At 35.1% G+C, this 72089-nt stretch overlaps 2 protein-coding genes and 1 pseudogene across 7 annotated transcripts; 2 read left to right on the top strand and 1 right to left on the bottom strand.

Moving 5' to 3' along the window:
• Window positions 1–4581: 4581 nt before the first annotated feature.
• LOC116043417 (RNA-binding protein with multiple splicing 2) lies at window positions 4582–15852 on the top strand. Of its 2 annotated transcripts, none has more exons than XM_031290067.2 (8): window positions 4582–5078; window positions 7950–8027; window positions 9423–9461; window positions 9732–9794; window positions 10735–10885; window positions 11868–12031; window positions 13542–13614; window positions 14827–15852. In XM_031290067.2, exons 1-7 carry the CDS (start codon window positions 4815–4817, stop codon window positions 13605–13607), a joined length of 825 nt encoding a protein of 274 aa, XP_031145927.1. In that variant the 5' UTR covers window positions 4582–4814; the 3' UTR covers window positions 13608–13614; window positions 14827–15852. The 2 variants fall into 2 exon arrangements, with proteins under 2 accessions (XP_031145927.1, XP_031145928.1); XM_031290068.2 differs by having other exon boundaries at window positions 4583–5078; window positions 11868–12016.
• A 5510-nt stretch (window positions 15853–21362) lies between these two features.
• Window positions 21363–36303, top strand: cpeb1b (cytoplasmic polyadenylation element binding protein 1b). 5 transcript variants are annotated; one of them, XM_031290038.2, is made up of 12 exons: window positions 21363–21534; window positions 21771–21939; window positions 24119–24337; window positions 25764–25993; window positions 26952–27204; window positions 27326–27439; window positions 29585–29689; window positions 30238–30374; window positions 32084–32282; window positions 32623–32717; window positions 33765–33845; window positions 34842–36303. In XM_031290038.2, exons 1-12 carry the CDS (start codon window positions 21502–21504, stop codon window positions 34950–34952), a joined length of 1746 nt encoding a protein of 581 aa, XP_031145898.1. In that variant the 5' UTR covers window positions 21363–21501; the 3' UTR covers window positions 34953–36303. The 5 variants fall into 5 exon arrangements, with proteins under 5 accessions (XP_031145898.1, XP_031145899.1, XP_031145901.1 ...); XM_031290039.2 differs by having other exon boundaries at window positions 29585–29674; XM_031290041.2 differs by having other exon boundaries at window positions 27003–27204.
• Window positions 36304–65873: 29570 nt separating this feature from the next.
• Window positions 65874–72089, bottom strand: part of LOC116043420 — a 7324-nt pseudogene continuing 1108 nt past the window's right edge.

Genomic DNA, 72089 nt, shown 5'->3' on the forward strand with positions numbered 1-72089 from the left:
CATATTGTTTTTTTTGGTAATGCTCAGAATCCTATTAACTCCTTAACATCCAGTTTTCCACTTTAATGTCCTCTTGAGTAGCTTTAATGCTGTTCAAATCCTCTTATTCTAAATTCTAAATGAAACCCAAGACTTCATGTTTTTATAGCTGCACCGTTTTCAGCAAATGGAAATTTTCTATATTATGTATCATGCATCATTTCCCACCAAATTTAGTTTAACGTATTTATATCGTTGGAAATTCTGAGATCTGCACTAGAATTTGATATAACGTTTTGTGGTTCGAACAGCAGCCCACCAGCGAGAGAGTAGGGTTTAAGGGGTTACATTCTTCTTCTGTCTGGTAAAATGTCGAAAGAACGTTTATATTTTGTTGAATTTATAAAGGCATGTAAAAGTATAAAAGATACCAATGCAGGATGGCTTAAATGAGTAGATCACTGGATAGAACATTGCTTTTTGCAGATTAATAGGTATTATCTGACCGTTTAGAGAAGAATCATACATTACAACATATGTAGTAGCGGTAGTTGGGACACCTCCAAGGGCTCACAAGATGAATCTAAGTGGTTATGAGCTCATTAAAAATAATAAAATATAAATAAAAAAAAAAAAAGGAAACAAAAAGCAACATTCAGCTCCACAAAATGATGTTGATTTTTTTTTAACTTTCTTCTCATATTTGGCTTTTGCTTCATTTTATTTTGAAATGATAGATTTCACCTGTTTGTGCCTCTAAAATTATTCAAATCTAGCAATCTTAGAAGGACAAAATCATTGTTTGGTTCAGATCATGGACATACTCAGTGATATTTTTGTTGATTGAAAGAGAGCCTGGAAAATTCTCATGCAATTTTATGGACATGACAGCTTCCTGAACTGACACTGTTTAGTTTGAGACATGTGGGACTAGTTGTGATATAAAACCAGAAGACAGTCTTCTCCCGCTTCTTCAATTAATGAGAAACAGCAAGGATTTGTGGCCCCCAAGGTTCTGAAGCAATTTATGTAGTTTTAAAAAAAATAAACACCTCTTGATAAGTTTAACTATAAAAGTCTCAGCCCTAAATTATGTAAAGCCTCAACACTTAGATGGAAGAGGTCTGTGAGTTTAGCTCCAAACTACGTCAAGCATTCCTTTAAATCCAACCGAAGAAACACATAAATAAGACATTGTTTGCGCAGTACATCTACACAAAGCTATCTTTGGCAGTGAAGATGGCAGTGACATCTTTGGGCATAAATGGTTCAGACCTTCAGTGACTCATATTTTGCTTGTTAACCCATTGTTTGCCAGTGGTCCAGGTTTTCCAATCCGTGATTATTTTTTTAGGAATCATTTTTGGACAGCTGCATTAAAGAGTTGAGGGATGTACAGAGAGAGAGAGAGAGAGAGAGAGAGAGAGAGAGAGAGAGAGAGAGAGAGAGAGAGAGAGAGAGAGAGAGAGAGAGAGAGGACATGACACGAAACAAAGCCATAAAAAAAAAAAAAAAACATTTTTCAGGCTGCTGGAGAATATGCTTTAAATGACAGTTTTGGTGATTCAATAGTCTCAATTATCAGAAATAAGAGATGATATAAAAACATACATTTTTTACATGTTTTTTTTTTTTTTTTTTTACCATGAATCATCTGCCTTTGTATCAAGCAAATCCTTCATGAAAGGTTTCAAAATGATCCCAAAATGAATAACAATATATATATATAAATAAATATAAATGGCAAATGTACACAATTATTAAATAATCAAACTGATATTTAAAGCAATGATGTATTTTTCACTGTTATACATGACATGACATTAAACTGTTTATGTGCATAAGCAAAAAGAACTATCCATTTGAACAACAGGAATTTAGATATGATGATAAGATCATATCGTATATGTGTCTTCTTTTTTGTAAATTGTAAGGAGTGTGGATGAGGTTTGACGTAATATGTCCTGAATCTGTGAACGAGGTGCATAATGATGGTGGCCTCTTGTGCATTAAAACATCATGGTACAGACTGTACCAAGTGTTTGTGCTGAATAAATGAATGAACACTCAGCGGCACGGTCAATATTTCATAGGCAGCGAGTGTTACTACAATGGCAAACGGAGCGTAATATATGTTGATTCCTTAACATTCTCAAAACTAAACAGCTGCTGACCGAAGCGGTATATATAGGTGCCACATCTCAGCATGTCTACTGTATTCTGGTTGATTGTACATAACACGCACAGACTTGAACATAAAACACAACATACAAAAATCATATAAAACAATATGTAAAACTTGCTAAAAAAAAAAACACCACACACGCTCATATAAAACAATGTAAATGACAACATAAAACCTGGAGTATATCCAGCCATCATCATCCAACCCGATTAAAACATCATCTTCGTCACCCACCTGAACACCAGCACACTGGCTCCTAAAAGAGGCCTTCGGTTTCCCCCTACCATTCAGCATACAAACAAGTCAGTCATACAAAGCTCATTTTTAATTCAAATCTAGTGATAATTTCCCACATTCAAGGAGATTTTGTCTTATTAAATCATTCAGAATTGTGTTTCATTCTCAAATGTGCTCAATTATTTAGCAAAGAGTTGCTATTTTCCCTTGAATTAACGTAGGGCTGCAATTAATGATTGTTTTAATTATTGATGAATCAGCCGATCATTTTCTCCATTAATCGATTAACTGGTTGTTCTATAAAATTGTATTGTTGTAAAAACCGTCTTATTTTCGCCGACCAACAGTCCAAATCCCAAAGATACTCAGGTTATGATTTAAAACAGAGAAAAGCAAATATGTTCATTTGAGAAGCTGGAACCAGCTGAATGTTTGGCATTTTATTTCATGAAAGATGACCTTTCTTGAAAGATGTTTAATATGTTTGTTTATGTATACGCACCAACCACCAAGGCATATTCCTTGTAAGTATTACTTACTTGGCAATAAATCCTTTTTCGGATTCCGATTCTGAATGATTATCGTTTAATCAACTATCGTTTCAGCTCAACTGTTTATACATGTAATCGGTGCCTTCTCATAATGTAGGCTATATGTTACTGCTGCATTGAAATACAATTACAGGTAACTTATTGGTCACACAACAATGAGCTAAATACATACTTTTTTTCACTACCATCTTATCTTACCTGTCTCCGAAGCTTTGTGCTAACATCTGTCTGTTTCCTCTCACATATATAGACTATGTATATATTTACCACTTGGGTTCAGTGGGTAGAGAAGCACACTGAAAAATCAGCAGGGCTCCACTATTTTTAGATCACACCAGTGAAGAAGTACAGTGAGACTACGTCCGTCCACTCGGCCGCCCCCCCCCCCCCCCCCCTCCTCGCCCTGCAGGCCTGATTGTGTTCTTATACAAAGTCAGGAAACTCTGTGGCCTTTGAGAGCTTATTTTGTTGTGAGGAAACGCACTGCATGCTGGGCTCACATCCAGGGCCAAGCCTCGATACACAACACATGCCGTTTCTCCACCCACGCCACTCTTACATCAGCCTGGATCCAAATCATTAAAACACACACAGCCATTGTCATTGTCATTATCATTATTATTGTTGTTGAATGTATTGGTTTAGATTTGTAATGGCACAAATAAAGATGCTATATCTCTGTAAACAAGACTTATCCATGTCGATTATCAATGTGTAGGGCTTCTCAAAACAAATTCAAAACAGCTGTACAATATATTGAACTACTAACACATAAAATGTCTGTTTTATTTTACTTTGATATATGACAATAATGCAGCCATAATGTAAATTTGTTAGACATAACTACATGTCAACATTTAATTATAACCCTTTCATCAACAGTAATCTGTGTTGCTTTAATGTAAAGCTCATTTACCTGTAATGAAATGTGTAGCATTAAATTGCCCTTTAACTAGGCTTATAGCCTTTATATTTTTGGTTATTAAGTGGGTGTTCATAAATGTTTTGCCACAGAATATAGCCTAGAAGATTAAAAAAAAAAAAAAGAAATATTGAAATAAATTGAACATGTTATGTCAAATATAACAATCAATATATATATATATATATATATATATATATATATATATATATATATATATATATATATATATATATATATATATATATATATAATACGAAGCCATAGTGTCACAAAACAGTAGAGGATCCAATATTATAGGCACATTAATTCTGTGGTAAGACACTTTTCTTTTTTTTATTGTTTCCCCATTTTTATTTTTTTGGGGTTGAAGGAAGTCAGAGGTCAGATACAGACATACAAAAAAAAAAATATTATTAGCTAATATATAACCTACGTTGGAGAGGTTGGGGGAAATTACCATTGGCTCTCCGGGTCCCATAGTAACGGTGATGCAGCGGCGGAGGGGCCGGGTCTTCCTGCAACAGCTGAGGCGGATCAGCAGCTTGATTACGGCTCACAGCGGACTCCAACATAATTGATGACCTAATTGAAAAGCAGGAGGAGGATGAGAGAGAGAGAGGAAGGGGGGGGCATACTCACGGACAGGAGAGAGAGAGAGAGAGAGAGAGAGAGAGAGAGAGAGAGAGAGAGAGAGAGAGAGAGAGAGAGAGAGAGAGAGAGAGAGACGCGCTCCAATGAGAAAAGTTTACTTGTTCTTCCTCCGCACAATCCCACAGCTGAGGGCATTGATGTGAGCGCAGAGGCTTTCTGTTTTTTACGCGCACTTCTTTCCCCCTGTCTTTCACCACCACACACGGAGCACATATCCACCTTCTCACCTTTAGTTTGGCGCGTGTCTGCATTTCTTTTCTTTCATTTTGTCCTTCCTTTTTAATGAATGATTCTCTCTCGCAACACTTCTACTACTAAGATATCTTCGGATACGCCGCCGTCCTCGTCTGCACGACCTCACCTCGGCACATCTTCTCTCAAGTTCAAACGCCACCGAGACTTTCACTGCAGCTTCAGACGCACTTGGGGGAAATATCACACAGCCAAGAAAAACTTGATATTTTGTGCAGCAGCCGCCGCAGAAGCGACCGCCAACATGAGCCTGAAAGCTGACGCGGAGCCGAGTAACAACGTTTCCATCGAAGAGGAGGTGAGTTCAGTTCAGCAGAAGTTTTATTTCTCTGCTGCTCCGGACTTTGACCCGGGTGTTCATGTTCAATGACAGCCGAAAAAAAAAAATGTGTTTCCGGCCACAAATGGAGCTACAGACCTTTTGCAAGTTGGCTGAAATTCCTGTAGTTCATAGCGGCTTAAAGTAAGGAAAGCGCAATTTAAAGGGGCAAAACAAGTCTAGTGAAAGTTGGCATAGTTTAGGAATATCATCCAAAATTTGATTTCAAAATGCATTTCTTTATTCCTTAAACTTGCAATAACGTCTCCTTTTTTTTTTAACAGATTAAAATGTGTATCATCAGCTGTTGAATCCTAATTACTGCAAAAATCACTTAAATGAACCAATTAAGCTCTAAACTAACCATGTAGGTTTTTTTTTTTTTTGAGACTATTTTAGACCTATAGAAGACCCAATTGTCTATTTAAGCCTACTTCATATTGTTTCTTTGTGACCTACAACAAAAAATGGTCATGAGGCTTTCGCTTAGCCTACTTTTAAATGTGGGTTGGAAAAAAAACTGTAGGCCTCTATTTAATAAAAAAATCAAATGGTTTTATATCAAAAACACGCTTTAAATGAGTACACTCAGCAAGCCATACAATTAAATGGATTCTCCTAATTTTCCAAATATCAATTTACTTTTCCTCTCTCTTCCTCAGCACCCAGTGTGTTGCGGGGACATTTTGTTTGCGTTCAAAATCAGATGCGTCACACAAACGCTGCAGGTTTCACATCTCAGTATTTTGATTTGTAAAGAGGCCAAAGTCACCATAGAAACTGAAACCTAAAATAAATGTCAACTTGTTAATATGAAATCCTTATTTGCAATTTGGAACTCTAAATATATCATTTAAATCAGAATAATCATTTTCAAATAAACTTAATTAATTAAATGACCTCCCCAAATGATGTGTGTTTGACTTTTTCCAGCTGTGACTCTTCAGTTCTGTGTGGCCAGCTATATTTCCTCTTTAATGATTCCTTATGGAGGCGCACTGAGGGGAGCGCTGGGCCTTTTGTTGGCTCTCCCTTTGTTCCCATTATCTTATAACAAAGCCTTGTGTGGCCACTTGACTTTTCTTAGCCTGATTTCCTTTTTGTATGTTTACCCCCTTGGAATTGAGAGCAAAGATTAAACAAACTGACGAGAAATTTATTTAGAAGCCCCAAAACGTCTGTTTAGAGAGGTGTTGAATCATCAAGCTACAGAAGCTTGTCAGTCATGTCACATTGTCTTGTCACAATAGTTTTACTTAAAATAGATCACCTGAATATGTAACTGATGCATTTAAGATTTTATTAAAAGCTATAATGGAGTGCTTCAGGTTCATGCACTCAGTCAACGAGAAGCCGGTGGACACATTAAAACATCTCCATTTGAGTTTGTGTCCAGCTGAGCCGGCCTTCAGTCGCTCTATGTGCTGACTTGTAAAGGGCTGAGAAGTGCTGCTGTGCGGCACCTGAAAAATGCCGGAGGGTTGGGGCCGAGGGTCAGAGGAAGGAAATGGTACCACGCTGTGCACTGTTGTTCAGTGCTGTTCGTCTGGCAGCCCCATTGTAGTAGTGAGGGCCTCCCCACTGGCTGGAAACTAATGGGCCTCGCACTGCACTGGTTATTTCCCCGGCCCACACTGGACTGTACACAGCATCGGCTCTCAATGTCTGGTCAGGGCAAGTCCAGGGGTCCTTGAACAGGAGCCCCAGCACAATGAAGACCATCTCAATTCAAATCAATTCAATTTTATTTCTAGTATCAAATCAGAACAAGAGTTATCTCAAGACACTTTACAGATGGAGTAGGTCTAGACCACACTATAATATACAACAATTGTAGTAATTTCCCCAAGAGCAAGCATTTAGTTCGACAGTGACAGTTAAAAGGGAAAGACTCCCTTTTAGTCTCTCGTAACATGTTGGGAGGATCACAGGTTTCATTCATAGACCATTGTTCAGATTTGTTAATGAGCCAAATATTAAGGGATTGTTTGGGTCTTGACAGGGGCTTTTAAAAGGGCTTTACGGGTGGTTCAGATCCAGCCAACGGGTCACTTGATAAATCGGAGGGGTCGCAAGATGGTTAAAAGAATAGTAAAACTGGCGAAAGAAAATATATATGTGCAAATTTAGGTTTATTTTCCAGACTTTTTCTTCTAATCTTGGCTTTGTTAATGACTGGATAATGTTGCCTCTTTTCAGGCCTCTCAACTTGACTAGAAGGCACTCAGAGCGCAGACTTTTGCCATGGCCATCCCTTATCTCGGCAATGTTAATGAAAGTGAAAACATTTTTTCTGTATATTTACCCTGTGATTCACATCTTCCAGAATTTAATGGGTTCTTCCATGGCCCCTTCCAAGTGTCATGAAAATCAGGCCAGTCGTTTTTCTGTAATCCTGCTGACAAGACAAACCCAGCTAAAAACATAACCTCCTTGGCGGAGGTAACAATCTTGGAGGGAATAATCACTCTTTTGTTGGAAGTGCTCACAACCTGTGCAAACTGATGAGGGGTCGCAAGAAGATGTGGTTTTGTTTTTAAGGGGTCACAGGCCAAAAAGGTTGGGAACCAGAGGCTTAAAGGGTTGAAACTCCAGCAACACTTGTAGTATGACGAACAACTTTGCACCTGGCCAATGGGACCGTTGACTCATGTAATTTTGTACGTCAATTCATACATCAAAATATCCATCCATATGTGTGTTGGTTAGTAAGGAGGAATGAGAGGTGTTGAACCATGGCCAAACATTTGTAGATCTATTTGTGCGACCCAGTTATTATCGCACATGCTCTTTCTAGGGAATGAAGACGCCAAATGAGAGCATAATAAGATGTATGCTTTTTGTTTGCAGGTACGAACACTGTTCGTCAGTGGCCTACCAGTTGATATCAAACCACGGGAACTTTACCTTCTCTTCAGACCTTTTAAGGTAAGTTACGACATGAGTGGGTTTTTTTTCTTCCTTTTTTTAAAGGAAACAGGGCGATACATGTTGTACAGATTTTAAATTCCTGTGATTTGGGGTATATAAATGCAATATACTTCTCACCTAAAAGCTGATTGTGTGCCAGGTGCTGAAAAAGAGTTTCTAAAAGGATTATCTGCACACTCAAGAACAAGGAGTTTGAACAATTCATTAAAGTATTAAGGAAGCAACTGTAATCCAGTGTGCAATTTATTCTTTTTAAACAATTTTTCATGATGCGGTGATATTCCTGCCTGTAGCTCACACAGGAGAACGTTTTATCAGAGCTCCTCTTTAGTTGAATCAAACAATCCCTTCTGTTGATGAGTGATTTGCATATATGGAAATGAGGCCACAGCATTGTTGTCCATTGCTCCGTTTTTGACTGGACTCCAGTTCCATAAACACCCCTCCCACCCGTGTCCTAACTAACTAAATTGGAAGTGGTATCCCTCGCACATCGATGATCTTCTGGAATGTGTAAATGAGTAGCCCTCGCGATTGGCCAACCAGCCCTCTCTGACCCAGCTCGCCCACCGTGTAGGGAAATGTTTTATTCCTCTCGTAACATTCAGACATTGTGAAACCACTGAAATGTTTTCTTCCCTCAAGTCATTGTAACGCTTTACTTTTTGCTTCTGCAGTACATGTGTGCAACTAGGGTTCAATCTGATTCATTGAAGGTTTTCATTTGATCCAAATTTAAAAACCTTTTTTTTTTTTTCTTTTTTTTTCCTTTTCAAGAGGAACCTTTTTTTAATATTGACTGTATTCTCCCACTTGTTTTCTTCCTGTGAATTACTCAAGCTAAATCTGGTTTCGATTGTTGCTAAGGATTTATGACAGCTGGTGAAAGTTGTTTAAATTTCCATGGCTGTAAATCAGGATCAGAAGGGATCCCATCTATCAATACTCTGGTCAGGCAAAAATCCCCTGCATTTCTCAGGAATTTGTTCCTGCTTTAACCAACCCTTGTGCTATTTTTAACCTGGTTTTAAAAGCAGTGACTTTATTTGGAAGTCATGCTCAATCTTTGCTTAATCTCGTGCGTAAGAGAACCCTTGCATCTGCTTGCTCCTTTTTAAACTAAATATGGTCTTCATTTTCTTTTTAGCTTTGAGGTTATCTGTAGTCAAATCAGTAAGTGGTGCTTTCGTTGAAAATGTGCATGTTTCACCTTTATTTCACCACAACAAATGGAAGTACAACACTGTCGCAGAAGGGACCCGTGAAGGCCTGCTCTTGAGCTCAAACTGAAGGTGCACGCAAGCAGGTTTCTCTTTATAGCAAGAAACGTTCATGCCTGACTTCCTGCATGTGACTCCAGGGTGGATAATTGGCTATCTTTCTTCCCCACAGGGTTATGAAGGGTCACTGATTAAGTTAACATCAAAACAGGTGAGACGCCTTCCATCATAAAAAGAACCGCTTTAATGCTGTACTAAAATACTAAACGAATGTCCAGGCAGTCTCTTTGTAACTTTAGCTTTGGACTTATATTGTCCTCTTTTCTTGCTGATTTGTTTGACACACATTTAAAAAAAAAAAAAAAAATTATTATAAGATAACATTTAATAATCAATATTTGACAAATGCAGGTTCTTGCGTATTAACATGGTCCTCCGTTAGTGTCTGTTGTCACAGTGTTTCTTCCCTTTTGCCTTCCAGCCTGTCGGGTTTGTAACCTTTGACAGTCGTACTGGAGCTGAAGCTGCGAAAAATGCTCTAAATGTAAGCATTGCCTTGTTTTTATTATTTCCTTTGTCTTTTGCTGTTTAGATTTTCCCCTTTTTTTTAAATCTTTAAATATGTTGCTTTGTATTTCTTAAAATTTGTTCTAACCTTTGCTTAAACCTAAAAAAAAAAGATTGGGAGCTTTAAACTTTATTTTTTCCCCCATAAGAATCTCTCAAAGTCTACCCATTGTGTCTTCTACAATTCAATGGCAGGGCCATTTTTGGAAAGAGGCCAGAATCCCGTAGCCTTACGGTAGTTTACTTTGACCTTGATACACAACCCTTCTTAGTCTGGTATAGCTTTCCCAATTTTGCATATCACTGCTTATTGTAATACTTGTTCTGTAGCCACATGTGTAGTGTTATTTGGACACATCTTAAGTAGTGTAACCTCTTATTTTGTCACCAAGTAGCCCACGTATCTGGCAGTATCTAACACTTCGCTCTCATACCCTAGCCTTCCTCATGAGCATCACCTCTTAGACACAGCAGACACACACACATACACACCAAAGTACTACTCACCTGCATGTGGGCACAACGCTTAGGGCACAAAAACACAAGCAGGGTTCAGCCACCCAAAAGGAATTGGACTCAAAAGTCTCGCCATCGGCCCTTTTCCTCGTCTCCCTCTCCTCCTGACACCTCCTTTAGCCGCATGTGCTCTTGATTTCGTCATGAGGAAAAAGAGATGCAAGCATGTTGAAATATTTCAGGAGTGTATCCTTCAGTCTGCCCTCTTTATTTGGAAGACGTGACCTTTTATTTTAAGACCAGTGTTCAGCTCGAGGGAAGCTTGAAGGATACATCCCGAGTATTTGAACACAGCTTTAGGAAAGGAGGCCATGTGTGAGACTACTGAGCTACAGCCCCTCAAACTCTGCCCACCTCCCTTACAATACTATGTCCCCCCCCCTCCTCCGTCTCTCCCCCAGGGTATCCGTTTTGACCCCGAAAGTCCCCAGACCCTGCGCTTAGAGTTTGCTAAAGCCAACACGAAGATGGCAAAGAGTAAGCTGATGGCCACACCGAACCCCACAAATATCCACCCTGCTCTAGGAGCACACTTCATTGCACGGGACCCATGTAAGTTGTACGGCTGCACCACTCTAGGCTCTCTCATCCACTCTCACTTTGGCAATGCCAGTACTCAATTGCCCTTGTAACCCTTTAAAAAAAAAAAGTCTGTCTCAGGATATTATGGTATTAAAGACAAACGAGCAGTGGTTAAAAACAGTATCTAACAAATTAAAGACTAACTCACCTCCACATGCATGTCATCTCGACTCTTTAAGACAGCCGCTTTGCTTCTGTACAGCTAGGAAATTCCACTCTCACAGGGTTTAGTCAGAAGTTGTCTCATCTCTTTCTCAAAACACCTGCTTGATTCAGTAGTTTGACAGGTGATGGATAACACTTTTAAACTGCATTCAGACCAGATTTCATGGGCAGAATTTACTCGTGGGTTGTGACAAAAAGCAAGAGGGGACATGAAACCATGTGGGTAGAGTTGTAAACAAAATGTCGGAAAATCGCAGTTCATAGAAGTATACTAGGTCCTTGCACTCACTGCAGCCAAACGGTATCCTTTTATCTCTGCTGCTTGTATTTCACCGCGCAGTTATAGAACAAGAATATAAGGAATATATTCCAAGCTCCACCTGCTCTCAAACTGACTAGATGTTTGGAAAGCCTCGCAATTACGTGAGTCAAGTCCAGTCCGATTTGAACTGTGGGAAGGGAAAAAGGCGGTCAATTCTCAACTAGAAGCGAATGTGGCCCATTCAACATAGAAATGAATGGGGAGTGAAATCAGGTCTGACGGCACATTTTTTAGGGTTGTAAAAGTTTTTATATTTTAGTGACGTTCAAGCTATTACTACAGTAAGATTCGTCAGCAGTAAACCTAAAAGCCACATCATGATGACACAACAAAACCCCTTTTTGCAGCATGTTTTGATGACACATGTTCTTATTTAGCCTCTGTACTGATTTGCTTACATAATAAGTCTGTATGTTGAAGGGTAGGTCAGTCAGCTGTGTTTCCTCCCGCCCTGTGCTTCCCCAGATGATCTGTCAGGGGCAGCACTGATCCCAGCATCTCCGGATGCCTGGACTCCTTACCCGCTGTACACCACGGAGCTGACCCCAGGCCTCCCTCACGCAGCCTTCACTTACCCGGCGGCTGCTGCCGCTGCTGCAGCCCTCCACGCCCAGGTGAGGGACCAACCGGTGTGTGTTTCTCCTATTTTCCTGAGTATTGTCTAGTACACACTCAGCATAATACAGGGAACCTTTTTGTAAAGACGCAGAATGAATGCCTCCAACCAGGTGCATTCCTAATCCTAAAACGTAAACTTAAAATGAGATGATTAAGGATGCACCACTGCAAATGGTAGTGCAACATGGTGCACTTTTAAAGCAGAGGTTGATTCTTGAAACCATCCCAGTGGTCCTCAGAGGTATTACAATAACAGCACAAAGACTTGTGTTGCTAAAGCCAGCCCAGATGTCAAGTCTGCATGTTGCTGTTGGCTGCGCAACTTGTGCCCAGTCTTTATATTATAAAATGGAAGTTAAAATCATGAGTTATATTGTAATGTCATTTTGAAATGGAAAAACCTAAGTGATGTGTGCGTTCTGTAGTGTAGCATCACAATACCACACACTTACCCTAAATCTAAGTGTTTTTGAATAATTTGAAAAAACAATTTTGAGCCTTAAGATGAAGTTTGATCCCAACTAAGACTGTTTGCATTTAGACTGTAAATCAATTTAAAACAGTCAATCTTTGGATCTGGTTTGAAAATATTCATTTTAAACGTAACAAAAGTTCTATCATGGCTGCTGAAAATTGAAATTAACAAAATGGGGGACAAATGGGTTTGCAAAGTGTTTACGTTGCAACTAATTGCGGTCTAAATGCTACAGCAATTGTGTAGCTCACTAGTGGGCAGGCCTTTTTTTGTAACAATAGCAATGGAAAATATTTCCCTTGTTGGGTCATTTAAAGTTCATTGTGATCCAACTTCCTCCTGCAATGTAAGGGCACAGGGGAGTGCTACACTGCAAAGTAGACAGCTATTACATAGACCATTTGGTTGGGCATAAGAGGAAGAGGAATGTGAGGTATTTGCTTGAAAAAAAATTGTCAGACCTGATGCCCTTCTCTGGAGGTGCCAACTTACTGTCCACGTTCCTGTTTGAACATAAGATGACTGTGTAGCCAAAAAAAGGGAGGGGAAGCCTTTTTAATTACAATCTGATGAAAGATCCCTTAAATTCCCCGAGTTGTCTTCCCACTGACTCTTGGCCTTGTTAGTTTTGAATGTATGACAAGTGTAACATCAAGTGTTTGTTGATAACCTCTTGAGTATATTAAGCTGTTATGGCCTCTGTCCTTGTTTTTATTCAGTGTGTCTAAAAAATGTGGGGCCTCATTCTGCTACAGGTTTAAGTCACAGGTATGGAAAGGTACCAGCTCTTACACTGTGGAAATATTTAACACACAGAGGTTCAACTCTCCACGTTTCCATGCCTGTTAATTACTTGAGGACTATTGTCCTCAATGAGCAACTACGTGACCCACATTCCCCTGGCTTCAGTGACTAGGTCTTAAAGGGACAGTCGTTCTAAACCTGCTTGTCAAAAGTAAATTTCAAAGTGTTAACTGATTTGCAGGATTGAAGCACTGGAGCCTGGTGTTGGTCTACTGTACATGACTATTTTTGTGTTTCTTCAGATGCGCTGGTACCCTACTCCCTCTGAGACTTCCCAGCCTGGATGGAAGTCCCGGCAGTTTTGTTAGATATTTAGTGAGTAACCTTTGGTACAAAAGTGTTTTTTATGGTGGTTTTTATTTGCAAACCCCTATCCACAATCTTCTATCTGCTATCCCTGATGCCATGCAAACTGAAACCTGCATAATGAGACTAACGCCATGTTTGACTGAAAACTGCAGAATGTAAATGAAAATGGCTTAAACCTGATTTAGTGTTAACAGATGAGTTTTTGTTAACAAATCCCATGAAAAGTTTAAAACCTTAAAACCAACAGTCCAACCGGTCTGTGGCACTCGGCCCCAAGCCCACTTGTTGACATACGTCTTTGAAAATGGGTCATGAATACAGTTAATTTTTTATGCTAAATCCTTTCATAAAGTTTTTATTTTTTTTAATTTTTTTTTTTTTATCAATATTATATATTATATATATAATTATATATATTATATTATTGTTGGACTATTTACAGCTGCGGATTAATACACATTTGAATTGACTCACAATAAATGAGTGCCTATGTTCATTGTAATAAATGAACATGTCCTCCAATGCAACAGTGTGGCTTAATATGTAATTGTTTTTTGATAATGGAAGAGGAATAAGCTGTGAGGCGTGGGAGACACAGTTGGTAGGATCAATTCACTGTTGGTTTTTGGTATTTTCATGAGATTTAACGAGGAAAAATCCCTAGACTGTTCCTTTTTTAGGCTGTTGATATTCTAATGGAAGCTTTTTCTGATATCGCCTTTATACCTCTGACAGACTTCCGTTGTTGGGAAACTATTAAACACATCTTGAGTCGCAGTGTTTCACTGGGTGGCATGTTCCTTCATTAGAACATGAAGCAGGGCGCTATAGTTTTCCACATTCACCATCCTGTTGCCATGAAACGCTTACAAGCACACCAAATTGTGTAATTAATCTGCAGCTGAAAAGTCACCAAAAAACACATTTACTTCTCTGTTTGTTCAAAACTACACTGCCCAGCTGTTTCAGGAAATTTTTTTCTTTTTTTTTTAATGGATGTACATGTGGCTTGTTTAATTATTTACATATTTATAAGGAACAAATTGGCTTTGGGCTGAGAGCCGCTGATTTGTTAGACAACACATTGTTTTTGGTCTTTTCATTGATTGTTTTGACAGTAAGAATACTATAGAAAAAGACCAGCTCTTTTTCACTTCATTTTAGTGAATGCTTTATTGGCTTGTTTACACTAACTCTTGTTTTCCCTGTTTTCTCTAGGCCTCTGGAAACCACACCTTTGTCCAGCTGAAGTGAGGTTTGCCAAGCTCTTCATTAATTTAATCAGGTTTATTTAATGGACAAATGTGCATTATTATAAACAAACCGTATTTATATCTCCTCAATGTTTCTGGGGGGAGTCGGAGTTGAAACCATCTTGCTGTCGACAATCTGAGCTTATCCTTGGCAACTATTGCGGTACCATCTTAGCCCAGTCAAAACTCCATGGATCATAATTGCTGAGGAAAACTGACGCATTGAAGTTACTGTTGTTAAGCTTGTCCTTCCATGGTTTACCGCAGCTCCTGGGAGGTTTAGAGGCATTAAGAGTCCTTGCATGTTAGTCTTTTTGGCATGAATTTAGAACTCAGAGTTCTGTGTATCCTAATTTTCTTAGTGTTTGTGTTGCCTCTTTGCCTTTTGGCCTAGACAGCGAAATGTTTTGTTTTCCAGTAGAACCTTGGTCTTACCTCTGTGACAGTTAGGCTGTTGTGTAAATGGCTAATCTCGCATGGACCTTGTGAATGCATCCCTACGTTCTATGACAACCCCAGTCCTTATGATCATATCAATGTCTGTCATTATTTGAGCAAAGGAAAGTACTAATTTTGTACTTTTTTGCGTAATGTATATTTATGCATTTTTGTGCAACTAAAATAATGAACCTGTGTATAAGTTGTTTAGTCATCTTTTTGGTGTTACTTTTTGATCCTATAATCCTGTTGACGTAGTTTTAAAGAAGAAAAAAGTGCAATTTGTTTAGGGGGAAATGGGTATCTGTCAAATGTGTTCTGAACGTGGCTTGTGCCATTCTGCTAAAATGAGATTGCTGTAAAACGATCTTTCAGAATGTGAAACTGGACTACAAACTTAAAAGGTTGATTTTTCTGGGGGGCCATTTTGAAATGGGATTAGAGTGATGGAGGAATTTAGTTTGTGGTTTAGAAACATGTTTGTCTTTGTATCTGCTGTGCATAAGTTGTAAAAAATATTCCCATCTTATGAATAATAAAAGAAGTGAATGCATTTCCTTTTCGGCATCTGTCGTTTATCACTGCGGTTAGTCAGTAGCCAATCGTAGGTAACAAACGCTCTCGCACTGTATGAACTCCCAAGAATTGAACTCTGTGGACATCAGATGTTGACATCCATAATTCATGCCAACTTTTCATTTGTAATGCACCATTGCATTAGTGTCACTTTGCATCATGCTGACCTACACACTCAGCCCTTATAAGCTGGTAAAATGCTCTGCTCAATCAACCATGACGGCTCCTGGAGGGACTCTTAAGTGACTGTTCTCAGTACGACCAGCTGCCTAATTGTAGTGCTGGTGGTTAACCGTAAATATTTATCCATATTGTGCCAATTAAGTTATGATATATATATACAGGACCCAGTGATGGTCATCTGTCACATAGACTTTTTAAATTAGCGTGCACTGAGTTAAAGACAGCATGGCATACTATGAGTTTATACTGTAGCGTTAGCATTGAGGTTATTTTGATTTGAAATTTATTGATTTCTGTATTTTTTGTTTACAAAATCAAGATCGGTGAACAAAGGGGACAAGGTCCAACTGGTTGGGTAACTACACTGAAAAAAACTATAAACTCAACACTTGTTTTTGCCCCCATTTTTCATGAGCTGAACTCAAAGGTCCGAAAACCAGTCCGTATCTGGTGTGACCAGCATTTGCCTCACGCAGTGCAACACATCTCCTTCGCATAGAGTTGATCAGGTTGTTGATTGTGGAATGTTGGTCCACTCCTCTTCAATGGCTGTGCGAAGTTGCTGGATATTGGCAGAACCTGGAACACGCTGACGTATATGCAGATCCAGAGCATCCCAAACGTGCTCAATGGGTGACATGTCCGGTGAGTATGCTGGCCATGCTCGAACTGGGATGTTTTCAGCTTCCAGAAATTGTGTACAGATCCTTGCAACACGGGGCTGTGCATTATCATGCTGCAACATGAGGTGATGGTCGTGGATTAATGGCACAACAATGGGCCTCAGGATCTCGTCACGGTATCTCTGTGCATTTAAAATGCCATCAATAAAATGCACCAGTGTTCGTTGTCCATAACCTACGCCTGTCCATACCATAACCCCACCGCCACCATGGGCCACTCGATACACAATGTTGATATCAGCAAACCGCTCACCCACACGACCGCTGTCTGCCATTGCCCTGTACAGTGAAAACTGGGATTCATCCGTAAAGAGAACACCTCTCCAAAGTGCCAGACGCGATCGAATGTGAGCATTTGGACAATCAAGTCGGTTACGACGACGAACTGCAGTCAGGTTGAGACCCCAATGAGGACGACGAGCATGCAGATGAGTTTCCCTGAGACGGTTTCTGACAGTTTGTGCAGAAATTCTTTGGTTATGCAAATCGATTGTTGCAACAGCTGTCCGGGTGGCTGGTCTCGGACGATCTTGGAGGTGAAGATGCTCGATGTGGAGGTCCTAGGCCGATTGGATGTACTGCCAAATTCTCTGAAACGCCTTTGGAGATAGCTTATGGTAGAGAAATGAACATTCAATTCACGGGCAACAGCTCTGGTGGACATTCCTGCAGTCAGCATGCCAATTGCCCACTCCCTCAAAACTTGCGACATTTGTGATAAAACTGCACATTTTATAGTGGCCTTTTATTGTGGCCAGTCTAAGGCACACCTGTGCAATAATCATGCTGTCTAATCAGCATCTTGATATGCCACACCTGTGAGGTGGATGGATTATCTCGCAAAGGAGAAGTGCTCACTGTGCAACACAGATTTAGACAGATTTGTGAACAATATTTGAGAGAAATAAGCCTTTTGTGTACATAGAAAAAGTCTTAGATCTTTGAGTTCAGCTCATGAAAAATGGGGGCCTAAACAAAAGTGTTGCGTTTATAATTTTGTTCAGTATAGTTACATGTAATGGTGTGTAATTACAAATGACGTCTGAATGCTTTTCGGTAAAATGTATGTAGAATATCACAATTATTCTGTTGCTTTGCATCTTTTCGCCTTTCAGGAATGCCGCCTTTTAGCATATTTCCAGTGAACGCGGGTCAGCAAAGCCGTTTGGGACAAATTTGAGTGAAACACCATCAAGAGTAGGATAACAAGGAGCGGTCCCTACGTTCTGACTGGCTCCATTCATTTAGCAGTGTATGCTCAAATTTAGGTGTTTAAGACTTCAGCTTTATTGCCCAGTTTAAAACATGTATTCAAAGTATTCAAATGTTATAACATTACGTTCAACATTTTAACCAGGGAGCTAGTAATCCGTAACCTGTACTCTATTACATTTCAAAAGTAACCTTACGAAACTGAGTGCACAAACCATCAATTGACAGACATGAAATAAACCAATTTTGATAAAGTTAACAAGTGAAACTGTCAACATTTTGCTGTTTCTCAAATGTGAGGATTTGCTGCTTTTCTGTTTATACCATTGTAGACTGAATATATTTAGGTTTTAAACGGACAAAACAAGACACTTGAAGACCCCACCCTGAGCTGAGAAACTAATGGACATTTTCAATATTTTTGGACATTTTCTACACTAAACAATCAGAAGAACCAACCACAGATTAATTGAAAATGACAATTGCAGCCCTAAAGGGTCTAATGGAGAATTGATCATTTAAATGCAGAGGGTTAAAACCTGAACGGGCTGTTCAGAAGAAGCAAATAATTCTCTCAAGGAATGGCTATTTGCCCTTTATGGAAAAAACGGGTCAGTTAACATCACTTTCACACAGAATATTTGAATTGACATGAAATCAATACAGAGTGGAAAGATGGGGATGCTACAACATCTCCTTTTCTCTACGGTTTTCATCTGCAGACACAAGCTGTATGCCAGGATCAGATATAAACCTAAACATACACTAGCCCTACTGTGAATATTTAAGATGTATTGTTCTCTCAGAAATCATGAACTCGGAATTGATATATATATATAGATATATATATATATCTATATATATATGCCATATTCTGTATAAAACACATTTTCCAATACTTGTTATACTTGTGTATTTATGCTAGTCTTTATTTACAACTGGCTGCAGTGGGTCAACATGAAGGCAATCCCATTGAATAAATCAACAATTTAAGTGACAAATGTTGCTATTTATGTAGCCTAATGAATACTGTATGTTGGCATTTCTGTGTTTCTCTGTCATTTCTGTAAATGGATGAAGCCCTCCGTCTCTTAAAAACATGAGCGCTCACAACCAATATCTTCTAAGAAGAGGGTCCTGGTGTAATGTGCAATACAATCTTAAGCATTCATATTTTGTAGAATGAAAATACAGTTGTGATCATTGTGTGCCCTTACTGTAGATTTCAGAGAGATGTGTGTGGGGAAAGAAGCCTTTCCTTTTGCCTTTCTTCTTATTTCAAAAACATAATTCTGTCAGATACACATTTATTTACAGTTTATGTACAGAGATGTACATAACTGCTTCTTGTGTAAACCATACATTTTTAACTTATTTGCAATTGTGCTTCATGTCATTGTTATAATTTGAAAAAGAACCGTATCTGTGTCGAAATAAAAATGTTATAATTATGCAAACTTGATGTATTTGAATAAGGTTGAAAGAAAGAAGAAAAAGATCTTTTGATCAGAAATAAAACAAGGAGGCCTGGAGATTTTTTAATGCAGGACTTTGTCGCCCTCTTCTGACCTAACATCAACATGACCGAGGAAGAGGAAGTAGAGGAGGAGGAGGAGGAGGTGGTGGTTTGGGGCTTTGCTGAGGGGTACCTTGGCAGTGCCCAGGAGGTTAACTGGCACCTCTCCAGCATCTAGCACTTTGGTGGAGGAAATTCAGACCCTTTAGTAAACGTACTAGTACAACACTGTAAAATACGCTGCTACAAGTAAGAGTCCTGCATTGAAAACGTTAAGTCAAGTCATGACAGAAGGTATCTCGTTTTCATGTAGCGCAGGTCTAGACTATAGTGTAGGCTACTCTTTTATTTATAGAGACCCAACATTCCCCCATGAGCAAAACTCCCCTATAACGTGAAGAAACCTAAAAAAAAAAAAGAAAGAAAAGAAAACAGGCTCATATTTGGGCAGCCATCTGTCTTGACCGGGCGGTCTAAATTTCAACAAGGGAAGACATTTACTACATGAGCTCCTAGGTTTGTATATATTTTGTCATTTTAAATTGAGAAGAGCACAGTAAAAAATTGGACAACTTAAAGACAAGATCAAGGACAACAAGACCAATCAAGAGGAAAATCAAGATTCAAGATCAAGACTTTAGGAGACGTGGATGAGGTGGTGACTGAGTGGCTGTGCTATTGAGGTTGCAATGAGTGCAATGGGCTTATTGTTTAAACAACAGATACTCAAAAGGGAGTGAGTAGACCTACATATTACTAATTGAAGACACAACTCCCCTGGACTGTTGGAAACCTTAAATAATAGTTGTTTGTTCAAGTGTTACAAATAGACCAAGAATAACTCAGATAAGCCATTTGAGCTGAGGTCAAACAGTGACAGTTGGAAACCCACTGAAGCAGTTGTAATTAGTGGCAGCTAACTGTAGCATTCCGAAGCTATACAGTAGTAGTAGCAGGCATTTTGTTTTTTGAACTCTTATTAAAAAAAAAACCTGACCAATGAGCCATTGAAAACAGCAGCCGACCCTCCCTCACTCCCCGAGCAGAGCATAAGTGGCATCAACAACATACAGTACACTACCCACCAGACATGAAAACTGACAGAGGAAGAAGCACATTCAAATGGGAGCTTCTTAAAGGACAGCCAGAAATCCCTTTTTGATGATCTTTTTAGAAGTGGAGAAAGTAGTTATCTCATCTTCTACTCTAACAGACCCAAAACATGGCACAGAGCCGTGATCAACCATCACCCTTCAATGGCAGTACCTTCGTAAATCCAAGCGAGATATCTCCATAGTCAAGTGACCTTAGTCATAGTAAAAGAAATCTCAGCTTTCAGTAAAGATTATGTAAAAAAGCATGTTGTAGGCCCTAGATACACCTCCATATTACCTGGATTGCAATTAATCAATTAGAAATGAATACAGTAAGATTAAACTAACCTGGTTTCAGACCTCTGAATCGAACGAACACATCTTAGTTTTGTTCATTGATTTAAATAAATGAATGAAGTGTATTAAATGGAAATTCAGCCTGATTATTGAAGGGAAAAGCCTTCATTAGCAGGTGTCATAAGATGCAAACATGACTTTTAAAATATTTATTAATATACTTTTATATTTTAATATAATGGTATATCATAGCATTTGTTATAAATACTGGGACACGTCCCAAAATACATTAGGTAGGACATATTTGGATACTTGGAGTATTTGTTTTTTTCCATAATAACCTGCTGAACTGCAGGTCCATTCAGAAAACATTAATAATAAAATCCAAAACATCTATAATCATCTCTTTTCAAATTATAATCTATATTGACCATGATATTGACACGTGATTTTTATTTTGTCCGGGGTGCTCTTTGATGTTTGTCACGTGACCAGACTGCGAGGCCCTCGAGGCAGTGGGTTCAGGGCCAGTTCATTCGCCGAGCACACGTTCACTAAATTTAGACTAATTAGCTGGCGAGCAGACTTCATAAATATGACATTTTGTTGCTGCCAGCGATTATTATTGTGACATTTCTTATATGCTATCAGTCCACATCATGGCGTTTTCCCTGGTGAGTTAAAAACTAAATTAAATTGGCGAATTAAACGTTAACATTTGACCTTTTGTGTAACATTAAACTACCACCGACATCTCTTTTAGGCGTACATTTTAATTCCTACCCAAAATAACTTTTAATAACGGTCGAAAACCAGTTTTCAGTCCGCCACATGTGTCCTAACCTTGAGCTTAACTTTTAGCATGGATGCAGAGATTAATGTACCCCCTCTCCTGTTTTCCCTCCTGCAGAGAAATGATCCCCGCAGGCCGGACAGCCCGGACTCCGAGTCCCCGGCCCTGTCCACCTGCAGCAACGCAGACATCTTCCGCAGGATGAACACCATGCTGGGCAACGCTCTGGATTTCAGCGGTGTGTGCACCACACCTAACACCAAGGGAAAGCCAGACCTGCTGTGTGGTAAAGTCTGTTTAGTATATTCCACTCTGCAGCAGGTCGACTTGGCTGCCAAAAGCAAGGAAAGGTTCATTCTTGGTACACTGCTGGTGTATAAACATAAGATTTTAAAGAAACCCTGAAGTGAATCCAACTCCGTCCACTGAACCTTACCTCTCCTGAACAAAGTTTGAGCGGACATTAAAAAAAAAAAAAAGTTTATAAAGTTTTTTGGGTTTTTTTGTAATTTATTTAGTCATTTAATTGGGAAAGTTGTGTTTTCAGCTGTTTAAAAGCCAGGAATTCAATTTTGATTGGAGAACACTAAATGAAGTCCTTCACTTGTTTTACTCTTGGTCCAAAGGTAATCAACTATTTAATGGATTAATCGTTTAGCCTATAAAATGTCACAATTTATCAGAAGACCCCATGTGACCTCTACTCAAGTTTCTGGATTGTCAGACCAGCAGTCCAAAAAAACAGATTTAATTTACAACGATAAGGAACAAACATTTGAGAAGCTGAAAATGGAGAATGTTTGGCATTTCTTCTTAAATTAATTGTCAGTAGATTGACTCATCGATTAATTGGCCATTAACGTTTCAGCTCTGGGTACCGGTGCTACATTTCATTATATTTTTCACATTCTAAAAATGCTTGAATCAGCCTGAGAATACCTACATGTGTACGTTTTTAATTGTATGTAAATTCTTCCCAGTTTCCTAAGAACTTTAAACAGAGCACACAACAGTCTTCAGTAATAGCTACTGAATCTGATGTTGGATTTTCCTGCTGCTTTTTTGTGATTTGCATGTGTGACACATTTTAGACTAGAAACCCATAAGATTATCTTAAATGGAAGTTACAATACCACTACTTAACTTTTAACAAAATGGGTTTTTTTTTTTTTTTTTCCCCGTATAAAGTTGCATCCCCATCAAAGAATAAGCTACTTTACTTTGTCAACCAGAATTGCCATCTGTTAAACCTTCACCTCGTCATCATTTGGATGCCAACAGCTGATTCATGCTGCATCGATGGTCTGCAGCATTGCAGTACTTTGAAGTGTGTGTGGGTTTTTTTTTTTTTTTTTTTTAGCTCAAGCGTGAGATTTGCCAAGATTTAAGCTCAGCACAGTTTCCTTGAATTGTTAATTTGCTTAAGGCATTTTAGCAGTCTTGTTACAGATAAAATAGGTTTCACTCAGCTTGACACAAGCTGCAGTACAACACTTGCGTTCTGTAGATTTTTAGTGATACGAAGTGAATTGTATCTTGATGCAAACTGAGCTAAACTTCTGCTGTGGCCTCACTGTCCCAGCTTGGTGTTGCTGAATCAGGGCTGCAGCTGGATGCTTTCCAGGCCTGGAGAGGGGAAGGGAGGAGCTCGAGGTGCAAATCGCTCTGTCCTCATCAGTGAGCTGCTACAGAGTGGCTCTGCATGCAGTGTTTTGTTCACTGTTTTGTGTGCAAAAAATGGATGTAAACACCAAATCAGTTTGTGCAATTTCAGTTAATTAAATCGTTTTCTGATGGCTTGTTGAGCATCCTCAACCTTGTGTTCGTTTTTAAATCCAGTCTGCTGAGTCATTCGCTCCCATCTCCCATGCTGCCTCCCACCATGCCGCTGTAGCTCGGCCCCTTGCCTCCCCCTCTCTCCCTCCCGCCTCTGTCAGCTCAGGATACAAGGCTAGACCGAGTAAGCAGCAGCAGCAACGGTGGCAGCAGCAGCAGCTATCCTTTTCTAACGATTCGAGACGTGCTGTGCCTACCAGAGAAGGGAGTACTTCGATCAACAAGCCAATAGCTCCGACAGGAATTTTTCATTACACAGTTGTTAGGCAAGGAAGCAGGAAGGTGGGGGAAAGCTGATGTCATTAGCAGGGGTGTGCGAGTGCATCAGCAGCCATGTCACATGCTGCTAGATGGGTCAGTGATGCGGACGGAGATGCATGGCAGTTGCACCGGGCACAGAGGCAGCAGGTTAGCTCCCCTGTCAACCAGGGTAGAGGGAGATGTGGTGGTGATCAGGGAAGTTTTTTTTTTTTAAATGAGCTTTCTCTTTACAGTTTTGTGTGACGAGTCTCTCCCTTCCCTTTTCTATGTAACGCAGGCTGATAACAACAGTCCTTTTTTTTAGCTGTCTTAACACTTACTCTCCCCTCTCTCTTCTAAATCCCTGAACTGGATCTTGGATCGGAAAGAGTCGGAGCTGGCTGCAGTGGGCAGCAGGATGCTCTTCCCCAACTGTGGTGGCATACCCAGCTCCCAGGAGATGCCTTCATCCAGGGGCCCACCGGGTGTCACAGACCTGGGCCTGGGCCTCCAGTCTCTCCGACTGTCCGGCTGGGACAGACCTTGGAGCAGCCAGGAGACAGACAACCACACCTCTCCCTCCAAAGTTCAGACCAGCTCACCCTCCAGTAAGTACCAAATCTTTTTACCTGAATGTATTTAGGAATAACTACAAAACCTGCAGCTCTATCTACTAGGTTTTATACCACATAATGTCCCAGAGTGTGGCTGATGATTGTTTTTCCCATGAGTTTATTCGCTCTCTCCATGACCCCTTTATTTGAGGATATTGTAACCTTTGAGGTTGTGTGCCTTGGCCATTTGTGTCGCCCTCATTTGTATTGAAATATGTGGTGTTTGGTTATTAACAGCTGTCTGTGTGTGGGAACATTGGCTGTAGCGTCACTAGGGAGGATGATGTGGCAGTTTTGCTTTGCTGCATCTCTAGCAATACAGCAGGCACAAACAATCCAGTGAAGCTACTTTTCTTTTCACCCACACCTATAGCATGTAAGATTTATTTTAGAAGTCATTTTCTAAATATTTAAGTACCTGTTGATCAAACTGACGAGAGATTTTTCAGGCTGAGTGCACAGATTTAGCTAGGATACAAACCAGACTAACAGTGCCAGTTAGCAGCTTAACATGCGTGAACATAGATGATGTAAATACTGACATTTAAGCTGTCACAGTTCTGAAATGAGTGTCTTTGGAGAGGTGTCTCAGGTCAAAACTTGTCCTGACCCATTTGTAGTGCTATAGGTCCAAACCAACCTGGCATAACTTCATTTAGAGCTCTCTAAACTGGGCCTGTAACAAAGTGGTACAGAGCTTTGAATGTGGCCTACAGCTGAATAATCCCCTCAGAGCCTCATGTTCACGGTTACAGGCCACGCAGTACATGTCTGTCAGTTGCCACCTGACTCACTTTCATTATCAAGAGAAAGGAAGCTGCTGGCAATTACTTAAGCAATTGCTGCTAAACAGTCCCTATACTTTGTTTGGCAAAGGTGTCGGATGAATTGGCCTCCAGTTTGCTGAAGGGAAAGGCGTTAAGCTTATCTGACAAGATTGTGTTTCAGGTTAGTTGCATCCAAGTTACAAATAATTGAAAGTAAAATTAGAAAATGCTTCAAGCATCGACTTAAGTGTTTCGTCTTCCTGTTGGCAGACAGCTAGCTTGCCCATAAAGTATCCTCTTCTACATGCAAATTTGGGAGAGTGTTCTCTCAAACCAATGTGGTTCTGTAGATTCAGCACACAAACCCAATCTTTACTTTGCTCATTCAGTTGCTAAACAGGTTCCCATAAAAACAGCAAAGAGATTAGACATTTTTAGAAATTTGCAATGCCTGCGTGCCTGCTGACAAATCGATATGGCTCTGTAGATTCAGCACACGCATCCCAGCTTCAGTTTGCTCATCCACTTACAAAACAGACTACATCAAACAAGCTAAGGGGTAATATCACCATGGCTACTTGGACAGATCACTCTGAAATGGCTGAATCATCTCACTAACACTGTAAATGGTGTACTTGTCCTTTTTTCTCCAGTGCTTGGTATACTGAACAGCCCCTTCAGTAGCATCCTTGGGAAGCCCCCAGGCTACATGCCCCCTGAGTCCATGAGCATGACTGCTGACTTCCTGGAGAAGTTCCCCAGCATGGCTCGCATCTCAAACCGTCTGGACTCCAGTTCCTTTTTGGATTCTCGCTCCAGCAGTCCTGAGGACTCCGAGACCAGTGGGTTCAGCTCTGGCTCAGACCACCTCTGTGACATGCTGGTAAGGCTTATGATACTTACATGAGTCTTCTGTTTCATGTCTAAGGTTGTTAGGGGGATCAGTCAGGTGGGAAGTATTTGCCTCAAACCTAGATAGGCTTTACTATTAAAAACAAATATTGAGGCAATATTGATTGGACAAATAGTGGCTTGGGCCTTTTTAATTTAAAACGGGCTTTTATTTATAGATGGCCCTGTATTCCTAATTTTCCCTGGAAGTATATTTTAGTCAAACATATTGCTCTTTTCTGATCCAATTTAAATGCAATTCTGTGTTTACCTGTTTTCTTGATAAATTTAGGATAATGCACATTTCCACAGCACTAACTCCATCACTACAATACATATACTACATACTGTCATGCTATAATCACCACTGTGTTGGTCTGAGTTTTGCTTACAGAAATATTGTTCAAACTTTCATTGATTCTATTTTTAAATTTTTTATTTTTATTCAGTCTATGAAACAACACTTCGTACTCAGATTTTCTCTAACAGCATCCTTTTAAAGTGGCTATAAGGGCTAGACTTTTAATGTGAGGAATTTTAATGCTTCAGTACACCTCCATGATTGTAAAGGTGCGTTTAATTTATGTTGCAATGAGAGGAGTATACCATGTGAGTAACCTCAGACTCAAACTGGATTCCTGAAGTAGCTTGCAGGCTTCATTTCATTAGCGGATGATATCTGTATTATTGTTGACAAGAGCAGCAAATTGTAAAGTGACAGGACTCTGTTGTACTGATGGGATTAGTGAAATGTACATTTGCTGAACATTGTATTAGAGATTCCACTACTCACTGTTTTTAATATCTGACCTTTTTCAGCAGCTGGTCTTTGTTTGCTGTCTTTTATTTGAGAATTTGTAGTAGTTATGATTCAAACTCTATAGACTGATCACATTTGATATGCCTAAACCATATTAAGGTCAATTGTCTGGACATGTCTTTTTGTCCAGTCAACTTTGCGGATTTCCCCTCCCCTGCCTTATCTGACGTCAAACATGCAGAAGGATCTGCTGCGACTGGGCTCCCGTCTGGACCCCCAGGACTCCAGCTCTCCTCTGACCCCACCATCCAGTGCCAGCCCCGCCTCAGCCATTTCCCGCCGCTGGCGTACCGGCTCTTCCTGGCCTGGTGCAGAGCTGCTCGACCAGTCGGATGATACGTTCAGTATTGAGAGGGAGGCCCGCCTGCACAGACAGGCTGCAGGTAAATCTAAAATTCATTCACCTAAAGCTCAGCTTTTAATGGTATACATGGTGGTTGTGGTGGCATTGTGGATAGAGGTGACCTCTGAATTTTGGCTTACCCTGTTTTCTGGACTCATCAGCTGTGAATGAGGCCACGTTCACCTGGAGCGGTCAGCTGCCTCCCAGAAATAACAAGGATCCTCTGTACTCCTGCAAGGTCTTTCTTGGTGGCGTGCCCTGGGACATCACAGAAGGTAACTGCTGCTTTCATTTTAATTTTAGTGCTGACATCTTCTCGGTTTCTTTTTTTTTTTTTTTAATTATATGAATGCTTACATTGCAACAAATGAGCAGCCCTTAATGTGCTTAAATCCATATCTCCATAATTCTGGTTTGGGTGTAATGTTGCAGCTGGATGTAACACAAGCAGTCACTGCTTATGTGTCACAAATTGCAGTGCATCCTTGTTATTTTTTTTTTTTTTAAACGTAGCATAAGTGACGTCACCCATTGTTTGTGGACTGCTATTTTGAAGCCAGTTTGCATTTTTGCCATCATCCTGGTATTTTGTAATCTGAAGTGTCCCTATTTAGACAAGGACTAAATAGGGACACCTTTAAATCTCGTTTAAAAACATTTCTATTCCTTGGCTTTTGATTCACCATGAGGCTTTTGATTCACCATGAGAGCTGCTGTGGTCTTCGTTGTCGCTGTCATTGTTATATTATTCACATTTATTATCTTTGTAAAGCACTTTGGTAACCTTGTTTTAGATTGTGCTATATAAATAAAGTGGATTGGATGGGGAAGATAACGTGTCCAAGCCAGTGTGGTAAATTTATTCAATGGCACAAAGCCAAGATGGAAGGTTGCTGATTTTCAACTGCCACACGCGATCCAGTGGATTTTAATGTACACAGTGCCAGGGTTAGCATTGCTAAGCCTCTGCCATGTTTGACAGGTTGGTGTGTAGCCACGCCCTAGAGCATGCCCTGCTTTATGTTCAATTAAAAACAAATGGGACCATCAAAATTAATCGGTAGAGTCGACCCCTGCTGGAAGTCATAAAGAATGCAGGTTTAATGCACTTCTGGATTGGATCTATTTTTGCGCATTATGTCTATAAGAGGACAAACAAGAGACCTAACTATAGCTATATTTAAACATAAACGTCTTTTTAAAGTGATTAAACTGATTTTCAACAGGCTCTGTCACTGCAGCACAGGCAGTACATGCCGATGAACACCCAGCTTACGTGAGAGCATGATGTATAATAGATTTGAATTTAGAATATTCGTCTATAGCCCTAATTCTTGTATCGGAACAAATTCGACAAGGCCAAGATGGGCCTTCACATTGACAACCAATTGTTGTGAGCCAAATTGCGTCAGTCAGGTTTTTCAGATCCCTCTTAATTTAGCAGAACTTTTTAATGTTCACCAGTAGTTTACAGGAAGGTACAAAGTAAGTTTCTTTTTTTTTTTTTTTTTTTTTTTGTGCGATTTGACAGAATTTATTTCTCAAAATAAAGTCCTTTTAGCTTTGTTAACCAGTACCTAGTAGAGTTTAGATTCTCTGCCCGAGCCCGAACTTGCCGATATATTTTCCGCTATTATCCTCGGGCTGGGCCCTTGATCAAGCATTTTTTTTTTTTTTTTTTTTTAATCGTTACTTTATTAGCATAATTGGGTGGGGAAAGCTATGACTCTCCAGCTTCTCCCATGGCTCTGGGTGGTGCGGCCAGTGCGTCGGCATGCAGACCGTGGCGAAGGACCGTATTAATTAGGTGATCGAGACAAAGTCTCCTATATGGTTCCAGGGCTTTGATTATGTTGCTGCTTTGATGTGTTAGCCACACTATTTGGCTGAGGGAGGTAGTTTGAGTTTATTCAGTCGGATCCATTTGTGATCCATTCTGAATAAACGAACAACGCAGTTTACATGCTTCGTCCTTGTTGCATTATTCATTAAGATAATTCTAAACAGATTTCTGTAGTTCAAACAACTCGGAATTGTAGTTGAACGTCAGTTATAACGGCCCACGTGTTAAAAAATTGTAATTGTTGCCAATTACAGTTAATGGGCTGGGCTCGGACACAACGTGCTCGGTTAGGGTCGGGCTTGATTTTTTTTATTTTTTTTTATTTATTTTTTTTGGGCCCAATCTAAGCTAGTACCTAATTGATGGATTCAGCAAATGTCTAGCCATAAATTCCAACCAGTGTAAAGTTCCTATCAAAAAATGAACCATGATATAAACATACATTTTGCACCCATTCAAACTAGAAATGTAACCACTTTATGGACGCAAGACTCATTGAAATACTGATTCTATTCCATATATCTATAATCCACTTTTAAGACATGTAAAGTGGATTATCACTCATCTTTTATTTCAGCTGGCCTGATCAACACCTTCAGTGGCTACGGCCCTCTGACTGTGGAGTGGCCTGGTAAGGATGGAAAGCACCCTCGCTGTCCTCCCAAAGGTAATGTTGCTAAAGGTAACAACAAGCTGGTAGGCAAAACATTTTTCTTCCCCCTTCAGGGTGGCACAGTGGTGAGCAAATGGCATGCTGGTGAGTTTGGCTGTTGGTTTTTAGGGTTACTTTGGATGGTGATGCTGGGGCTTACATGTAGCATAAAACATGGTGGTAGATGCAAGGTGTAGACAAAACGAGATGCTTCATAATGCATTAGATCTGTGGTTAATGTTAAGTTTGTGGAAGCTTATAATTGTAGGGTTTCTGCTATTTTGTGTTCTCTCCAGAGGTATTGATTCACTTGCTGGTCACTTTTAGGCGGTTGGACTGAACAAGTGTTTGAGGGTCTACTTGTGACTGCTGTATTGTATTCTATCAGATGTCGTTTAAAACTCATGATTGTCGGGCCTTTTTAAAGCTGATTGCAAATTACTTTAACTTAACTTTTTTTTTTTTTATATAAACAGTTGCTGCCTGAACATTAAGTCATCGCCCCAAAGTCTGAATTCTCACAATACTGTGGGGGGGGCCACGTTTCTATATCCTAAAAGTATTCTGTATGTTTTTAGGCTACGTTTATCTGGTGTTCGAGAACGAAAAGTCTGTGCGGGCATTGCTCCATGCCTGCTCCCAGGACCCGTTTCACCCAGAGGACAACCGAGAGTACTACTTTAAGATGTCCAGCCGCAGAATGCGATGCAAGGATGTGAGTAGAACATGCAAGGCACAATCATGCTCTCGGCAATCAGTGGAATGTAACTAAGAACATTTACTGTACTTGAGTAAAAAATGAGAGATGCAAGTCTTTTCATGCTACTTTTACCACTAGATTTATCTGACATCCTTAAAAATTAAGATTTTTGCATACAGAAACATGAAAAGCTTGTTATAAATTAAACTACCAAACGGATGTATAAAAGTACTTCTGAAACGATTAATTGACAAAATTATTGGCAACAACTGTTTAAGTAGCCAAACATTTCATGGTTCCATCTTAACTGAGGATTTGACTTAACATTTATTTTTAATGATTTTTGAGGTTTGGACTACCCATTTTTTAACAAACTATTCGGCAGATTATTCCATGATGAAGAGTTGCAGTCCTATACAAATTACCTCCCTGCTTTTACATTAATGCATGAGTAATCTATTGGTAGAACTGTCACAAGGGACATTCTTTAGTACTTTTAATATAAGTACATTTTAATGGTTATACTTGCATACATGTAAGTAACATGCAGGACTTTACCTTGTACTGTAGTATTTTTACAGTGTGGTATTCATCAGTTGCCAATTTATTAGGTACTAAAATATCTACAGTTATGCAATCCAATGCTCATAGCCTTGCAATTAATACTTTACCCACCCCAAAATTTTACAAATACATTTTGGTATAATGAAATGTAAAGTTACACTTTATATTACCGTACATTGTAGATTATCTCAACAAAAGCCAAGAATGAGCTTCTAATGTGTTGTAGGGCTGATGTTAATTGCAATTAATGAAAATGTGATTATGATTTCAGCTCCAAATGATCATTACGCTTATTTTCTCTTGTTCTGAATGAAAAAATAAAGTTTAAATAGGAAAAGTATTAAGGCAAATTTTACAGTGTTTAAGTTCAATAATTGCAACATCATTCCAGAAGTTGACAAGTAATTGTGTTAAATTATCGTGATTTCAATATTGATCGAAATAAGTAATCGAGCAGCCCTAGCAAATGTATTGTATTACTGTAGATGGGTGTACCTAACATACTGGCAACTTGGTGTGAATATCTAAAATCTGAGGTTTACTGTAGTTGCAAAAACACAAACCCGTTCAAACTGTACTGCATCTAATTTAATCTGAAGGTTTCAGCGTTTTGACTGAATTGCTTCAGTTTGTCACATGTGGGTTGCTCCCTGATTCTCCCTACAGTAGAGCTAGTTATGGTCATTAAATGCTTCTTTGAACGGACTGAAATGTGTCTGAGCTGTAGCACCAAGAATTAAGCTGTCCAGGACTGAAAGCTGATCAGATTTGTAATGTTTAATTATTCTCTAATCCCATTAGAGCTGAAATAATTTCTGGCATAATTTATAATCCATTTAATTCAAGTCATACCAAACATTCACTGGTTCCTGCATCTCAAGTGAGAACATTTTCTGCTTTTCTATTTTGTCATTGTAAATTGAATAATTTTAGAAATGTTTTCTCCAACTAACAATCCAAATGCAATCTTTTTATTTTTTTATTTATTTTTTTATTGAAAAGAATTGTCAGTCATGTTAATTATTTGTTGCAGCCATAAAGCTGATTGTGGTTTTAAAAAAATAAAACATTGCCAGATTTAGATTATTTATCAGGTAAGGTTTTTGTCTGAGTAATATATTAAGTAGCTCCTGTGACATATGTCCCCTTTCTGGTTTCAGGTGCAGGTGATCCCCTGGGTGATCTCCGACAGTAACTACGTGCGCTGCCCCGCCCAGCGTCTGGACCCCAGTAAGACGGTGTTTGTTGGCGCGCTGCATGGCATGCTGAACGCTGAGGCCCTGGCCAGCATCATGAATGACCTCTTTGGAGGTGTCATGTACGCTGGCATCGACACGGACAAGCACAAGTACCCCATCGGTGAGACCGCGGGTGTTGTGTGTGTGTGTGTGTGTGTGTGTGTTTTTTTTTTTTTGTTTTTTTTCTCCCCCTCATTCTTTTAAGAGAAACTTGTACATGCAGTTTGTGGATATCTTGTAAGCTACTAAGGGCATACTAATGACGACCTAGTTTTCCAAATTAATGGCATTGCCATGATCAGTGTACACCCTGTACTCATGAATGCAAAATTTGCAGCTTTGAACTCTAACATTAGGGTTTTAGCCATCATTTACCATTGAGGAAGCTATCAACTATCTGTTTTATAAAAAGCTACTGTGAATATTTTTGCCATGTGCGACCTGACTTTTCTTGTTTGCAGGCTCTGGACGTGTCACTTTTAACAATCAGCGCAGTTACCTGAAGGCTGTGTGTGCAGCATTTGTGGAGATCAAAACCCCAAAGTTTACAAAGAAGGTAAGAATTTACTCTGTAGTAAATTACTTTTCACCACTGTTAATTATAGAAAGTACAAGAATAAGTGCATTTACTCATGTACTGTATGGAGTACAATTTTGAGGCACTTGAGTATTTCTATTTTATGCTGCATTATACTTTTACTGCACCAAATTCCAGAGGGAAATGCTCCACTGCATTATATAAAACTTAAGTTGTTACTTACTATATATATATATATATATATATATATATATATATATATATATATATATATATATATATATATATATTATATATATATATATATATATATATATATATATATATATATATATATATTATATATATATATATATATATATATATATATATATATTAGTAGTAGAAAAATTTGAAACGAAATGAGGTAGAGTGAGACCTCGTCCTGCAGCTCTCCCCTCTGTCCAGCCCCTCCCATCAGACAAGCATGGGCATGCACCGGCTTCATACGGTAACATTTACAAGTACTAGTCATTCATTTTATCCCAAATGTCGTCATAGTGGCAATTCTATGAGTGAATTCATACCGTTTTGCTTTGTAAGGCCTGATGCGTACTGTGATTCAAGGCTCTAGCTAGCTACCGAAACATGAATTGGCTGCCGCCGTGACCCTTTTGGCTACAGTTAGCGGAAGGCTAAAGTACCAGCTTGTCTGCTGCATTTACATTTCCTCTCACACCGCCTTGATGTCTCATTCAGATGGCAGTAGGTGGTGCTGCGGGTTCAGCCTCTGGTCCTCGTAGCAGGCTAATGCTGCCATCCCCAACAGGGAGAGAGGCTGTGTGAGAGGAAATGTAGACGCGACAAATGAGCCGACTCATCCCTGTTGTGGAGCCTTGGAGTGACATTTAATTAATAAAACTTACAAATCTGCTTGTAAAAATACCTTAACGCGCTGCTTTTAATAAAAAGATTCACTTAATCAAGTTCTCACTAACAGTAGCTTTTTATTTTTTTTTAAATCTACTTTTACACTTGCTGTGACTGCTGTGCACTTTGTAAGAGGGCTTTGGCTTCTCCCCTCAGGTGCAGATTGACCCATACCTGGAAGACTCCATGTGTCAAATTTGCCTTCGCCAACCTGGGCCTTTTTTCTGCAGAGACCAGGTCAGTGGAAACTTGTGCTTCAACAAATCTGTCCTGCTAGCAGCCGGTTGTGGCTAGTCCAGCGCTTTGGCCAGTAGTTTCTACATTTCTGGCTCTTAGATTGCCATTAAGTTTGGTATTTATGGTCCAGAGTATGAAATGTTAGACTCCCTGAGGTGTATCTAAACCAAAGAAGCAACCTTGTTTGTATCCTACCACAAAAATCAGAGTTGCTGCCTTTAATATTATTTTTTTTTAAATACATGGCAATAATAGCTTTTCATAAGGCATGGAAATGGACAAAAACAATTATAAATCAGAATCACTATGTAAATTAAATTTTTATAAAATTTTCAAACATATGGTTTAGTACACTTTAAATGTAGTAAAACTTGATATTGTTGCAATATACATAATGCTGAAAATGATGGTTCATGAAATGATAGTTCTGGTTTATTACCTTAATCTTTGCCCATAGTGTCTGAGTAATAAAGTAATACTAAGTAAACTGTACCAAGTTAATGGCGGAGATCTGGGAACACATGGCTAAAAAAAAATAATTGCGAGAAACCTAAGCAGTTAGACAATTCTCCAGGTTAGCAAAAATGTTTTTGCGAGCTTAAACAGATGCAGTTAAATGGACAGTAAAATTTCAATCTCTTGACAGCCTTTCTGCTTTAACTGACCTAACATGTCATATCTGCAGTTCTTGTACAATGAGGGATTATTACTGACACTACTGTACACATTTTTTGCTTTTACTGTAATAGAGTGGATTAGATCTTTAGTATTGTTTACAACCTGAAGTGACCATGAAGACCCTGTTGGACTTTAGTGAAGCGAGAACTAAATTTCAGCAACTAACTTGCTAAGTACGTTGTAACTGACGGACACAATGGCCAAAGCTACAAAACCACACCAACTTGTATTAACCTTCTTAAATTATTTTAAGCCATTGTGCACAAATTAATTTTAAAATGGATCACCTGAAAATGTTTTCCAACTGTCGACACACAGGCCTGCTTTAAGTACTACTGCCGCTCTTGCTGGCACTGGCAGCACTCCATGGACATCTTGAGCAACCACCGGCCCCTCATGCGCAACCAGAAGAACAGAGACTCCAGCTAAAGCAGATGGATCCAAACACTCTGAAGGGCCAGAGGAAGAGCCCCTCGCGAAGGGGCGAGGCTGCCCGCCAAGGAGAGCACGTGTGCCAGATGTCCCTCGGTACGAGGGCACCATGGCACTCCACCAGGCACTGGGGATATCACTGTAGAAAATGTTCACTTTTGCACTTGCTACATTTTTGCTGTTGTTCACAGTGGCACTATGCACAGTGACCTTGTTGGGGAAAGACAAGGGGCCCTTCACACTTATGCATTTTCACAGACTTGCGGACAGACAGAAAGATGCGAGTCAGCCTAAGGTTAAGAAGTGGATTAAAAGGCCAATTCTTTTTTTTTTTTTTTTTTTGTTTACTTGTGTTGCATAGTGAAGAGCAATCACGCAAGTCTCATTGCCGTTCATTGGCAAATGCCATACAGTGCCTTTAAATTTTTATTTTCCTCCCCCTGCTCCCTCCCTCCCCTACCCCCAGTTGGCATCTGTTTTTCCTGTGCAAGCCAACTGGTGTTTCTTACTTTTGGGAGTTGAATGTTGGGCTTCATTTAACCAGTCGCATTTCAGACATTTTTACGCAGTTTTTTACTAATTTGTACACAAACGGTTTTAAGTCATAACATGAAAATTTTGAACAGAACTACCAGGCGGCTGTTTATGGGAAAACCCCTCCCCTTTTTATTTTTTCATTTTTCTTTTTCTCATACTTTTTTTTTTTTTTTTTTTTGGTGGCTTTTCTTTTTAATTTGCCCTTCCAAATTTCAGCTAAATGGGCACAAAATGTTGGAAGTACTACTTTAACTTGCTTTGTTGGTCCAGTTGTATTAAATGTGTGTAACAAATGTACGCTTCAACTGGGCAATCCATCGTTTCTCAAGCACCTGATGGATCCTGTTGAGAGAGTGAATGAACATTTGATTGTACTAAGTTTGATTTTTTGCACTTTTTAATTTGCACGTGTGGAGAGGTGGCAGTGGTTTTTAATCACTTTTGTACATCAGCACGGGGACACGCCTATGTTAGAACAGCTGCTTGTTTCCTGTTGAATGTAAGAACTTCCACTTAGCTGACGATAAACTTAATCTATCCAGAGCTTGAGTAGACCCCGGTAAATGATTCCACGCTTTCTTAATCCCATTTTGCCTTCCTGTTCCAGTTGGACATAAACTCATAAGCTGTGTGCCAAAGACCAAGTGTCTTCTCTTTATCCATTAAGTTTGTCATGCTGAGCTTGTTGTCCCTTAGCCCAGCTGCTTTTTAGAGTTTTGAAAGTCTACCTCATTGTGGTCTGCCAAGTTTGCTGCTACTTGCAGTTGTGGAGTATGTTCAGATTGGGCACAATAAAGGTGTTTAAGCATTACTTGACATGTCTGGACTCTTCATTAATTTAGGGGTGGTACTTTGGAGTTGTGTTTTGAAGTCCTAGTTTCATTAACCAAATTCCACTCATTTCCTCAACATAGACAGACACGGACTGCAAATTAACTTTGTGCTTAAGAGGGGTGAGTCATGAGTACTAGTGTGGTACTTTCTGTAAAAGTACTTGCCAGTTCACTACTCACTGGGTTGTGTATATAAGATGTGCATTTCCGGTCTCAAAAGGTGCTGTATCAACAAATCACTTTCATATATCTCCGTTTAAAGGTTGTGTTAATTAAGAATATCTCAAGCTCACTCAATGATGGGTCAAGCTCAAAACCTACTTCTCATGCAACTCAATAGTATCTTAGATCTGTAGTAGACCTTCCCTGTCTCTCTTCCAAACTCCAGGTTTTCATTTGGGCTTCAAGATGAGAGTAAATAAGTATCACCAAGTTATTTGTACAACTTATATAAAACCCCAATGATTGGTGAACTGACTGGCATGTAAAAGATCTGTGGAGCCCCTTTTGAGGCTAAACTGTTATCCCCCAGGTGGGACAAAGATTATCTTAATCTTTTCAGATGATTTGGGGAAATGGGGCCCTGTAATATATAAAATTTCATCATGAGCTTCACACAAATAACCATGGTTAGTTCCTTTCAAACATGCTGTCTGACTTCATCCTTAAAGGTATTTAATACAACCATTAAGTGTATCGTAGCGGCCAGATTGTTGATGCAATTGAACTGATATATATATTAAACCATTCAGCTTCTAACTACATCAGCAAAGCAGTATGTACTGATTTGGCCAAGTGTCGCATGCAGTATGCAAACAAAAGTTAAAGCTGCAGTATACCAAAAGAGTAACCCAGATGCCATACTGATTCGCACAAAATCTCCAGTATGCATCGGGCCAATCTATCCATCCATGACCCATGGATGTATGAGAAATACCCTGCCTACTGTGTCCCACAATGCAAAGCGTTAACTTACGCTTGCCAAAACCAGAAACTAGCTAAGCCTGGCCTAGCATACTGCAAAACAAATTGATTTAACAGTTTCAGACAGAGTGAGCATACTACTGATGAATGCAGTATGCAGACAGTCGTTACTATGCAGAGGGCGGTTTTGAGTGTACATACAGTTTTAGTCGTGAATCTACAAAGATGACAGCGTACATTCTTTTTTTATGGCATTCTATGACTTTTTATTCTTTGAGCTTTTTTGACTATATGACATACTATGACATTTTATGAATTATTTGTGACATACTATGAATTATGACGTTACGAAATACTCTGACTTTTTTATGACTTTTTTGACAAACTATATGACTTTTTATGACGAACTATACTATGACATTAAATGGCATACTATGACTTTTTTACAACTTTTTTGTAGTATACTATACTATGACTTTTTTACGACTTTTTTATGGCATACTATACTATGACTTTTTGACGACATACTATGACTGTGACTTTTTTTATGACATACTATGACTATAATTTTTTTGACATACTATGACTTTTTACATTCATTTTTTTAATGGCATACTATACTATGCTGTTTAGGACATACTATGACTTTTTATATGATTTTTTTAATGGCATACTATACCCTGACTTTTTTATGAAATACTATACATACTATAATATGACTTTTTATATAGTTTTTTTTGTCATACTATACTACGACATTTTTACGGCACAATACTATGACTTTTTATAACATACTATACTATGACTTTTTTATGACATATGACTTTTTTATGGCATACTATATACTTTTTTATGACATACTATACTATAACTTTGCAGCCGAGTGTGAAGCGGCTGGGATGAGGATCATCACCTCTAAATCTGATGCCATGGTTCTCAGCAGGAAACTGATGGAGTGCCTACTCCAGGTAGGGAATGAGTACCTTGGGGTCTTGTTTGCGAGTGAGGGGACAATGGAGCAGGAGATTGGTCGGAGAATCGGCGCTGCGGGTGCGGTATTACATAGGGAGGTGTTCAAGGCACGTCCAGCTGGGAGGAGGCCTCGGGGAAGACCCAGGACTAGGTGGAGGGATTATATCTCCAACCTGGCCTGGGAACGCCTCGGAATCCCCCAGTCGGAGCTGGTTAATGTGGCTCGGGAAAGGGAAGTTTGGGGTCCCCTGCTAGAGCTGCTGCCCCCGCGACCCGACCTTGGATAGGCGGATGAAGATGGATGGATGGATATACTATTACTTTTTATATTACTTTTTTATGACATACTACACTGACTTCTTTATTACATACTATCCTATGACTTGTGTATGACATACTATGCTATGATTTTTTATGACATACTATAGTATGGCTTTTTTATGACATACTATACTAGGACTTTATAATGACATACAATACTAGGACTTTTTATGATATACTATACTAGGACTTTTTCATGGCATACGATGACTTATTTTATGACATACTATACTATTACCTTTTTCATGGCATACTATATGATGACTTATTTTATGACATACTATATTATGACTTTTTAAGACATACTATGACTATTTTATGATATACTAAACTGACTTTTTATTTAATTTTACGGCATACTATACTATGACATTTGTATGGCATACTATACTATGACTTTTTTATGGCATACCCTACTATGACTTTTTATGATTTTCTTATGACATACTCTACTATGACTTTTTTGTGACATGCTATACTATGACTTTTTGTGACTTTTTTATGACATACTATACTATAACTTTTATGCTTTTTATAGCTTCAGACACAGCATCCCTTCCTTCAGAGTCGTAGTCATAGGTTTGAGCGCTCTTCTCTCCTCTCTCTTTCTATCTGTGTGCATTCATGTCTTAGTAATGCTTGTTACTAACTTAGCTCTGGGAAGCTTATTCACCGAAGTTCTTATGTTTTCTCGACTCACAGTTTTCCTTGGATCAGGGTGGCACCTAAATCATGGTTGCAGCTGCCGGCGTGTTCTTGCTCGGCACCCTGCTACGTCCTACTACGCCCTGAACTGCTACAACTATTATTTCTAGTCATAGTTCCATTATCTTTATTGTTACTATAATTGCCACTGTTCATCATACCCACAACCGGCACCGGCAGATGTCCACCCACCAAGAGCCTGGGTCTGTCTGAGGTTTCTGCCTAAAGGAAGTTTTTCCTCGAAATTATTTCACTAAATGCTTGCTCTTGGGGAAATTATTGGAATTGTTGGGTCCTATGGTTAAATTGGGTAAATTGTAAATAGTGTGGTCTAGACCTACCCTATCTGTAAAGTGTCTTTTTATGATTTGATACTATAAATAAAATTGAATAGAATTATATGACATACTATACTATGACTTTTTATGATTTTTTCATGACATACTATACTATGACATTTTACGACATACTATACTATGACTTTTTATACAATTATTTTATGGCATCCTATACTGTGACATTTTTGGCATACTATACTATGACTTTTTTCAACATACTATACTATGAGTTTTTTGTGACTTTTTTACAACATACTATACTATCACTTGTTTCTGTCTTACTTTACTATGACTATTTTCTACATACAATACTGTAAAATGATGATGCCTTTAGATGTTATACTATTAGTGCAGAGGTTAAACATAGGGCTGATGTGGCTCAGGAAGAATAGCATGTTTTCCTTTAACCACAAGGTTGACAGATCAATCCCCACCTCCTCCTGTCTGTATGATAAAATGTCTTTCAGCAAGACAGTGAACAGCTCTGAGAACTGTAAAAGCACTAATTATAAACTTTTATATATTATATTTGTATCCCATTTGTTGTCGTACTATGTATATTATTACAAAAAGCATAGTATGTTGAAAAAGTCAGAAATAAGTAAACAAGTATATTGAAAAAATCAAAAAAAAAGTCATTAAAAAGTCATAATATAGTGTGTCGAAAAAAAGTCATAGTAAAGTATGTTGAAAAAGTTATTAAAAAGTCATAGTATAGTATGTTGAAAAAAATCATAAAAAGTCATAGTATAGTATGTTGAAAAAAAGTCATAGTATAGTATGTCGAAAAATCATAGAATAGTAAGTCGAAAAAAGTCATATTAACTTTGTTGAAAAAATTATAAAAAATGTCATAGTATAGTAAGTGAAAAAAGGCATAAAAAAGCCATAGTATAGTATGTTGAAAAAAGTCATAGTGTAGTATGTTGAAAAAAAAGTCATAAAAAGTCATAGTATAGTATGTCGAAAAAAGTCATAGTATAGAATGTTGCAAATAGTCATAATATGGTATGTCGGAAAAAAGTAACAAAAAAGTAATAGCATAGTATGTCGTGAAAAATGATTAAAAAAAAAGTCATAGTATACTATTTCGAAAAAAAAGTCATAGTAAAGTATGTCGAAAAAGTCATTGTATAGTATGTTGAAAAAATCATGATAAAGTCATAGTATAGTATGTTGAAAAATGTCATAGTTTAGTATATCGAAAAACATCATAAAAAGTCAAAGAATATCGGGGCGGCCTCTAGCTCACGTGGGTTCAAATCCGACCTGCTGCCCTTTGCTGCGTGTCATCCCCAATCTCTCTCCCTCTTTCATGTCTATCCACTGTCTCTACACAATAAAGGGAATAGCCCCCAAAAAATAATCTTTAAAAAAAAAAAAGTCAAAGAATAGTATGTCGAAAAAAGTCGTATAGTATATCAAAATAAAGACAAAAAAGTCATAGTATAGTGTGTCGAAAAAAGTAATTAAAAAAGTCATAGTATAGTATGTCAAAAAAGTCATAGTATAGTAGTCGAAAAAAGGCATAGTATAGTATTTCGTAAAGAAGTAATGGTAAAATATTTCGAAAAAGTCATTAAAAAGTCATAGAATAGTATGTTGAAAAAAAATCATGAAAAAGTCATAGTATAGTATGTCGAAAAAAAGGCATGAAAAAGTCATAGTATAGTATGTTGAAAAAAAGTCATAAAAAGTTATAGTATATTATGTTGAATAAAAAGTCATAGTATAGTATGTCGAAAAAAGTCATAGTATAGAATGTTGCAAATAGTCATAATATAGTATGTCGGAAAAAAGTAACAAAAAAGTAATAGTATAGTATGTCGTGAAAAATGATTAAAAAAAAAAGTCATAGTATACTATTTTGAAAAAAAAGTCATAGTAAAGTATGTGGAAAAAGTCATAAAAAGTCATAGTATAGTATGTCAAAAAAAAGTTGCTAATAGTCATGATATAGTATGTCAAAAGAAGTAATAAAAAGTCATAGTATAGTATTTGAAAAAAGTCATGAAAGTTATAGTATAGTATGTGCAAAAAGGCTTATAAAAGCCATAATATGACAAAAAATGGGATATATATGTTGATAATTGGTGCTTTTACGTTTCTCAGAAGTGTTCAGTGTCTTGCTGAAGGACACTATCATGCAGACAGGAGGAGGTGGGGATTGATCTGTCAACCTTGTGGTTAAAGGAAAAAGGAAAACATCCTTCTTAAGCTATTCAGCCCAATGTTTAACCACTGTACTAACAACATAACTTATAAATTATAATTTCATAGTATTTTATGTAGAAAATAGTCATAGTAAAGTAATGCAGAAATAAGTAATAGTATGTCGGAAAAAGTCAATAAAAAGTCAAAGTATAGTATGTCGAAAAAAGTCATAGTATAGTATGTTGCTAATAGTCATGATATAGTATGTCAAAAAAAGTAATAAAAAGTCATAGTATAGTATTTTGAAAAAAATCATAAAAATTATAGTATAGTATTTGCAAAAAGCCTTATAAAAGCCATAATATGACAAAAAATGGGATATATATATATGTTCATAATTGGTGCTTTTATGTTTCTCAGAAGTGTTCAGTGTCTTGCTGAAGGACACTTTATCATGCAGACAGGAGGAGGTCTCCCACCTTTTCTGTCTATAAATAAATAAAGGGAAAAAAGCCCCCAAAAAAAAGAAAAAAAAAAAGAAAAGAAACAAGTACTAGTATAGTATGTTAAAAAAAACATCATAAAAAGTCATAGTATAGTATGTCGAAAAAGTCTGAAAAGGTATAATAATTGCAAAAAGGCATATAAAAGCCATAGTATGACAAAAAATTGAATATATATGTTCATAATTGGCGCTTTTACGTTTTTCAGAAGTGTTCAGTGTCTTGCTGAAGGACACTTTATAATGCAGACAAGAGGAGGTGGGGATTGAACTGTCAACCTTGTGGTTAAAGGAAAACATACTCTGCTTCCTGAGTCACCAAAGACCAATGTTCAACCGCTGTACTAATGGTATAACATGTAAATGCATAATAATATCATAATATTGTATGTAGAAAATAGTCATAGTATAGTATGTTGAAAAAAATTATAAAAAGCCATAGTATAGTATGCCGACAAAAGTGATTAAAAAACCCATAGTATAGTATGTCGAAAAACACCTTAGTATAGTATGTTTAAAAAAAAGCTAGAGTATAGGTTGTTGAAGAAAGTGATAAAAAAGTCACAGTATAGTATGTCGAAGAAAGTGATAAAAAAGCTATAGTATAGTATTTCGAAAAACGTCATAGTATAGTACATGTAAAAAAGCCATAGTATAGTATGTCAAAGAAAGTGATAAAAAGCCATAGTATAGTATGTCAAAGAAAGTGATGAAAAAGCCATAGTATAGTATGTCGAAGAAAGTGATAAAAAGCCATAGTATATATAGTATGTCGAAAAAGTCTGAAAAGTTATAATAATTGCAAAAAGGCATATAAAAGCCATGGTATGGCAAAAAATTAGATATATATGTTCATAATTGGTGCTTTTATGTTTTTCAGAAGTGCTCAGTGTCTTGCTGAAGGATGAAAAAAGTGATAAAAAAGCCATAGTATAGTATGTCGAGAAACGCCACAGTATAATACATGTAAAAAAAGCCATAGTATAGTATGTCAAAGAAAGTGATAAAAAAGCCATAGTATAGTATGATGAAGAAAGTGATAAAAAAAAAAGCCATAGTATAGTATGTCGAAGAAAGTGATAAATAAGCCATTGTATAGTATGTCGAAAAACGCCAAAGTATAGTACAAGTGAAAAAAGCCATAGTATGTCGAAAAAAGTGATAAAAAAGCCATAGCATAGTATGTCGAAGAAAGTGATAAAAAGCTATGGTATAGTATGTGGAAAAAAGTGATAAAAAGCCATAGTATATATAGTATGTCGAAAAAGTTTGAAAAATTATAGTAATTGCAGAAAGGAAAATAAAAGCCATTGTATAGCAAAAAATGTTCATACATACATGTAAAAAAGCCATAGTATAGTATGTCGAAGAAAGTGATAAAAAGACATAGTATAGTATGTTGAAGAAAGTAATAAAAAAGCCATAGTATAGTATGTCGACAAAAGTCATAAAAAAGCCATAGTATAGTATGTTGAAAAAAGTGATAAAAAAGTCTATAGTATGTCGAAAAACACCATAGTATAGTATGTTTAAAAAAAAGCTATAGTATAGTATGTTGAAAAAAGTAATAAAAAAGCCATAGTATAGTATGTCGAAAAACACCATAGTATAGTATGTCGAAGAAAGTGATAAAAAAGACATAGTATAGTATGTTGAAGAAAGTAATAAAAAAGCCATAGTATAGTATGTCGAAAAACACCATAGTATAGTATGTTTAAAAAAAAGCTATAGTATAGTATGTTGAAAAAAGTGATAAAAAAGCCATAGTATAGTATGTCGAAAAACACCATAGTATAGTATGTTGAAAAAAAAGCTATAGTATAGTATGTTGAAAAATGTGTTTTAAAAAAAGCTATAGTATAGTATGTTGAAAAAAGTGATAAAAAAGCCATAGTATAGTATGTCGAAAAACACCATAGTATAGTATGTTGAAAAAAAAGCTATAGTATAGTATGTTGAAAAAAGTGATAAAAAAAGTTAAAGTATAAAATGTTGAAAAAAGTGATAAAAAAAGTTAAAGTATAAAATGTTGAAAAAAGTGATAAAAAAGCCATAGTATAGTATGTTGAAGAAAGTAATAAAAAAGCCATAGTATAGTATGTCGAAGAAAGTGATAAAAAGCCATAGTTAGTATGTCGAAAAAAGTGATAAAAAAAGTTAAAGTATAAAATGTTGAAAAAAGTGATAAAAAAAGTTAAAGTATAAAATGTTGAAAAAAGTGATAAAAAAGCCATAGTATAGTATGTTGAAGAAAGTAATAAAAAAGCCATAGTATAGTATGTCGAAGAAAGTGATAAAAAAGCCATAGTTTAGTATGTCGAAAAACGCCATAGTATAGTACATGTAAAAAAAGCCATACTATGTCGAAAAAAGTGATAAAAAAGCCATAGTATAGTATGTCGAAGAAAGTGATAAAAAGCCATAGTATATATAGTATGTCGAAAAAGTCAGAAAAGTTATAGTAATTGCAAAAAGGCATATAGAAGCCATAGTACGGCAAAAAATGAGATACATATGTTTATAATGGGTGCTTTTATGTTTTTCAGAAGAACTCAGTGTCTTGCTGAAGGATGAAAAAATTGATAAAAAGCCAAAGTATAGTATGTCGAAAAACGCCATAGTATAGTACATGTAAAAAAATCCATAGTATAGTATGTCGAAAAAAGTGATAAAAATGCCATAGTATAGTATGTTGAAAAACGCCATAGTATAGTACATGTAAAAGAAGCCATAGTATAGTATGTCGAAAAAAGTGATAAAAAAGCCATAGTATAGTATGTCGAAAAAAGTGATAAAAAAGCCAAATTATAGTATGTCGAAAAACGCCATAGTATAGTATGTTGGAAAAAAAGCTACAGTATAGTATGTTGAAAAAAGTGATAAATAAGCCATAGTATAGTATGTAGAAAAAAGTGATAAAAAAGCCAAAATATATTATGTCGAAAAACACCTTAGTATAGTATATTTAAAAAAAAGCTATAGTATAGAATGTTGAAAAAAGTGATAAAAAAAGCCATAGTATAGTATGTCGAAAAACACCATAGTATAGTATGTTTAAAAAAAAGCCATAGTATAGTATGTCGAAAAACGCCATAGTATAGAACATGCAAAAAAAAGCCATAGTATAGTATGTCGAAAAAAGTGATAAAAAAAGCCAAAATATAGTATGTCGAAAAACACCTTAGTATAGTATGTTTAAAAAAAAGCTATAGTATAGAATGTTGAAAAACGCCATAGTGTAGTATGTCGAAAAAAGTGATAAAAAAGTTATAGTATAATTTGTTGAAAAAAGTGATAAAAAAAGCCATAGTATAGTATGCCGAAGAAAGTGATAAAAAGCCATAGTATAGTATGTTGAAAAAAGTAATTAAAAAGCCATAGTATAGTATGTCGAAAAAATGCCATAGTATAGTATGTGTAAAAAAAGCCATAGTATAGTATGTCGAAAAATGCCATAGTATAGTACATGTAAAAAAAGCCATAGTATAGTATGTTGAAAAAAAAGCTACAGTATAGTATGTCGAAAAAAGTGATAAATAAGCCATAGAAAAAAGTGATAAAAAAGCCAAAATATAGTATGTCGAAAAACACCTTAGTATAGTATGTTTAAAAAAAAGCTATAGTATAGAATGTTGAAAAACGCCATAGTATAGTATGTTTAAAAAAAAGCTATAGTATAGAATGTTGAAAAAAGTGATAAAAAAGCCATAGTATAGTATGTCGAAAAACACCATAGTATAGTACATGCAAAAAAAAGCCATAGTATAGTATATCGAAAAAAGTGATAAAAAAGCAATTGTCTAGTATGTCGAAAAAAGTGATAAAAAAGTTATAGTATGTTGAAAAAAGTCATAAAAAAGCCATAGTATAGTATGTCGAAGAAAGTGATAAAAAAGCCATAGTTTAGTATGTCGAAAAACGCCATAGTATAGTACATGTAAAAAAAGCCATACTATGTCGAAAAAAGTGATAAAAAAGCCATAGTATAGTATGTCGAAGAAAGTGATAAAAAGCCATAGTATATATAGTATGTCGAAAAAGTCAGAAAAGTTATAGTAATTGCAAAAAGGCATATAGAAGCCATAGTACGGCAAAAAATGAGATACATATGTTTATAATGGGTGCTTTTATGTTTTTCAGAAGAACTCAGTGTCTTGCTGAAGGATGAAAAAATTGATAAAAAGCCAAAGTATAGTATGTCGAAAAACGCCATAGTATAGTACATGTAAAAAAATCCATAGTATAGTATGTCGAAAAAAGTGATAAAAATGCCATAGTATAGTATGTTGAAAAACGCCATAGTATAGTACATGTAAAAGAAGCCATAGTATAGTATGTCGAAAAAAGTGATAAAAAAGCCATAGTATAGTATGTCGAAAAAAGTGATAAAAAAGCCAAATTATAGTATGTCGAAAAACGCCATAGTATAGTATGTTGGAAAAAAAGCTACAGTATAGTATGTTGAAAAAAGTGATAAATAAGCCATAGTATAGTATGTAGAAAAAAGTGATAAAAAAGCCAAAATATATTATGTCGAAAAACACCTTAGTATAGTATATTTAAAAAAAAAGCTATAGTATAGAATGTTGAAAAAAGTGATAAAAAAAGCCATAGTATAGTATGTCGAAAAACACCATAGTATAGTATGTTTAAAAAAAAGCCATAGTATAGTATGTCGAAAAACGCCATAGTATAGAACATGCAAAAAAAAGCCATAGTATAGTATGTCGAAAAAAGTGATAAAAAAAGCCAAAATATAGTATGTCGAAAAACACCTTAGTATAGTATGTTAAAAAAAAGCTATAGTATAGAATGTTGAAAAACGCCATAGTGTAGTATGTCGAAAAAAGTGATAAAAAAGTTATAGTATAATTTGTTGAAAAAAGTGATAAAAAAAGCCATAGTATAGTATGCCGAAGAAAGTGATAAAAAGCCATAGTATAGTATGTTGAAAAAAGTAATTAAAAAGCCATAGTATAGTATGTCGAAAAAATGCCATAGTATAGTATGTGTAAAAAAAGCCATAGTATAGTATGTCGAAAAATGCCATAGTATAGTACATGTAAAAAAAGCCATAGTATAGTATGTTGAAAAAAAAGCTACAGTATAGTATGTCGAAAAAAGTGATAAATAAGCCATAGAAAAAAGTGATAAAAAAGCCAAAATATAGTATGTCGAAAAACACCTTAGTATAGTATGTTTAAAAAAAAGCTATAGTATAGAATGTTGAAAAACGCCATAGTATAGTATGTTTAAAAAAAAGCTATAGTATAGAATGTTGAAAAAAGTGATAAAAAAGCCATAGTATAGTATGTCGAAAAACACCATAGTATAGTACATGCAAAAAAAAGCCATAGTATAGTATATCGAAAAAAGTGATAAAAAAGCAATTGTCTAGTATGTCGAAAAAAGTGATAAAAAAGTTATAGTATGTTGAAAAAAGTCATAAAAAAGCCATAGTATAGTATGCCGAAGAAAGTGATAAAAAGCCATAGTATAGTATGTGAAAAAAATCATAAAAATGCCATGTATAGTATGTTGAAAAAAGTAATTAAAAAGCCATAGTATAGTATGTCAAAGAAATGCCATAGTATAGTATGTGTAAAAAAAGCTATAGTATAGTATGTTGAAAAAAGTGTATAAAGCCATAGTATAGTATGTCGAAAAAAGCCATAGTATAGTATGTCGAAAAAAGTGATAAAAAAGCCATAGTATAGTATTTCGAAAAACGCCATAGTATAGTACATGCAAAAAAAGCCATAGTATAGTATGTCGAAAAAAGTGATAAAAAAGCCAAAATATAGTATGTCGAAAAACACCATAGTATAGTATGTTTAAAAAAAAGCTATAGTATAGTATGTTGAAAAAAGTGATAAAAAAGCCATAGTATAGTATGTCGAAAAACACCATAGTATAGTATGTTGAAAAAAAAGCTATAGTATAAAATGTCGAAAAAAGTGATAAAAAAGCAATTGTCTAGTATGTCGAAAAAAGTGATAAAAAAGTTATAGTATGTTGAAAAAAGTCATAAAAAAGCCATAGTATAGTATGCCGAAGAAAGTGATAAAAAGCCATAGTATAGTATGTGAAAAAAATCATAAAAATGCCATGTATAGTATGTTGAAAAAAGTAATTAAAAAGCCATAGTATAGTATGTCAAAGAAATGCCATAGTATAGTATGTGTAAAAAAAGCTATAGTATAGTATGTTGAAAAAAGTGTATAAAGCCATAGTATAGTATGTCGAAAAAAGCCATAGTATAGTATGTCGAAAAAAGTGATAAAAAAGCCATAGTATAGTATTTCGAAAAACGCCATAGTATAGTACATGCAAAAAAAGCCATAGTATAGTATGTCGAAAAAAGTGATAAAAAAGCCAAAATATAGTATGTCGAAAAACACCATAGTATAGTATGTTTAAAAAAAAGCTATAGTATAGTATGTTGAAAAAAGTGATAAAAAAGCCATAGTATAGTATGTCGAAAAACACCATAGTATAGTATGTTGAAAAAAAAGCTATAGTATAAAATGTCGAAAAAAGTGATAAAAAAAGTTAAAGTATAAAATGTTGAAAAAAGTGATAAAAAAAGTTAAAGTATAAAATGTTGAAAAAAGTTATTAAAAAAAGTTAAAGTATAAAATGTTGAAAAAAGTGATAAAAAAGCCATAGTATAGTATGTTGAAGAAAGTAATAAAAAAGCCATAGTATAGTATGTCGAAGAAAGTGATAAAAAGCCATAGTTAGTATGTCGAAAAAAGTGATAAAAAAAGTTATAGTATAAAATGTTGAAAAAAGTGATGAAAAAGCCACAGTATAGTATGTTGAAGAAAGTAAAAGCCATAGTATAGTATGTCGAAGAAAGTGATAAAAAAGCCATAGTTTAGTATGTCGAAAAACGCCATAGTATAGTACATGTAAAAAAAGCCATACTATGTCGAAAAAAGTGATAAAAAAGCCATAGTATAGTATGTCGAAGAAAGTGATAAAAAGCCATAGTATATATAGTATGTCGAAAAAGTCAGAAAAGTTATAGTAATTGCAAAAAGGCATATAGAAGCCATAGTATGGCAAAAAATGAGATACATATGTTTATAATGGGTGCTTTTATGTTTTTCAGAAGTTCTGAGTGTCTTGCTGAAGGATGAAAAAAGTGATTAAAAAAGCCATAGTATAGTATGTCGAAAAACGCCATAGTATAGTACATGTAAAAAAATCCATAGTATAGTATGTCGAAAAAAGTGATAAAAATGCCATAGTATAGTATGTTGAAAAACGCCATAGTATAGTATGTCGAAAAAAGTGATAAAAAAGCCATAGTATAGTATGTCGAAAAAAGTGATAAAAAAGCCAAATTATAGTATGTCAAAAAACGCCATAGTATAGTATGTTGAAAAAAAAGCTACAGTATAGTATGTTGAAAAAAGTGATAAATAAGCCATAGTATAGTATGTAGAAAAAAGTGATAAAAAAGCCAAAATTTATTTTGTCGAAAAACACCTTAGTATAGTATGTTTAAAAAAAAGCTATAGTATAGAATGTTGAAAAAAGTGATAAAAAAGCCATAGTATAGTATGTCGAAAAACACCATAGTATAGTATGTTTAAAAAAAAGCCATAGTATAGTATGTCGAAAAAAGTGATAAAAAAAGCCAAAATATAGTATGTCGAAAAACACCTTAGTATAGTATGTTTAAAAAAAAGCTATAGTATAGAATATTGAAAAACTCCATAGTGTAGTATGTTTAAAAAAGTGATAAAAAAGCAATGGTCTAGTATGTCGAAAAAAGTGATAAAAAAGTTATAGTATAATTTGTTGAAAAAAGTGATAAAAAAAGCCATAGTATAGTATGCCGAAGAAAGTGATAAAAAGCCATAGTATAGTATGTTGAAAAAAGTAATTAAAAAGCCATAGTATAGTATGTCGAAAAAATGCCATAGTATAGTATGTGTAAAAAAAGCCATAGTATAGTATGTCGAAAAATGCCATAGTATAGTACATGTAAAAAAAGCCATAGTATAGTATGTTGAAAAAAAAGCTACAGTATAGTATGTCGAAAAAAGTGATGAATAAGCCATAGAAAAAAGTGATAAAAAAGCCAAAATATAGTATGTCGAAAAACACCTTAGTATAGTATGTTTAAAAAAAAGCTATAGTATAGAATGTTGAAAAATGCCATCGTATAGTATGTGTAAAAAAAGCCATAGTATAGTATGTCGAAAAACGCCATAGTATAGTACATGTATAAAAAGCCATAGTATAGTATGTCGAAAAAATTGATAAAAAAGGCATAGTATAGGATGTTGAAAAAAAAGCTATAGTATAGTATGTCAAAAAAAGTGATAAAAAAGTTAAATTATAATATGTTGAAAAAAGTGATAAAAAGCCATAATATAGTACGTCGAAAAAAGTGATGAAAAAGCCATAGTATAGTATGTTGAAAAAAGTGATAAAAAAGCCATAGTATAGTATGTCGATAAAAGCCATATTATAGTACATGCAAAAAAAGCCATAGTATAGTATGTCGAAAAAATTGATAAAAAAGCAATGGTCTAGTATGTCGAAAAAAGTGATAAAAAAGCCATAGTATAGTATGTCGAAAAAAGTGTTAAAAAAGCCATAGTATAGTATGTCAAGAAACGCTATAGTATAGTATGTTGAAAAGAAGCTATAGTATAGTATGTCAAAAAAAGTGATAAAAAAAGTTATAATATAATATGTTGAAGAAAGAGATAAAAAAGCTATAGTATAGTATGTTGAAGAAAGTAATAAAAAAGCCATAGTATAGTATGTCGAATAACGTCATAGTATAGTACATGTAAAAAAGCCATAGTATAGTATGTCGAAGAAAGTGATATAAAAGCCATAGTATAGTATGTCGAAGAAAGTGATAAAAAGCCATGGTATAGTATGTCGAAGAAAGTGATATAAAAGCCATAGTATAGTATGTCGAAGAAAGTGATAAAAAGCCATAGTATAGTATGTCGAAGAAAGTGATAAAAAGCCATAGTATATATAGTAAGTCGAAAAAGTCTGAAAAGTTATAGTAATTGCAAAAAGGCATATAAAAGCCATAGTATGGCAACAAATGAGATATATATGATCATAATTGGTGCTTTTATATTTTTCAGAAGTGCTCAGTGTCCTGCTGAAGGATGAAAAAATTGATAAAAAAGCCATAGTATAGTATGTTGAAGAAAGTGATAAAAAAAGCCATAGTATAGTATGTTGAAAAACACCATAGTATAGTATGTTGAAAAAAGTGATAAAAATGCCATAGTATAGAATGTTGAAAAACGCCATAGTATAGTACATGTAAAAAAAGCCATAATATAGTATTTCAACATACTATACTATGGCTTTTTTTACAAACGCCATAGTATAGTATGTCGAAAAAAGTGATAAAAAAGCCAAAATATAGTATGTCGAAAAACGCCATAGTATAGTATGTTGAAAATAAAGCTACAGTATAGTATGTTGAAAAAAGTGATAAATAAGCCATAGTATAGTATGTAGAAAAAAGTGATAAAAAAGCCAAAATATAGTATGTCGAAAAACACCTTAGTATAGTATGTTTAAAAAAAAGCTATAGTATAGAATGTTGAAAAAAGTGATAAAAAAGCCATAGTATAGTATGTCGAAAAACACCATAGTATAGTATGTTTAAAAAAAAGCCATAGTATAGTACATGCAAAAAAAAGCCATAGTATAGTATGTCGAAAAAAGTGATAAAAAAAGCCAAAATATAGTATGTCGAAAAACACCTTAGTATAGAATGTTTAAAAAAAAGCTATAGTATAGAATGTTTAAAAAAGTGTATAAAGCCATAGTATAGTATGTCGAAAAAAGTGATAAAAAAGCCATGGTATAGTATGTTGAAAAAAAAGCTATAGTATAGTATGTCAAAAAAAGTGATAAAAAAGTTAAAGTATAATATGTTGAAAAAAGTGATAAAAAGCCATAGTATAGTATGTCTAAAAAAGTGATAAAAAAGCCAAAATATAGTATGTCGAAAAACGCCATAGTATAGTATGTTGAAAAAAAAGCTACAGTATAGTATGTCGAATAAAGTGATAAATAAGCCATAGTAGTATGTCGAAAAAAGTGATAAAAAAGCCAAAATATAGTATGTCGAAAAACACCTTAGTATAGTATGTTTAAAAAAAGCTATAGTATAGAATGTTGAAAAACGCCATAGTATAGTATGTTTAAAAAAAAAAGCTATAGTATAGAATGTTTAAAAAAGTGATAAAAAAGCCATAGTATAGTATGTCGAAGAAAGTGATAAAAAACCATAGTATAGTATGTCGAAAAACGCCATAGTATAGTACATGCAAAAAAAGCCATAGTATAGTATGTCGAAAAAAATGATAAAAAAGCCAAAATATAGTATGTCGAAAAACACCTTAGTATAGTATGTTTAAAAAAAAGCTATAGTATAGAATATTGAAAAACGCCATAGTGTAGAATGTTTAAAAAAAAAGCTATAGTATAGAATGTTGAAAAAAGTGATAAAAAAGCCATAGTATAGTATGTCGAAAAACACCATAGTATAGTATGTTTAAAAAAAAGCCATAGTATAGTATGTCGAAAAACACCATAGTATAGTACATGCAAAAAAAGCCATAGTATAGTATGTCGAAAAAAGTGATAAAAAAGCAATGGTCTAGTATGTCGAAAAAAGTGATAAAAAAGTTATAGTATAATTTGTTGAAAAAAGTGATAAAAAAGCCATAGTATAGTATGCCGAAGAAAGTGATAAAAAGCCATAGTATAGTATGTTGAAAAAAGTAATTAAAAAGCCATAGTATAGTATGTCGAAAAATGCCATAGTATAGTACATGTAAAAAAAGCCATAGTATAGTATGTTGAAAAAAAAGCTACAGTATAGTATGTCGAAAAAAGTGATAAATAAGCCATAGAAAAAAGTGATAAAAAAGCCAAAATATAGTATGTCGAAAAAAACACCTTAGTATAGTATGTTTAAAAAAAAGCTATAGTATAGAATGTTGAAAAACGCCACAGTATAGTATGTTTAAAAAAACAGCTATAGTATAGAATGTTGAAAAAAGTGATAAAAAAGCCATAGTATAGTATGTCGAAAAACACCATAGTATAGTATGTGCAAAAAAAAGCCATAGTATAGTATATCGAAAAAAGTGATAAAAAAGCAATTGTCTAGTATGTCGAAAAAAGTGATAAAAAAGTTATAGTATAATATGTTGAAAAAAGTCATAAAAAAGCCATAGTATAGTATGCCGAAGAAAGTGATAAAAAGCCATAGTATAGTATGTGGAAAAAGTCATAAAAATGCCATAGTATAGTATGTTGAAAAAAGTAATTAAAAAGCCATAGTATAGTATGTCAAAAAAATGCCATAGTATAGTATGTGTAAAAAAAGCTATAGTATAGTATGTTGAAAAAAGTGTATAAAGCCATAGTATAGTATGTCGAAAAAAGCCATAGTATAGTATGTCGAAAAAGTGATAAAAAAGCCATAGTATAGTATGTCGAAAAAAGTGATAAAAAAGCCATGGTATAGTATGTTGAAAAAAAAGCTATAGTATAGTATGTCAAAAAAAGTGATAAAAAAGTTAAAGTATAATATGTTGATAAAAGTGATAAAAAGCCATAGTATAGTATGTCTAAAAAAGAGATAAAAAAGCCAAAATATAGTATGTCGAAAAAAACCATAGTATAGTATGTTGAAAAAAAAGCTACAGTATAGTATGTCGAATAAAGTGATAAATAAGCCATAGTAGTATGTCGAAAAAAGTGATAAAAAAGCCAAAATATAGTATGTCGAAAAACACCTTAGTATAGTATGTTTAAAAAAAGCTATAGTATAGAATGTTGAAAAACGCCATAGTATAGTATGTTTAAAAAAAAAGCTATAGTATAGAATGTTGAAAAAAGTGATAAAAAAGCCATAGTATAGTATGTCGAAAAACACCATAGTATAGTACATGCAAAAAAAGCCATAGTATAGTATGTCGAAAAAAGTGATAAAAAAGCAATGGTCTAGTATGTCGAAAAAAGTGATAAAAAAGTTGTAGTATAATTTGTTGAAAAAAGTCATAAAAAAGCCATAGTATAGTATGCCGAAGAAAGTGATAAAAAGCCATAGTATAGTATGTTGAAAAAAGTAATTAAAAAGCCATAGTATAGTATGTCGAAAAAATGCCATAGTATAGTATGTGTAAAAAAAGCCATAGTATAGTATGTCGAAAAATGCCATAGTATAGTACATGTAAAAAACAGCCATAGTATACTATGTCGAAAAACGCCATAGTATAGTACATGTATAAAAAGCCATAGTATAGTATGTCGAAAAAATTGATGAAAAAGCCATAGTATAGTATGTTGAAAAAAAAGCTATAGTATGTCAAAAAAAGTGATACAAAAAGCCATAGTATAGTATGCCGAAGAAAGTGATAAAAAGCCATAGTATAGTATGTTGAAAAAAGTAATTAAAAAGCCATAGTATAGTATGTCGAAAAAATGCCATAGTATAGTATGTGTAAAAAAAGCCATAGTATAGTATGTTGAAAAAAAAGCTACAGTATAGTATGTCGAAAAAAGTGATAAATAAGCCATAGAAAAAAGTGATAAAAAAGCCAAAATATAGTATGTCGAAAAACACCTTAGTATAGTATGTTTAAAAAAAAGCTATAGTATAGAATGTTGAAAAACGCCATAGTATAGTATGTTTAAAAAAAAGCTATAGTATAGAATGTTGAAAAAAGTGATAAAAAAGCCATAGTATAGTATGTCGAAAAACACCATAGTGTAGTACATGCAAAAAAAGCCATAGTATAGTATATCGAAAAAAGTGATAAAAAAGCAATTGTCTAGTATGTCGAAAAAAGTGATAAAAAAGTTATAGTATAATATGTTGAAAAAAGTCATAAAAAAGCCATAGTATAGTATGCCGAAGAAAGTGATAAAAAGCCATAGTATAGTATGTGGAAAAAGTCATAAAAATGCCATGTATAGTATGTTGAAAAAAGTAATTAAAAAGCCATAGTATAGTATGTCAAAGAAATGCCATAGTATAGTATGTGTAAAAAAAGCTATAGTATAGTATGTTGAAAAAAGTGTATAAAGCCATAGTATAGTATGTCGAAAAAAGCCATAGTATAGTATGTCGAAAAAAGTGATAAAAAAGCCATAGTATAGTATGTCGAAAAATGCCATAGTATAGTACATGTAAAAAAAGCCATAGTATAGTATGTTGAAAAAAAAGCTACAGTATAGTATGTCGAAAAAAGTGATGAATAAGCCATAGAAAAAAGTGATAAAAAAGCCAAAATATAGTATGTCGAAAAACACCTTAGTATAGTATGTTTAAAAAAAAGCTATAGTATAGAATGTTGAAAAACGCCATAGTGTAGAATGTTTAAAAAAAAGCTATAGTATAGAATGTTGAAAAAAGTGATTAAAAAAGCCATAGTATAGTATGTCAAAAAACACCATAATATAGTATGTTTAAAAAAAAAGCTATAGTATAGAATGTTGAAAAAAGTGATAAAAAAGCCATAGTATAGTATGTCGAAAAACACCATAGTATAGTACATGCAAAAAAAGCCATAGTATAGTATGTCGAAAAAAGTGATAAAAAAGCAATGGTCTAGTATGTCGAAAAAAGTGATAAAAAAGTTATAGTATAATTTGTTGAAAAAAGTCATAAAAAAGCCATAGTATAGTATGCCGAAGAAAGTGATAAAAAGCCATAGTATAGTATGTTGAAAAAAGTAATTAAAAAGCCATAGTATAGTATGTCGAAAAAATGCCATAGTATAGTATGTGTAAAAAAAGCCATAGTATAGTATGTCGAAAAATGCCATAGTATAGTACATGTAAAAAACAGCCATAGTATACTATGTCGAAAAACGCCATAGTATAGTACATGTATAAAAAGCCATAGTATAGTATGTCGAAAAAATTGATGAAAAAGCCATAGTATAGTATGTTGAAAAAAAAGCTATAGTATGTCAAAAAAAGTGATACAAAAAGCCATAGTATAGTATGCCGAAGAAAGTGATAAAAAGCCATAGTATAGTATGTTGAAAAAAGTAATTAAAAAGCCATAGTATAGTATGTCGAAAAAATGCCATAGTATAGTATGTGTAAAAAAAGCCATAGTATAGTATGTCGAAAAATGCCATAGTATAGTACATGTAAAAAAAGCCATAGTATAGTATGTTGAAAAAAAAGCTACAGTATAGTATGTCGAAAAAAGTGATAAATAAGCCATAGAAAAAAGTGATAAAAAAGCCAAAATATAGTATGTCGAAAAACACCTTAGTATAGTATGTTTAAAAAAAAGCTATAGTATAGAATGTTGAAAAACGCCATAGTATAGTATGTTTAAAAAAAAGCTATAGTATAGAATGTTGAAAAAAGTGATAAAAAAGCCATAGTATAGTATGTCGAAAAACACCATAGTGTAGTACATGCAAAAAAAGCCATAGTATAGTATATCGAAAAAAGTGATAAAAAAGCAATTGTCTAGTATGTCGAAAAAAGTGATAAAAAAGTTATAGTATAATATGTTGAAAAAAGTCATAAAAAAGCCATAGTATAGTATGCCGAAGAAAGTGATAAAAAGCCATAGTATAGTATGTGGAAAAAGTCATAAAAATGCCATGTATAGTATGTTGAAAAAAGTAATTAAAAAGCCATAGTATAGTATGTCAAAGAAATGCCATAGTATAGTATGTGTAAAAAAAGCTATAGTATAGTATGTTGAAAAAAGTGTATAAAGCCATAGTATAGTATGTCGAAAAAAGCCATAGTATAGTATGTCGAAAAAAGTGATAAAAAAGCCATAGTATAGTATGTCGAAAAATGCCATAGTATAGTACATGTAAAAAAAGCCATAGTATAGTATGTTGAAAAAAAAGCTACAGTATAGTATGTCGAAAAAAGTGATGAATAAGCCATAGAAAAAAGTGATAAAAAAGCCAAAATATAGTATGTCGAAAAACACCTTAGTATAGTATGTTTAAAAAAAAGCTATAGTATAGAATGTTGAAAAACGCCATAGTGTAGAATGTTTAAAAAAAAGCTATAGTATAGAATGTTGAAAAAAGTGATTAAAAAAGCCATAGTATAGTATGTCAAAAAACACCATAATATAGTATGTTTAAAAAAAAGCCATAGTATAGTATGTCGAAAAACGCCATAGTATAGTACATGCAAAAAAAGCCATAGTATAGTATGTCGAAAAAAGTGATAAAAAAGCCATAGTATAGTATGTCAAAAAAGTTGATAAAAAAGCCAAAATATAGTATGTCGAAAAACGCCATAGTATAGTATGTTGAAAAAAAAGCTACAGTATAGTATGTTGAATAAAGTGATAAATAAGCCATAGTATAGTATGTCAAAAAACACCATAGTATGGTATGTTTACAAAAAAGCCATAGTATAGTATGTCGAAAAACACCACAGTATAGTACATGCAAAAAAAGCCATAGTATAGTATGTCGAAAAAAGTGATAAAAAAGTTATAGTATAATTTGTTGAAAAAAGTGATAAAAAAGCCATAGTATAGTATACCGAAGAAAGTGATAAAAAGCCATAGTATAGTATGTTGAAAAAAGTAATTAAAAAGCCATAGTATAGTATGTCGAAAAAATGCCATAGTATAGTATGTGTAAAAAAAGCCATAGTATAGTATGTCGAAAAAACGCCATAGTATAGTACATGTAAAAAAAGCCATAGTATGGTATGTCGAAAAAATTGATAAAAAAGCCATAGTATAGGATGTTGAAAAAAAAGCTATAGTATAGTATGTCAAAAAAAGTGATAAAAAAGTTAAAGTATAATATGTTGAAAAAAGTGATAAAAAGCCATAGTATAGTATGTCTAAAAAAGTGATAAAAAAGCCAAAATATAGTATGTCGAAAAACGCCATAGTATAGTATGTTGAAAAAAAAGCTACAGTATAGTATGTCGAAAAAAGTGATAAATAAGCCAAAATATAGTATGTCGAAAAACACCTTAGTATAGTATGTTTAAAAAAAAGCTATAGTATAGAATGTTGAAAAACGCCATAGTATAGCATGTTTAAAAAAAAAGCTATAGTATAGAATGTTGAAAAAAGTGATAAAAAAGCCATAGTATAGTATGTCGAAGAAAGTGATAAAAAGCCATAGTATAGTATGTCGAAAAACGTCATAGTATAGTACATGTAAAAAAAGCCATAGTATAGTATGTCGAAGAAAGTGATAAAAAGCCATGGTATAGTATGTTGAAAAAAGTCATAAAAACGCCATAGTATAGTACATGTAACAAAAGCCATAGTATAGTGTGATGAAAAAAGTGATAAAAAAGCCATAGTATAATACGTCGAAAAAAGTGATGAAAAAGCCATAGTATAGTATGTTGAAAAAAGTGATAAAAAAGCCATAGTATAGTATGTCGATAAAAGCCATATTATAGTACATGCAAAAAAAGCCATAGTATAGTATGTCGAAAAAAGTGATAAAAAAGCAATGGTCTAGTATGTCGAAAAAAGTGATAAAAAAGCCATAGTATAGTATGTCGAAAAAAGTGTTAAAAAAGCCATAGTATAGTATGTCAAGAAACGCTATAGTATAATATGTTGAAAAAAGAGATAAATAAGCTATAGTATAGTATGTTGAAGAAAGTAATAAAAAAGCCATAGTATAGTGTGTCGAATAACGTCATAGTATAGTACATGTAAAAAAGCCATAGTATAGTATGTCGAAGAAAGTGATATAAAAGCCATAGTATAGTATGTCAAAGAAAGTGATAAAAAGCCATGGTATAGTATGTCGAAGAAAGTGATATAAAAGCCATAGTATAGTATGTCGAAGAAAGTGATAAAAAGCCATAGTATAGTATGTCGAAGAAAGTGATAAAAAGCCATGGTATAGTATGTGGAAAAAATTGATAAAAAGCCATAGTATATATAGTAAGTCGAAAAAGTCTGAAAAGTTATAGTAATTGCAAAAAGGCATATAAAAGCCATAGTATGGCAACAAATGAGATATATATGTTCATAATTGGTTCTTTTATATTTTTCAGAAGTGCTCAGTGTCCTGCTGAAGGATGAAAAAATTGATAAAAAAGCCATAGTATAGTATGTTGAAGAAAGTGATAAAAAAGCCATAGTATAGTATGTCGAAAAAGGCCATAGTATAGTACATGCAAAAAAAGCCATAGTATAGTATGTTGAAAAAAGTGATAAAAAAGCCATAGTATAGTATTTCGAAAAACGCCATAGTATAGTATGTTGAAAAAAAAGCTATAGTAAAGTATGTTGAAAAAAGTGATGAAAAAGCCGTAGTATAGTATGTCGAAAAACGCCATAGTATAGTACATGCAAAAAAAGCCATAGTATAGTTTGTCGAAAAAAGTGATAAAAAAGCCATAGTATTGTATTTCGAAAAACGCCATAGTATAGTACATGCAAAAAAAGCCATAGTATAGTATGTCGAAAAAAGTGATAAAAAGCCATAGTATAGTATTTTGAAAAACGCCATAGTATAGTATGTTGAAAAAAAAGCTACAGTATAGTATGTCGAAAAAAGTGATAAAAAAGCCATAGTATAGTATGTCGAAAAACGCCATAGTATAGTACATGCAAAAAAAGCCATAGTATAGTATGTCGAAAAAAGTGATAAAAAAGCCATAGTATAGTATTTCGAAAAACGCCATAGTATAGTATGTTGAAAAAAAAGCTACAGTATAGTATGTCGAAAAAAGTGATAAATAAGCCAAAATATAGTATGTCGAAAAACACCTTAGTATAGTATGTTTAAAAAAAAGCTATAGTATAGAATGTTGAAAAACGCCATAGTATAGCATGTTTAAAAAAAAAGCTATAGTATAGAATGTTGAAAAAAGTGATAAAAAAGCCATAGTATAGTATGTCGAAGAAAGTGATAAAAAGCCATAGTATAGTATGTCGAAAAACGTCATAGTATAGTACATGTAAAAAAAGCCATAGTATAGTATGTCGAAGAAAGTGATAAAAAGCCATGGTATAGTATGTTGAAAAAAGTCATAAAAACGCCATAGTATAGTACATGTAACAAAAGCCATAGTATAGTGTGATGAAAAAAGTGATAAAAAAGCCATAGTATAATACGTCGAAAAAAGTGATGAAAAAGCCATAGTATAGTATGTTGAAAAAAGTGATAAAAAAGCCATAGTATAGTATGTCGATAAAAGCCATATTATAGTACATGCAAAAAAAGCCATAGTATAGTATGTCGAAAAAAGTGATAAAAAAGCAATGGTCTAGTATGTCGAAAAAAGTGATAAAAAAGCCATAGTATAGTATGTCGAAAAAAGTGTTAAAAAAGCCATAGTATAGTATGTCAAGAAACGCTATAGTATAATATGTTGAAAAAAGAGATAAATAAGCTATAGTATAGTATGTTGAAGAAAGTAATAAAAAAGCCATAGTATAGTGTGTCGAATAACGTCATAGTATAGTACATGTAAAAAAGCCATAGTATAGTATGTCGAAGAAAGTGATATAAAAGCCATAGTATAGTATGTCAAAGAAAGTGATAAAAAGCCATGGTATAGTATGTCGAAGAAAGTGATATAAAAGCCATAGTATAGTATGTCGAAGAAAGTGATAAAAAGCCATAGTATAGTATGTCGAAGAAAGTGATAAAAAGCCATGGTATAGTATGTGGAAAAAATTGATAAAAAGCCATAGTATATATAGTAAGTCGAAAAAGTCTGAAAAGTTATAGTAATTGCAAAAAGGCATATAAAAGCCATAGTATGGCAACAAATGAGATATATATGTTCATAATTGGTTCTTTTATATTTTTCAGAAGTGCTCAGTGTCCTGCTGAAGGATGAAAAAATTGATAAAAAAGCCATAGTATAGTATGTTGAAGAAAGTGATAAAAAAGCCATAGTATAGTATGTCGAAAAAGGCCATAGTATAGTACATGCAAAAAAAGCCATAGTATAGTATGTTGAAAAAAGTGATAAAAAAGCCATAGTATAGTATTTCGAAAAACGCCATAGTATAGTATGTTGAAAAAAAAGCTATAGTAAAGTATGTTGAAAAAAGTGATGAAAAAGCCGTAGTATAGTATGTCGAAAAACGCCATAGTATAGTACATGCAAAAAAAGCCATAGTATAGTTTGTCGAAAAAAGTGATAAAAAAGCCATAGTATTGTATTTCGAAAAACGCCATAGTATAGTACATGCAAAAAAAGCCATAGTATAGTATGTCGAAAAAAGTGATAAAAAGCCATAGTATAGTATTTTGAAAAACGCCATAGTATAGTATGTTGAAAAAAAAGCTACAGTATAGTATGTCGAAAAAAGTGATAAAAAAGCCATAGTATAGTATGTCGAAAAACGCCATAGTATAGTACATGCAAAAAAAGCCATAGTATAGTATGTCGAAAAAAGTGATAAAAAAGCCATAGTATAGTATTTCGAAAAACGCCATAGTATAGTATGTTGAAAAAAAAGCTATAGTAAAGTATGTTGAAAAAAGTGATGAAAAAGCCGTAGTATAGTATGTCGAAAAACGCCATAGTATAGTATGTTGAAAAAAGTAATTAAAAAGCCATAGTATAGTATGTTGAAAAAATGCCATAGTATAGTATGTGTAAAAATAGCTATAGTATAGTATGTTGAAAAAAGTGTGAAAAAAGCCATAGTATAGTATGTCAAAAAACGTCATAGTATATTACATGTAAAAAAAGCCATAGTATAGTATGTTAAAGAAAGTGATAAAAAAGCCATAGTATAGTATGTCGAAAAACGTCATAGTATATTACATGTAAAAAAAGCCATAGTATAGTATGTTGAAGAAAGTGATAAAAAAGCCATAGTATATAGTATGTCGAAAAACGTCATAGTATATTACATGTAAAAAAAGCCATAGTATAGTATGTCGAAGAAAGTGATAGAAAAGCCATAGTATATTATGTCGAAGAAAGTGATAGAAAGCCATAGTATAGTATGTCGAAAAATGCCATAGTATAGTATGTCCTAAAAAATTCATCAGAATCATCAGAATCAGAAGATTTATTGTCATTGTACAAAATGAACAACGAAATTTTTAACAGCATTTCACCCAGTATCGTAAATCTAAAATTTAACAGACAAGAAATAAATAGTAAAACAACAAATTAGAAAGAAATATACACACAAAATTCATATACACACAGAATTAGAAAGAAATATATACACAAAAATAGAAAGAAATATACACACTAAAAGTACTAATTATTGCACATGGTCTGTATGTGAAGGTGTGAATGTGTGTGCGTGCGGGGGGGTGCTAGTGAGTTTGTGTGTTCAGTGTGGTGATGGCTTTTGGAAAGAAGCTGTTCCTGAGGCTGTTTGTCCTGGTCCTGATTGACCTGTAGTGCCTGCCAGAGGGCAGCAGGTCAAACAGCGGGGGTAGGCAGGATGGGAGCAGTCTTTGATGACTGCCTTAGCTCTGCTGAGGCAGCGGGATGAATTGATGTCCTTCAGGGAGGGGAGGGTGCAGCCGATGATCCTCTGAGCGGTGCAGTGTGAGAACCACACCATGATGCAGTACGTTAGGATGCTCTCGGCGGTGGAGTATATACTATACTATCTATTAGTATAGATAGTATAGTATAGTATATATAAAAAAGTCATAGTATAGTATGTCAAAAAAGTCATAGTATAGTATGTTGAAAAAAGTCATAAAAAGTCATAGGATAGCATGTGGAAAAAAGTAATCTTATACTAGTTGAAAAAATCATAAAAAGCCATAGTATAGTATGTCAAAATGTTTTAGTATAGTATGTTTAAAAAAGTCATAAAAAAGTCATAGTATAGTATGTTGAAAAAAGTCATAGTATAGTATGTGAAAAAAGTCACAGTGTAGTATTTTAAAAAGTCATGGTATAGTATTTCGAAAATAAAAATCATAGTATATATATATATATATATATATATATTATGAATTTTTTGTGACTTTTTTTAACATACTATACTATTTTTATATAGTCATAGTATATAACATACTATACTGACTTTTTATGATTTTTTCGACATATTATACTATGACTTTTTTCAACATACTATACCATGACTTTTTTTGACATACTATACTATTACTTGTTTCTGACTTTTTCGACATACTATGTTATGACTTTTTAATGACTTTTTTCGACATACAACTTTTTCGACATATGACTTTTTATGACTTTTTTCGACACACTTATGACTTTTTTTTGTACTTTTTTCGACATACTATACTATAACTTGTTTCTGACTTTTTCGACATCCTATGTCTTTTTCATGACTTTTATTCAACATACTATACTAAGACTTTATTCAACATACTATACTATGACTGTTTAAGGACATTTTTCAACATAATACTATATTATGACTTTTTTTTGACGTACTGTACTATGAATTTTTTATGCCTTTTTTTCGACATACTATACTATGACTTTTTTTAACATACTCTACTATGATTTTTTTTCCGACGTACTATACTATGACATTTTTTAATGATTTTTTCGACATACTATACTATACCTTGTTTCTGAATTTTTCGACATTCTATACTCTTTTTTCCGCCTTTTTTCGACATACTCTACTATGACGTTTTTCGACATACTATACTATGACTTTTTTTCCGACATACTATACTATGACTTTTTTCAACATACTATACTATGACTTTTTCAACATACTATACTATGACTTTTTCGACATTCTTTACTATTACTTGTTTCTGACTTTTTGGACATATGAGTTTTTATGATTTTTTTCAATATACTTTACTGTGACTTTTTGGACATACTATACTTGTTTCTGACTTTTTTCAATATACAACTTTTTTTCGACATACTATGACTTCTTTTAGTACTAGTACTAGTAATTTGTTTCTGACTTTTTCGACATCCTTTACTATGAATTTTTAATGACTTTTTCTTCAACATACTATACTATGACTTTTTAATAACATACTATACTATTACTCTATACATTTTCATGGCATACTATACTAAGACTTTTTTACGGCATACTATACTATGACTTTTTATACAATTATTTTATGGCATATTATACTATGACTTTTTTATGAAAAAAAAAATGTATGGCATACTATACTGTGTGTTATAGGGAACAAGATTGTTTTTCTAGCTCTTGTGTATTACTGACATTACTTTTTGTAATAAAACTTGCATGGGTTAGTCACTAAATTCATTCTGTTGTGCTTTGTTCCCACCCCATCTATCTGGATCATGTTGCATTAATAAGGTCCAAGGAGTTATCACAAACTAAGACTCTTCGTTGTGCTATCTTACAATCCATGTATAGTAAATGTAAGTTAAAGTGTGCCACTTAAGTAACCAGTTACAACTCTAAGATGCAATGAGATCTTAAAATGTATGTAAAGGGTGTTAAACCCTAACTTCAGGAATCCTACATATACCCTGCAATACAGGCAGAACAAACAAAAAGTAAATGGACCTATAATGTAAAAAAAGGACAGGGAAATAGTTTTTTTTAATTGGCATAAATTAAGTATATTCTTTTTATTAATGCATAATTTAATGACAAGTGCTGTGCAATCACAGGCAAAACAAAGACAGTTAAACAATGTATAATTAAAGACATAAAGAAATAGATTTTCATTTCTAAATGTTTTTCATAAATGATTAGTTTAACACTGCTCCATAGTTTCCTGCCAAATCAAACTGTCCTTTCCAAAGCTCTTCTATTTGGTGCTTAAATGTCAGTCTGTAAACAATGATAAAATTCATTTTTTCATTATAGCCATACCTTCTGTTCCAATTTAGTTTTAGAAATCTGGGAAGCTGGGGCAGTGATTGTGACAAATAAACAGTTATATTTGAAAGCAATTTTATTTAGTGCGGAACTTCTGTCTTCCCCTTCTGGCAGTACGAGTAATTACACAAACACTTTTCAACGTGCTTAAAGCTACATTGTTTAAGAATTTCTCCCATCTAGCGGTGAAATTGTATATGACAACCAACTGAATATTACTTTCTAGCCCTTCCTCCTACGGTGGCTGAACCCGAAATTAGCTCTCTCCATCGTTTACACGCAGCTGTTCTAGCCACTCCAATATTAACTTTGGTCTCGCGTTGTCGTTTTAATTCTTTTTTTCGCTTCTCTGGCGAGTAATCTCGCCCTGGCATTCATCACGGTGCCAATAGGTGTAAGAGGGCGAAATGTATTTTAAAGATGGAGGTGCTACATGGCTGCCGTCATTCGAGCGAGTCGCTCCTATGTATTCTGAATGATTCTGAATGTCAGATTCTACACTTACAAGAATACTTTTATTAGTTGGTAGAAGTAATTACACATGAATGAGTACATATTTGTTAAAGTACAAAAGGGTTTTTTGCTAAGAATCAACCTTAAAAAATTACACAATGTAGGTTTAAGTAAATGTAGTGGGATTCATGACGCTGCTTCGCTGTGGTCTCTGACCCTTACTGCCTGTCAAGGTATTGGGTAATACAGGTAGACTGACCGTATCAGGTGACAATGAGCAAGGTTGGTTGACGCCACTTTGTGGAATGCTCATGTAACGACTGTAATGTATCATTTAGGAAATTGTTTTCACTTCCTGGGTAAAAAGTAAAGAAAAAACACTCCTTTTTAATAATTATGTCTCTTTATTAGGAGGATTATTACACATGATTTATAGTCCTCTTGGTGTTTTGAAGTTCATTCCAATAGTTGGCTGAGTGACTTGAAGGTTGGATAGGCCACTGAAATCCTACAAGAGGAAGAAAAATAATTCATTATTCAGGTAAATAAACAGGAATATTAGTCATCACATGGTTAAATATTTTGGTAACACTTTAGAAGGATTTAATAGGTTGTAGGGACAGGTTTTATTTTGTGTGGTGTGTAAAATAAAATACCAAAATGTTCTAAGTAAATTGGATAGGAATTATTTTTACAACTGAAATACATTTTTTGTTATTACAGAGGGAAAGAACAGGAAAAAGGTATCGTTAGGTACTGGCACCAAATTTCAGGTATTGTACCGGTAAACCCAATATCGTGTATCGTCTCGTGAGCTGAGGGTCTCGTCACACCCCTAGTTCATACCTTAAAGTGACTATATGTAACATTTTCATTTTTCTGAAGCTCTGTCATTTTTCATACAATGATCTTAAATGAGCTGTAACAGCAAACGAGACTAACAGCAAAAAGAACGCTAATTTCATATCGTTTTTAGTAAGACCTCTGTCCGGGTTTGATTTTTCCTGCGCAATCAGAATTACAGTATTTGCGGCAGGTAGACGGCGCTACAGTAACACATTCTGACGGGTCACAGATTCCTTTCTAACACTGGAAATGATTCAAAACCCACCCTGAATTTGCCCTCAAATATGTAATATGTCTATTTCATTCATAAAATAACTTTAAAATGTGCGATCTGGTTGTACGTCAGTAGTCAACATTAAATTACGCCCCCCTTCCATTTAGCGCGGACCCTTTTAGTCCGTGTTTGTGTTGACATACTATTTTCTTTTCCCTTGTCCCCCTGTAACGTTACTTGTGTAAAGCGTCCGTGGGTTTCATGAAATGCACTATATTAATCTAAGTTATTATTACGTTGGTTGCTACAACAAACTCTTAATGCTTTGGCTCGTGACACAGTGACAGTGATACCCGGTTTAGCTCACGAGACATCCAAAGTAGGCTAAGTTACCATATGCAACACTTGAAATGCAACGATGCATCTGTAACTTATTCTTTTATTGTAAATGAATGATTTTCTGCCTGAGCAAAACATTCATCGCAACTGTAGGACCTCCCCGTAACGCTAATACAAGCACCGTAAAGAAAAGACCTTTACGACAGCAGGTGGGGTAAAAACACTACCGCTTTTGTCCAAAGTGGCCGCTAGAACTGAACTGAAAGTTACACATAGCCACTTTAATTCATATACTGTATATTTAAATGAGAATAGGTACTGCTTTGCTTTCAGAGAGGGCGAGCAAATGAACTATGTAACTGGAATCATGTTATAAGCTTTTCAGGTCTAGAACAAAAAACTAATTATCTGTCACTAATAAAAGCAGCAAAATACATGTGTTTTACACTTACCAGCATTTTGAGCATTTCCTTTGTGTCTGGATCCACCTCGATGAGCTCCTGGTCCAGTGCAGAAATCTGAAAGACGAGATAAAGAAACAACATATTAGCTGTCTGAATTGTGTGTTTTCTAACAAGTTCAATTCAACTGGAAAGTTAAAAAGGTGTTGGGTTCTCGCTGTCGGTTCCACCATTCATTATCAAACTGATAAAAATGGTAAGATGTGCGTGATATATTTAATGTCTCATGAAACAAAGTCATAAACGAGAAAGACAAGCGTGTGAACAGACCTCTGGGACGTAGTTGTCCCTCCTCTCTCTCTCCTCCTCCTGCAGCTTGATGGAGATTCCTCTGACTGGGCCGCGCTGAATGCGCTTCATCAGGTGTGTCACATACCTGAGAGACAAACAGGAGCACATGAGTATTACCAGCATAAGTAACACGTCAACAACAAAAGACGCTGATTGATAATTTAGAGTTTGCTTGATGTATTACAATTTTGATGATTGCCATTTACATTTTAAGTAAAAGATGGTTACGGATTACAAACTGTCAATTTTTGTTTCAGTTACATAGAATGAATCGATCACTTAGTTTATTAGCAATTTTAACACATTACTTGGACATTTCTAACAATTCAGTCATGAAAATCTGCAATATCGAAAACACTAGGGAATTGTTACTAAACTTAAAGGTCCTATGACATGCTGCTTTTTTGGATGCTTTTATATAGGCCTCAGTGGTCTCCTAATACTGTATCTGAAGTCTCTTTCCCGAAATTCAGCCTTGGTGCAGAATTACAGCCACTAGAGCCAGTCCCACAGTGAGCTTTCCTTAGGACGTGCCATTTCTGTGTCTGTAGCTTTAAATGCTAGGAGGAGAGAGGGGGGGCAAGGTGGAGGGGTGTGGCCTTGACCAACTGCCATGCTTTGCTTGTTTTCAAGCCATGATGTCTCTCTCTTTCTCATGGGCGGGCCAAATTCTCTGGGCGGGCAAAGCAGAGAAAGAGGAGGTAACCTTCCTCCTTATGACATCATAAAGGGAAGATTCCAGATCGGCCCATCTGAGCTTTCATTTTCTCAAAGGCAGAGCAGGATACCCAGGGCTCGGTTTACACCTATCGCCATTTCTAACCACTGGGGGACCGTAGGCAGGCTGGGGGAACTCATATTAATGTTAAAAAACCTCAAAGTGACATTTTCATGCCATGGGACCTTTAATAATTAATGGTTATTGTGCAACAGCTCTCAAGTTCATTATACACAGATTAATCGATAAATAAATATTGTGACTCACGTTCCTTGAAACAATGAATAAAATAGGATAACTTTCTATTAGTAACCACAATAACCAACCCAATTCATTCAGCATTTTGCAAAATCAATTGAAATATAAAAAAAAAAATCAACTCAGCAATAACCATCACTTTGTGGTGTGCCACAGTTTGAGAGTACAAAACCGCCAAAACTTTTTCTAAGATTAATTCAACTGAAGTGCTCTGCCTTCGATGTCTGCTGAGAAAGCACACGACTGACCTTACTTTAATAAAAACACATAAATAACAGCAACGCACTAACTGTAATAAAGCTAAACCAAGAGGCCAGCACCTCTGTTTCTTCAGGACAAGCAACATAACAGTTAAATGTAGCTTCTCAATAAAAAAGAAATCCATTTCAAGAATAACTTAATTAAAAGTGGGGTAAAATGTTTACTTTGGATGAACAGCTGCAGGAGACTACAGCAGTCAGGTCCTCTGAGTGAATTTACTGCCTGCTGGCTCACTTTGACATTTCTCTGCACTTACTTCCCCGGACTACAATCATTAACAGCGAGTCTTCATTTTGACATCAACCCTGAAGGCTCCGCAGGCAACAGCAAAGAGAACATTGGTACATTTTGACAGCTGACCTACGAGGACACATGTCTGGAAAATGTGAGAGATGCATCTGGAGGACTGCAACAACCAGCTGTCTGAAAGTGGGAGTCAATCACTATGTTTCCATTCACACTCATAACGATTAAAGACATGTCTGGATCAACTATTTACACTTTCTAATGATCTCTCAAACTCCATAAATAATTAAACTACTCTGGGCCGGGGTGTTCCAAGTAACCTTACCAAAAAGGCTCAAGGTGCTGGTATAATATGAAAGTGGCTGGTGGATTTAAGACTCAAAACAATAATTTACTACTGAATGAATCAAATTTAAACATATTTGTCAGTGGCTGGTTGAAGTTCACATTGTTAAAAGTTAATTTCCCATCCTGGCATGGGACACGCACTCACTTACGGTTTGATAAAGTACTAACTGGCCTTTCATTTGTTATTGCACTTACCATAACGAGCATAGATGCCCTCAACATCGTCGTATTTACTGTCTCATCTCCTGTTTCTTCTGCATCTACCATCTGTCTGTGTGTGTGTGTGTGTGTGTGTGTGTGTGTGTGTGTGTGTGTGTGTGTGTGTGTGTGTGTGTGTGTGTGTCTCAGTCACGGGGAGAACTGAGCAGCAGCCCCGCCCGCTGGGCAGAGAGCAGACAGGATTGAAACAGCAGCAGCTTTTAGCCACTTTAGAGTGACAAATCCATCTTTCAGGGTAATTAAGCTATGATCGAGCAACAACGGCAAGCACCACTGCTCTCTACAGCTTTGACAACCAGACAATATTTTTAAGTCCACCATAAACCAGATCATGAGAGTAACAACATAAACTCTTGCTAAAGGTACTCCAAAATGACAGATGTTCCATTATGCAACGTGGTCTCCTCTGTTGACCCTGAACAGCCTGTTTAATGCTGCTTCTGCTGAAGAACCCTTAATGTCACCATCCCATTAGAGGTGAACTTAAGAAGCTGAACCAAGCTGCAAACAACACAATCACTTGTACTGATAAAAATGTTAACACTTTATAATAAACATCACTAATAAATGGTAAATTGATTGAGGTAATTAAACGTTTGTTAAGTAGTAAACAGTGGTAAACAATGAAATAGGGCTGAATCGATTCCTCAAGTAACTCGAATAATTTGATTACTAAAAAACCTCGTTTAATTAACGTTACCAACGTTGTATCGCTCACGGTGTTTCCGCGTGGAGAATTATTACTGTCGCACACCGGGCTGATGCTGCTTGCGACACATGCCCTGAAGACTGATTACAAAATGAAGAAAGAGCGTAAATAGTGAGGGGCTAAGAGAAGAGACAGGCTGGAGAAAACAACAGAAAGTGTCCAAAGTTTGGAATCAGTTCAAACGTAATTAAAACGAAACCTCTGTACAGTGTGTCTACTGCAAAATGGAACTAGCTTACCACAATAATAGCATAACGTCAATGCTTCAGCATCTCAACAGAAAACATCGAGTCTAACTTAATCATCCATTCCACGAAGCGGAGCCGACAAAAGTAAATTACAGAGTCGTATGGACGATGAAACTACACCAAACACAACTACCAAAAACAAAGACAAGAAAATACGTAGAGGTGACCACAATTTGATCTAAAGAGCTGACTTGTTGACTATCCCTTCGGAAAAACTGACCGTTGCGCACCATTTTCTCTCCCTCTCTCTCTTCACGGAGAAACAGCTGATCTACTAGCATTGTAATCAAATATATAAATGAAAATAGGGTGAGTATAACTAATATTTACATATAGGCCTATATACAGATCAGTCTCAGGTTGAAACTTGTAGTTCTGAAAGTTAAGTTGCACAATTTAAGGTCATGTTTATGTATGTTTAATGTATGCCTTAGTTTGAGGTTGTTATTGTATTTCAGAAAATGTTTTCTTTAAAAACAATGTAATATGGCACTTAAATGCACTTATTAATATGTTGATATTGTAAGAAATGTAGGCAATAGGAATTTGCTTTTTCCGAAAATTAAACCAAACTATTGTATATTATTGCTCTTCAATAAAACAGAAGTATTTCTTATCCGATTACTCGATTACTAAAATAATCGATAGCTGCAGCCCTACAATGAAATTATTGATATTTTTACTAATTATAACTAATGCTTTAATGTATGTTATTGCACATATTATTAACATATTTGTTAATAATTACCAAATGATTTGCAAACCTTAAGAAATAGGTTGTAAACTGTCAATAAACATTATTTGGATGCTATTATAAAGTTGCAACTGATTATAATACCTTGTTGATGATTAATAAATCCCTTTGTAAAGCATCTATAAACATTTAGAAAGCATTTATCAGTTCACAAATAATCAATAATTATCTCTTTATTGGATTACCATAAAAGGATTTCATGGGGCCAAATAAATGTTTTATGATGCTTTATAAACACTTATTAATTCACTAATTATTATAAGCATTAGTGGGAACTTAATGTTGATGGTTTAGAAAAACTATTTTTAACCATTGACAAAGTATTAACTATTTATCTAAATGTATGAACTAATTACTTTATATTACACTAATGATGAAATAACATCAATTATAACATCATCTCACAAACGGTGAAAATAAACAGTGAAATGACAATTGACTAAAGTTTAATTAACCATAAGTTTACCATTTATTAATGAGTGTTATTATATAGTGTTACCGATACAACTGATGGAACACCAGCTAGCAGGAGTGCATGTTTCTGCAGTATGCACACTCCAAAATAAACAGCAAACAGTTTTGAAATGGCACCAAGTTACCCTGCAATTTTGTTGCGCAGAGGCTTGCTGGGGATAATGGCGATCTCCTCGCACACCCTCTTGTTGGTGTGGAAGTCACTGCCCAGGCG

This window comes from Sander lucioperca, chromosome 3, assembly GCF_008315115.2.
Source record: "Sander lucioperca isolate FBNREF2018 chromosome 3, SLUC_FBN_1.2, whole genome shotgun sequence".
Taxonomy (NCBI): domain Eukaryota; kingdom Metazoa; phylum Chordata; class Actinopteri; order Perciformes; family Percidae; genus Sander; species Sander lucioperca.

Bases quoted from the DNA above. Each gene is read 5' to 3' on its own strand.
- LOC116043417 (XM_031290067.2), top strand. From the start codon at position 4,815: ATGATTCTCTCTCGCAACACTTCTACTACTAAGATATCTTCGGATACG. The intron at 9,462-9,731 runs GTGAGACGCCTT...TTTGCCTTCCAG, and splicing joins TTAAGTTAACATCAAAACAG to CCTGTCGGGTTTGTAACCTT. The intron at 12,032-13,541 runs GTGTGTGTTTCT...GTGTTTCTTCAG, and splicing joins CCCAGGTGAGGGACCAACCG to ATGCGCTGGTACCCTACTCC.
- cpeb1b (XM_031290038.2), top strand. From the start codon at position 21,502: ATGCTATCAGTCCACATCATGGCGTTTTCCCTG. The intron at 21,940-24,118 runs GTAAAGTCTGTT...TGGATCGGAAAG, and splicing joins AAAGCCAGACCTGCTGTGTG to AGTCGGAGCTGGCTGCAGTG. The intron at 29,690-30,237 runs GTAACAACAAGC...GTATGTTTTTAG, and splicing joins CAAAGGTAATGTTGCTAAAG to GCTACGTTTATCTGGTGTTC.